The 72,089-nt window shown below is 34.6% G+C and overlaps 2 protein-coding genes across 3 annotated transcripts in view; one reads left to right on the plus strand and one right to left on the minus strand.

The window, feature by feature from the left end:
* Window positions 1-29,255: 29,255 nt before the first annotated feature.
* Window positions 29,256-38,674, minus strand: LOC110463661 (zinc finger protein 845-like). The gene is made up of 2 exons (XM_021518456.1): window positions 38,248-38,674; window positions 29,256-30,254 (listed from the first exon to the last, which is right to left on the minus strand). Exons 1-2 carry the CDS (start codon window positions 38,286-38,288, stop codon window positions 29,432-29,434), a joined length of 864 nt encoding a protein of 287 aa, XP_021374131.1. The 5' UTR covers window positions 38,289-38,674; the 3' UTR covers window positions 29,256-29,431.
* Window positions 38,675-66,967: 28,293 nt separating this feature from the next.
* The window catches only part of LOC110463630 (protein phosphatase 1L-like), a 9,124-nt gene continuing 4,002 nt past the window's right edge, over window positions 66,968-72,089 (plus strand). The window contains exons 1-2 of one of the 2 annotated variants that reach the window (XM_021518412.1): window positions 66,968-67,259; window positions 69,855-70,043. In XM_021518412.1, the coding sequence (XP_021374087.1) occupies window positions 67,071-67,259; window positions 69,855-70,043 (378 nt within the window). In that variant the 5' untranslated portion in view covers window positions 66,968-67,070. Of the gene's footprint in view, window positions 67,260-68,176; window positions 68,487-69,854; window positions 70,044-72,089 lie in introns of those variants that run through there. The other variant, XM_021518411.1, reaches the window with a different exon arrangement.

Here is a 72,089-nt window from a genome sequence, read left to right on the forward strand (position 1 = left end):
CACTTCTTGATGATCTGTTTGTGTATTTTTAAATTGAATTTATACAAGGGCAAGAAGAGTAAACAGAGCTTGCCTAATCCTTCTTATTTCATATTAAGGTTTACTTACATATTTTATCCATGAACAAAGGAAACTGCCTGCTTTGCAGCAGTTTGAAAATCAAATATACAACATACCCCTGTTTGATATTTATTATTATTATTATTTCCTTTATTTCCTCCAGAAATGAAGAGTTACAGAAATAAGGAACAATACAAGTACAATTCAACACTATTGAAAGAGAATAAAATGCATTCAAAATCATGGTCACACCCTTACATAGTGACTCACACATGCACATGGACAGACACACACATAAGATAATAATAATAGCACACGCATCATACCATAAAGTACTATAAACACAACAAAGGATATGATAGGTACTATTACAGTCATTATACGGTGATAATTATGATTATAAACAGTATAACACTCATAATGCATTAACTCACACATTGATATAATAGACATATTTACACTCCTCAAACTACATCATCATATAATAGTATAGACAGTAATACACTTCTCGTACTAAGCAATCATACACCATTGTATTAAACAGTATAACGAGCATCACAGGATACATTTTACAGGATTATTATAGACAGTATTACTGTTACATAAGTCTTACAATACAATCATACATTGAGTAGATCCCGTTGCACGAAGTCAGTGGTGTGAAATACACAACATACAATATAATAATTAACTTGAACAAACAGAGCAAGCATGCAATGATTTCAGTTGTAGTAATACATATCACAAGATTAATTTATACAATACAAACAATATTATGAATGATAGTAAGTTGCACTAATCATGCAGTCCAATTGTGCAATGGTATAACAGACAAGACGTAGGAAATGCTTGCATACTAATATGAATACAAACATATATGTATTTCATGTATCAATCTTGCTGAAGCGTGAGGTACACACACACTGTACATTAGGGATCACATACATATTACTCAGTATACAAAATTCAAATATCTAAGGATAAGTTACATAATACCATTATATTGTATTTAGTAATAATAACAATGGATTTTATTCTAAAATTCTCCAGTTCATATGGAGATAAGTCATAGTTGAAAATACCACTAAGAAGAACATGAAGTAGATGCTAATTAGACATTACATTAAGATAAAATACGAAATCTATATATTTTACAGTACTGGGTACACACCAGAGTTGGTCACGTAATAGCTCTGTGTGTAAGCATTCGAGTACACTATGCATAATAGTATCTGTGTGCATAGATCCACAATAATGACACAAATATGTTTTTTCATTATCGCGCCATTCAGTGTCAATACCTTAGTATGACGATTGCTATGTTTGGTTTCGCGCTAACGTGATGGTATATAAGCAATTCTAGAACATTTTCTTGGTAGATGCGACAATGATAGCCAACACGCTGATTAGCCGGGGTTTTCTAACAGTGTGGTTTTACTCTGCTATTAATCAATGTTATGGCTGTCTTCATGATTTACCGATAGAGATAATCCTCGACATTCCACTGTCCATAATAACATTTCTTTCTGCTGATTTTTCCTCAGTTCCTGATGTATTTTTTCGGCGATAGTTCAACCTTGTCTTAGTGATCAGTTCCTGGTTGATTTTGTATGTGGCTTAGTGTATGACGATGCAAAACTTTTTTTCGTTTTTTTTTTATAAATATGAATAAATGACAACCGTGCAACGTTACTAGCTGATCACGTTTCTGGCAGCTAATGCACTTAAAGCGATACAATTACTCAAAGCGTCTACGTGTAGGGTTATGTTTGTTGGACATTGTTGGGTTTTGGTACCCTCCATGTATCTTGTTTTACATCGTTTTTAAGGAGTGGGGCCAGAGTGTTTGTGACATGTTTTGGTTTCTCCTCAGCTCCCCGCGGGTGGGGGTTGAGGGGGCTCATGGTGTATTTGTCGTGCTCCCAGAACAGTACAGTATAACAAAAGCCTCCTATCTCTTACCTTTACGCCCCTTTCAACTTACTCGTACACATTGTAAAACTTTGATTTTTATAATCGATCATCTCTCCTGAAAATGAAATTGTATAGCAATGTTTGCTACATGCCTAATCTATGAAGAATTGTTACGAAAACAAATAATCCTTTTATATAACGCAGTTTTACTTGTTTTTCAAAACATTACTTATATGAACAATTTGTTAATTTATGCATACTATATGTAAATTGCTTGGGGGGATACAACACTTAGGTATATATCTAGTTTTTACTCACATTAATTAAAATAAATACAGCTCTCAAAATAGAAATAGTGTTACCTAGTTGTATTGAGTTCCTCAGCGGAATCACACCACAGCTCTAGTGTCAAGATGATCGTTCAAACCAGACACGTGTTCGGTCGGCGTCGATCGCTCTCACAAACGGGATGAAGGGGTAGAGTTCAGCTCTTAGCTGTATAAAGGGGTACACCTCTGAGTTTGTTTTTCCTAATATGTACATCTCGTGAGCAGCGAGATGCTATCTTATCGTTGGCGGGGATAGTTCATTGTTGGGGGATTTGTAAATGTAGACGATCAAGTATATCATTAAATGATAATGTCAAAATAAAACGATAATAAAGAGCGAAGGTTGATGTGAGAAGCTTCCCGGCGGACCCAGATCAGGTTAGGGACAGCCATTGTGTGGCTATAGATTCCTTAGGGGTTGGATCATCCTCAGCTTAACCAAAGTGTAAAATTCCTCCTTTATTTTCAACATGAATGTACACTGGTAACGGCCCAAAACATTCTTGAAATAATTTTCAACAAACGAGCTAGTTTCATAAAAACGTTTAGAAGTATTTGAATGAATGATACTCGCTTGGAATAATTTTGACCTCTCTATTTTCAACCTAATGTCGAAGTATAGCCCACACTTGAAATTCCACGTTGTGCTACCCTGTTATTTGTCGACTTGTAGTATTTCAGGTGTTCAAATTGTTAGGTATGAAAGAAAATAGCAATACTGACGAACCACGCTAAATAAATTTTCATCCCAACTTGGTATCCTGACGTTAACATAGCTTGGCTGATAATATATAATAAACCTTCGTTATTTGAAATACATTGAAATGCTTTAGACTTCCATAAAAAACATACGATATCACTGTCATACATGCTTAATAACGTATAAAGACGGTTGATACTGTGACATTTAATAATTTTTTGGACTTTGATGGACATTTCGGTCGTCTAACTGATCCGTGTCAATTAGTCTACGATACAATTAGACAGGTTTTGTATTGTAGTGATAATATTAGAATGATAGGAGGATTCAAAAATTAAAATAAATCAATTATGCTAACTTTAAGCAGATAAATCAGATATTCTAGGAGTAAACTTTAAATAGACTATATCAGTATACATTGAAGATATATAAACTATAAATAGACTATATCAGTATACATTGCAGATATATAAACTTTAAATAGACTTTATCAATATACATTGAAGATATATAAACTTTAAATAGACTTTATCAGTATACATTGAAGATATATAAACTTTAAATATATTATATCAGTAAACATTGAAGATATATCAACTTTAAATAGACTATGTCAACATCCATTGAAGATATATAAGTTTTAAATAGACTATATTAATATACATTGAAGATATATAAACTATATATAGACTATATCAGTATACATTGAAGATATATAAACTATAAATAGACTATATCAGTATACATTCAAGATATATAAACTTTAAATAGACTTTATCAGTATACATTGAAGATATATAAACTTTAAATAGACTATGTCAACATCCATTGAAGATATATAAACTTTAAATAGACTATATTAATATACATTGAAGATATAAACTTTAAATAAACTATATCAACAAACATTGAAGATATATAAACTTAAATATATTATATCAGTATACATTGAAGATATATACACTTTAAATAGACTATATTAATATACATTGAAGATATATAATCTTTAAATATATTATATCAGTATACATTGAAGATATATAAACTTGCTAATTAAGTGATGAGGGAAATACGAATGTATTATAGAATTATCAAACAAAATAAATGTATCGGGTGAAATAATGGGTTTTCTGATTAAATCCGAAAATCACAGCTTGAGATGAAATATTTTGTCTCACAGTTCATTAGATGTACACCTTCAGATTTTATTTTCCTAGATAATGCTTCGGTTAAAATAATAAACGTTATGAAATTTGTTTTGCTTAGAAAAGGTGAAACTAACGAGTATTTTAAAATGTAACTTTAAAATGAAATATTTGCTGATAATTTTATCAAAACATTCCAGTGTTATGTTTGAACTGATAAACTAAGATTGAAATATAATTTTAAAGACAGCACACTGTTACTGAAAAACTATATAGACAATTTTCAAACTTTAAATTAATGCATGTTGTCCATTCATTTGGTAAGCTATTGATATTAAACTGTATTATATTTTAAGAAAATACTAAAAATAAATAAAGAGTTAAAAAATACTACAAAATCCAACCTTAAAAAAAAACATTATTCATCAAGTGGATTAAGAAGAGTAATGTACCTGTAATACGAGCAACCGTATAAAGAATTCCACCTATTATTATCTCCTATAATCAATTGTAACCGGGAGGTTTTATTAGCAGTGGTTTAGGAACCATTTGAGGAAGATTAGGACAGATTAACACTAGTTGTATAGGAAAGCTTAACTTAACACTAGCTGTAAAAACCTAAATGTCCGTATGTGGAGAGATAAATCTATTGTTAATGTTTAGGAAAGGAATTTAGCACAGTCTGCTGTCCGTTTGATATAGATATTTATTTACCTGACACCCTAGTGTTATAGCACCTGGGTCAGATAAGACCTACACTATATATATTTCAGTATAAGATCAACATAGTATTGCTAATTGTTATTGGATCGTTTTTAAAAGACACACATTATCATTACAAACGCTGCGATAATTGAACGGCAAGATCCGTATTAATAAAAACATAGTTCCTGTGATTTAAATTTTAAAGCGTTAAACCATTGTCAATGAGTGTGAAAAACAGTGTATGCACTATTTTCGACAGGAGCATTGAACTATTATGTAATTCTGAAAGAAGATTTGATAGCTGAAGCTTTTCGTTATACGACACCCTTATTAATGAATAATGTGATAGATAGAAATGAGTCGTATTTTTTTCCCCATTAAACCGAGTTTCACATGAAATGGAAAAGATTAGATCAGTTTTATTTCAGGATATGAAAGTCACATTTGGTAATATTGCTTTGGTTTATACACAATATATTTTATGATTTTCCTCGCCAAATAACAATAATCCCCAACATTATTAAAAATTTGTTTAATATAAAATGTTCTTTCATACACAAAGTGTTGTAATTATAATAAACAACACATCATTGTCGATCTGGTGTTATAGAAAGCACCCGTGTGTTGTGATTACCTTTACGAGTTCGTGCAAAAGCTAGTGAGTGTGAGACACCTCATGATAAACTGATATTTCATACGACATTAGATGAACAAAGCTGCTGAAAACGCTTATTTTTTATATTGTCAATTTGTTAAGATTTCTTTATGGAACAAGTTAGTTTGCATACACATCTGCTGCCCACAAACCCCTTGCCAAACAACGAACTTACCGACATCTTTGATAGAATAATGATTACAAATCAACTCCTAACGAGACCAACATATTCGGAAAGCTTCATGGTATCGATTTGATAAGTGGATAGAAATTGATGATTTGTTTTATTAAAAGTAGCGACTAGCATGCCCTGTCTAAGGACTGTGTACGATTACACTGGTAAGATTGCACTGGTATATAATTAACAGAATTTCAGCTATCTTTATTTGGATCAAAGGTAATTTTGTTCCTATGCGTTTTATCAAACTTGAGTATTCTTTATATAACCATCTACACTTGAACCTGTCCATGTGTCGAAATCAATGTTGGCCTACTTTAGATACAGAATAAAGTATCCTGTATATGTCACATTTACGATCATGTAGTACAGTTCGGGTACTTCATTAAAATCACGTGTTTTTGTATTATACTAATAATGTGGTTAAAACTTTACTCAAAAGCTTTAGAAACGCTCGATGAGGAAGATTAGTTAGTCTTATCCATTTGGAAAATCGTATCACTCTCCCGAATGTCTGCCAGACGCTTTTACGTGCAAGAAGTGAATAACAAAAAGTTTTATATAATTATAGATGTTCTGTAAACATTTCCGTTCAATACAAATCAATGAGTATCTTTTACAAATCGACACTTTACAAACGAAAGCAAACATTGAACACAATCGATTAGGCTGTGAATCCTCGGCGTAGTCGTGCTGTCGGCAGTGACGTCACTATCCTGTCATGCTGACACAGGAGAGGAAGCCCAGTCATTCGTTGATGTGTTAACCACTGATTAGCGGTCCAATTAAAACCGCCATAATTGGAGCTGATAACATCAAGTCAAGAGAGTTGATAAGTTTATGTTTTCGCAGCTGTTACTCAAAAACATGGACGGATGGTAATGCTGGCCCGCTTGGCATGTTCGTGGTCTGTCTCGGCCCACAGAACATCCCCTCCGTCATTTTATTGCCAGGCTCTGCTCCCAGCTTTTCAGTGAGGCATCCTCGCAATTATCAACACACTGATAGGTCTAGTTATTCTTCTATTACTTTTCACTCTATTACAGATTTTATTTCCGTTTTAATTACTTCATCCTTTTATCTTTTCTGCCTGAAGTTTGAGGCATAATAGTCTTTGTTGGACCTCAGCCGTCATTTAAGCACACACATTATCCACACCTAGGTACTTTGTAACACGTTTTCGGGATTTTTATTTAAGCAAATGTCTAGTTCTGCTCATACATTGATTACGTCGCTTGCTACATGGGTTTTGATGTACAGCTCAAACGTTTTGTAAAGGTTTTCCCTGTTTCAATGAGGCAAACAAACAATTTTCAATAAATCAGCGTTTTTCTTTGGATTTTACAGCAGTTCAACTCTCAGAGATCATTTTTTATGTAAATACAATTTGTTCGTCGCTGCAACTTCACATTTTATCAATGTTGAAAAATTGTTTTAAAATATGTTGCATTAGGTTGCTTTAAAGTGATTATATTGTGTCCCTGTCTGTTGACGCTGTACATTGTAGAATGTCCTATCATGGTTTGGTTACACTGCAGTATATTTTCTCCTTGTCTGTTGACGCTGTAGTATATTTTGTCCTTGTCTGTTGACGCTGTAGTATATTTTATCATGGTTTTGATACCCGGTAGTATATATTGTCCTTGTCTATTGTCGCTGTAGTATATTTTATTATGGTTTTGATACCCGGTAGTATATATTGTCCTTGTCTATTGTCGCTGTAGTATAGTTTGTCCTTGTTTGTTAACGCTGTAGTATATTATTGTATAATTGTTGGGTTACCCTGTAGTTTATTGTGTCCCTGACTGTTGGCGCCATAGTATATTTTATCATGGTTTTGTTACCCGTTAGTATATATTATCCCTTTCAATTGTCGCTGTAGAATATTGTGTCCTTGTCTGCTGACGCTGTAGTATATATTATCATGATTTTGATACCCGGTAGTATATTTTGTCCCTGTTTATTGTCTCTTTAGTATATTTTGTCCCTGTCTGTTGACGCTGTATTATATTTTGTCCCTATCTGTTGACGCTGTAGTGTATTTTATCATTTGTTTGGTTACCCTGTAGTATATTTTGTTCTTGTCTGTTGACGCTGTAGTATATTTTGTCCTTGTATGTTGACGCTGTAGCATATTATGTGCCTGTCTGTTTACGCTGTATTATATTTTGTCTTTGCCTGTTGACGCTGCAGTATATTTTGTCCTTGTCTGTTGACGCTACTATGATATATTATAGCATTGCTTGGTTACCCTGTAGTATATTTTGTCACAGTCTGTTGACTTAGTGTATATTATAGCATTGCTTGGATACCCTGTAGCATATTTTGTCACTGTCTGTTGACGCTGTATTATAATTTGTCCCTGTCTGTTGACGCTATAGTGTATTTTATCATTTGTTTGGTTACCCTGTAGTATATTTTGTGCCTGGCTATTGACGCTGTAGTATATCATAGCATTGATTGGTTACCCTGTAGTATAGTTTGTCCTTGTCTGTTGACGCTGTATTATATTTTGTCCCTGTCTGTTGACGCTGTAGTGTATGTTATCATTAGATTGGTTACCCTGTTGTATATTTTGTCCTTGTCTGTTGACGATGTAGCATATTATAGCATTGATTGGTTACCCTGTAGTATAGACTTTTATGGTTTGGTTTCCCTGTAGAATATTTTGTGCTTGTCTATTGACGCTGTAGTATATTTTGTCCTTGTCTGTTGACGCTGTAGTATATTATATCGTTGTTTGGTTACCCTGTATTATATTTTGTCCTTGTTTAATGACTCTGTAGCATGTTTTATGATTGTTTGGTTACCCCATAGTATATTTTGTCCTTGTCTGTTGACGCTGTAGTATATTATATCGTTGTTTGGTTACCCTGTATCATATTTTGTCCTTGTTTAATGACTCTGTAGCATGTTTTATGATTGTTTGGTTACCCTATAGTATATTTTGTCCTTGTCTGATGACCCTGTAGTATATCATATCATTGTTTGGTTACCCTGTATTATAGTTTGTCCTTGTTTAATGACTCTGTAGCATATTTTATGATTGTTTGATTTCCCTATAGTATGGTTTGTTCTTGTCTGATGACGCTGTAGTATATTATATCATTGTTTGGTTACCCTGTAGTATATTTTGTCCTTGTCTGTTGACGTTGTAGTATATTATATCATTGTTTGGTTAGCCTATAGTATATTTTGTCCCTGTCTGTCGCCGCTGTAGTATATTTTATGATTGTTTGGTTAGCCTATAGTATATTTTTCCTTGTTTGTTGACGTTGTAATATATTTTACCATTTGTTTGGTAACCCTGTAGTATATTGTGTCCATGTCTGTTGACGCTGTAGTATATTTTGTCCTTGTCTGTTGACGCTGTAGACAAAAATAATTTCAAATGTAGTTCACTGTACAAAATTGTTTGTTATAAGAAAAACCAATTTTAGCAAACCATCGTTTCTTAAATCAATATCTCAACTAGTGTTAAAAAGAAACTATTCTGTTTTTGATAAATTTGTACATTATAAATTGCTCTGTACCTGACCATTTACTGACATGTGTTAAACCAAACCCAAAGTTTGTGGTTGTTTTGCTTTGAAGATATTCTCTCTTTGTGACATAAATCGAAATATCTCATGCTGAGTTCTAAGTGATAAATATTCGTCAGATAATGTGCGTGGCAATGTGTTGTCAGTGCGGACAGATTGCTGTGACTACCCTTGTGTCCCGGACCCCGTCTTGAGCATGTCAGGGCGTCCTCGGCAGCTGGGCCAACTCCGCCATGGTAGTGTTGTCGTGGTTAGCCTCTGTAGATCAGCGGTAACGGATTGATAAGGACGTTACAGCACCAGTATGGAAATCCTAATGCTTGGATCGATTAGCAATTGTTTTGTTTATCATTTAAGGTATTAACCATATTGCAATACCTTATCCATTCGTAGCTTATTATAATAATGGTATGGCCCATTTATACTATTTTCTGCGCCATATACCTATCTTGCGCTTTGTGTACGTAGACTGTATACGATGCTTCCAAAGTTGACCATACTTACTGATTCCTTTCGGATCCGTACGACTACAGGGTACCAGTTGTCTTCACACAGTGGGTGGCTAATGAAGGGACGTGTTGTATACCTCACACTTCTGTATCCTAGTCCCAGACGCTATCCTCTCGGGCAGTGTCGTGCATGTGCTCGTGCGTTAGAAGGGACATTTATCATACTGTCCCAAGTATTGCTCAGAGTATTGTCGTTGGCACTTGTCTCTCCCACAAATTACCAAGCGATTATCTTTTGAAATATTGTAAATTTAGTCAATTGACTGTGAAATATGGACTCAATATCAATACCTAAAACCAGTAATTAGTGGTTGCACAATTATTAATCTGATAATTAACTTATTTTTATTTTCAAGTACCAACTGAATTTGATTTAACACAAATACATTTGTTTCATTTTGAAATCATTTTCCAAATTTCCTAACTTTGGTTATGAACCTTTTTTTTTTTTTTTATATTGACACTAGAAGATTTTTAAAGACTTCGTCAATATTTCTAATAAAAGGCATATAACATAAAGTTGGATATTTAATACTGTTTATATCCTCCTCTAATTTCTGCAAAGATGAGATTAGAATAAAGCCACATTCATATACATTTCAAATAAATGCAAACACGTAAATCACAAGAAAACAATATGAAGGAAAGATGTACCAAAATGTCAACGTATAACGTCAAATATGATAAAACATAGGAAGCGAGTGGCCACCAATCAAAGCGAAAGACCAAAAATCATAATTGCTAATTTAGCCTTGTGTCAGTAGACTCAGTACTAAGCCTTTTTACTTCACTGTGTTGTGGAGCAATCGAAGAGCAAGTTTTTAAGGATATGGAATGGTGATATTATATTATGATTATTAGATTATTTAATGTTAGTATAATGCTTTACTTATGTATCAAATGCTTACATTATATAATGTACATTGGTTCATACTATGTTTAATCGTTACAAGCAGTTAATCTTTTTGGTACATGCTGTAAGATGTAAATTGTTTATGGCTTTTATATTGAATGAAGAAATTATCATATGATCAAAACAAAACAAAAGTGCAATTTGACACGTATTTTGGCACAATTTAAGATCAGAGTTTTTAAAAACTTTAAAGGAGAAATTATCATGAAATGTCAATGTTCTTGAAGTTGTGTTGTACATGTATTCTTACAATTGCATAAATGAAAACGAACAAGTTATGAGTCAGATTTACAGTGTTTCCTAAGTAGCATTTGATCCAAATAACATTCATCTGAAAGCACCGGTGCATTAATTCCAAGCTCTACAAAGAATCAGATTAGCAGGAAAGGAAAAAGACATCGCACGTGCATGTATACAATGTTAAGGAAAATTGGCGCGTAGCTTAGGTTTAACAATTAATAACATAAAGGTATGTTAAACCCTAAGTGATAATTGCCCCTTTTTGTCGTTATAAAAAGGAAAGTGTCATTATGATTACCTCATCGATCTCTTGATTAATCATTATTGATGTAGTATTATCATGACAAATTTATAGAAATGTTCCACAGAGAAAACAGCAGACGTTCTGACCTGCGGATGTCGTGCGTTACTGAACACATTATCTAGACTAGCCTACGATGATCCCTATAACACTGACCAACGAACAAACTCAATACGCTAACTCAGCTGGAATAAATAATGACAAACAGATTAAACGTCAGAATAATTTATTATAATTCTACAAATAAAACCCTAAATGTGTGTATTTGAAAATCGGTTTTGATATTATTGGTCAATCTGTATGGCATGCTGTATATTGTCTATGGCAATATTATAAGCTTAGGTTTGGTTACGACACGTTATTGTTTATAGATATTGAATAGGAGTTAGCTGTATTCAGTCCGCCTTGTAATACACGAATATATCAATAGGAGAAACGAAGGGTAAACGCATAGAATCTTCAGTGTATGCTTCCCCAACATGTGGTCATATGACTGTGGGGTGGAAGCGCACCTCCCCACAAAAGAGTGGCCTGCGGTCTATATGTCCGGGTTACTGTCAGGTTGTTCCCCCTCCTTTATGTCGTTTGTCTTGTGCAGACAGCCCAACTGTTGCCTGTAAAGATTAAGCAGGATCCATCAAGCGTTCGGTTCCAAATCAGAAAAGTATAGTCAGTTTCACCATTTGTACATATTATGTCAAATTTCAATGTTTCTCTTAAATAAATCAATATTGCAGTCAGAGTTGTGATTATAGTTTATAAAAATGATGTTATTTTCAGCAATTTGAAAATTGACAAAACTCTGCGGCAATTTGGGCAACAGAATCATAGCAAATATTATTACAAAAACTAAAAAAAAGCCGACAAATTGTAAGTTAGGGATCTATTACTTGCTACCGATCAAGGAACGATCGGGTATTATCCAAGCTCTATTTATCAGGCTTCCTCCCCTGCTGACCATGAGAAATGGCTGCTTGTGACCCCTGTTGACTTTATTAAGTTGCTGTGTGATTTGAGCTAATTATTTTCTGTATCGCTTTAATTCAGACAGCACTCTTTGCCAGAGGCCATGTTAATGATAGTTCCTATCGTTCAATACTACCTGCTGAGAAAATTTCTTCATTTCTTTTGTAAAAATAAATTGTTTAATTCGCTCAAGAGGCAATCATGTGCTCCCCACTGTGTGTGAGCTGCTCCCAGAATACATACTCTTTAATTCATTGAGAATAACACAAATATTTGGGCTGGTTATGGGGTTAGAACTCGCCTTCGAACTGAATAAATCACAGCTACGGTTTCTCGGTTTAATTAATCATTGACAAAACGGATGTTGTTCTGGAACGGGATATTCAAATAAAACAGTTTGTTCAGGCTCGTCGCTTCAGACTTCCCGCAGTACCATCCACAATGGCCTCACCATGATACTGAGTCCCCGAGCCGCTTCACCCAGAGTATCAAATTCACAGGCCTTTCCTTACACATATTGCACATACTCTTTAATACCACAGTTGTGGGGCTTATGTTGAATACTGGATTTGCATAAACTAATATGTATTGATTTTCTAAATTAAAGACTCAATGCAGTTATTTGCACATGTTACAGCATTAAATCTTATTTGGTGTTTACTATCAAAGCCCCATGACGTCATTACTGTATAGAATATAATCCGTACCGCAGTTGTATTTTTTGATAATGCTCATTCGTATAAACTCTTAATTTAATTTAATTTAATATTCCTTATGAATATGAAACCTGTGTTAGAGAATAAAATGTTCGATATTGAAATGTTCGAGTAGGAAGTGATATATCATAAATCGCAATTGTTTACTATTTTAATAAGTATACTACCTTAATGTAATAGTAAAGCACTAAGCAAGGTCCTTTGAGATACATAACGTACCAACTTGTCAAAGAGAAATGAATATTGCATATCTATTCCGAAGCAACGCATAAATATCGTATAGGTATACATAATTTTGTATTAGTAGTGTCACATAAAACACAGTATAAATATGATTTATTGCACACTAGTAAATTAATATAAAACATAGCGTTTATGTAAAGATAAAATAGAAATACAAAACATTGTACTTTTATGCATATAAATACAATTTAAAGAATGAAATATATAATATATTGTGCATACAAAAACTTTGTTTCTACTGGACGGTAATCTGGTGACTTTGGATACAGATACTCCGCTGAGTTATCAATAAATAGTTTGATAGCTAATTAACATTAAGAAAGACTTATTTTCAGTTATACTTTCGTCCTCTAAAGTTGTTCACACTAATTATCATGAATCATTGAACCTTTTAGAAATATAAAAAAAAATATAAAGATTCCAAAGGATGTGGTCTTTTGAGGTTCTACATCGTTTAACTTTCGGTCAGAATTAGTGAGTTTATAATGTCATATATTTTGTATAAATGGCGGTAGTGAAAATGGATTTTGGAATTTACCATACGTCAGCAAAATGTCTAAAACACGGCATCCTATTGTTTTCATATTTCCGCTTTTTTTTAACGAATAAAAGAAATGTTCATTTGCTAATTTCGAGAATGCATAAGATATTTAAAGATTTCAGTAATCCAATTAGTCATACCAAATACAATCAGTCAAATAAATAGATAAAAAATAAAAAAAATAAAAATAAAATGATGCTACTGCAAATAGGAAACACGTGCAATGGAATCTTATTTTATTAAAATAAACCACATTTTATATTTAATCTGTTTCTTATATCTCATTGATGCTAATTGGGTTGAAATTGACTTTTTGTTCTTAAGGTAAGGGTAGATAAACAGGCAAAAGACTATTTGTAAGCACCCTTTTATCTTTGCAGTTTTGTTCACAATGACTATATAGATATATTTATTCTTACAACTGTCTATTTCAAACACTCAATTGTTGTTCAAAAATCTTTATCAATTTAGGGTGAGAGTATACCCCAAATGACAAAAGACGTTTGGAAGGAAAAAACATGTTCAGCATTATCTGAAAACACTTAATACTATTTTCTTCAAATCTTAGAAATATGAAAAAAACAATTGTGCTTATGTGATGCAGTTGTGCTACTTAACACCCAAAATTGAGCAATCACATGCACATGTTCCTTAAACTTATCACATGTAAACAAGCTTACTAAATAATATGAAGGCGCTTAAAATGACATTATTATTAAAAATATATCGAAACAGAAACAGTTCTTTTACATCACTTATCTTACAATGGAATTCAAACCAAAAGCGTTTGGCAAATTGGCCGATTGAAATCAGTATGCAAATATCGAAAACACCCACTTCTACGGTAGGGGGCTCTAACACTGAATTGTAACCTATTAATACAGATTCACTGAATGTATGTCCAAATTAGTGAAATATCTAGATATTCTACTATCCTACATATATCATGCAATCATTTGCAAACGCCTACCTGATATTGAAATGGGCAAAAACGCATTTAATGAAATAGCACACTGTGATATTTGACATAGTTATATCTTTGTGTCTTCAAAATAATTGGTCTGCTTTGCATTATGCGGCGATACATTCTAATATTGACTCGAAAACATACTATTAGCTAAATAACAGAGAAATTAATGTCCAGATACATTTCTTATATATTATACCAAATACATAATGATAATGCATAATTGAAAACAATAAAATAATAAATTATATACATTAATGATAATATCGTGGAATATATTATCTTATTAACCTGAGAGTACACAACTTAAAATAGTATATAAGATTATATTTTTCCTCATGATTATGAAACTATTCATTGACGCAAACACAAATTGCTACCTTTGAATTACATTAAACATATAAAATGAATCTTATTATCCAATCATTTGTATTCTAATTATAAATATATTTGGTTCTTATCAAATCATGTACCTGGGGTGTATTTCAAAAAAAAATCTGGTTACTCATGATCATTTGGAATGACAAATTATTTTGAATTCTAAGATTGAATATATCCATCGGTTTTTGTCGTAATAGAGTAGGAACGATGACCAAAAATGTCAAGTACTGATTAGGTAAAAACATGTGGTGAAAATTTGTCTGTGTATTATCAAGTCAATTATAGGAGCTTCAAATAACCTGAATGTTTCCAACATATTAATGACATGACATTGATTCAATGTAAATGATGATGAAACATTAACTCAACTGTAATTTCATGAAATCTAACAAAGCGAACAATGAATAATAAATAGTAACAATAAAGAAATATTCACGTGCAGGACAGTGTTCTCAAGCTAAGCCCGAAATTATTCGAACCTGTCACACTGTAAAAGAATATGCATTGCCCCAATGAAGATTACTGGTCCGAGCGCGATACTTACAGAGCGAACAATGCTCGCCAATTTTGTAGTTATGTCCATCGCGACAGCAATGTTCCAGTAATGAAAGGTTTGTCGTGGTGGGTAGGGCCCAACAATGGAGTGATGGTCAGTCGGTAAGTGACACATCTACGATGACCACACAAGAGTCCGTGCTGTTAGGAAATAAAACCTTATCTGTATTGGACATAAAAGTCAAACCGACCACATATTTACCTCGATTGGACATTAAAACCAAACTGACCACAACAGACATTGGACTTCTGGGTGGCATTGATACCTACATATTAAAATGTCAGAGAGTCAAAAATGTTGGGAAATCCCATCTTGACTCAATTTACAAAGTTTCAACGTTACTATTGCTTCCGTTTCTATGTCTTTTAAATAGCTTATGTGTTGATCAAAGGTTTATGTAATTTTCCCGACAGTTTCAGTTATTCTAATATATCATATTCTTAATGTTATTGTAATTGTACGAATAAATTAGTTTCCAAAGCTATTTGTAACTTGCACATTATTATTTGATTATCCTTATACTTTCCATGTTGCTGAAGGTGTTTTTGCGCTATTTCTGCAGGAATCTCGTTGACAGTTTGGCACTAATATCGAATGCTTACTTGAAGACAATAATGACAACACAAAACATCCGATAAAAAATCTGCTTCTGAATGCTAATCATTTTATGCACTGCAAATGGAACTTGTCACGGTGGATCCGTTCGAAATTCACGAAAACTTTCAGATAACCAACGATCTTTGACATAAATAACTAGTCAATATTTGCTCATTGTCATTTGTGAATTTCTCCTGTAGGAAACCATGGCTATGTTATTCATACATTGCATCCACTGTCATGAAATCAAATCGTCACCTTTGTCAGTGAATTCGATTCTGATGTGAATGTTTGATTGAAATTGAAGAAAAGAGTCTGTGATATCTGAAATATGTTTATTTCAATTTTGATTGAAGAGTTGAAAGATATATATGAAAAATAAAACAATTTTCGATAAGTTCTTTTCAATGTTTCGTAACAAATTGTTGTAACTTGCTGAATACATGTAGCAAGTTATATATGTTAATTCATTTGAAATGTAAGAAGTGTTTTTTTCTGAAACAAAAATAAAAGAATCTGAGTTTATCTTTATCTATGACTGTGATATAACAGGGACATCTTTATATATGACCTAATGATTTAGCTGTTGGGTCATTTATGTTATTTTTCCCTGGTATAGTAAGTTTATTTTAAATTTTATCAATAAGTTAGTCACTAGTTCGCAGTATACTACGTGTTAACATTTAAATCTTTTGAACAATAATCAAACATAAGAAAAATAGAACCAATTTAGTGTCATATCAAAATATTATATCTGAAATATGTGGCGAAAGTTCTAGTGTAGTGAGCTAAGGACCCCCGTATTCAGAATCCTAAGAAAAATACCCTTTGCAAACTCTTACATGATGCATGTTTATATAATATTTTTTTATGAATTATCACGTTTGAAATTATTCATAAAGTAATATGAAATTACATGTTTAATAACATTGTTGCCGATGGTAAGTTCTGCTGGTTAGATCGTTTTGTTTACATGTTCATTTCATATTTTGATTGAATATCAAAATATCCTGTTGCAGCTGTGCAATAAATAAACAATGTCATTGTTATATCAGGGAGAAGGCTGCAGAATTCCTGTGGCTGCGTTAAGTATGTGACAAATGGCGGTGTGAACACCTAGGCTAGCGTGCCTCTTCCCCACCTCGCGTGAGCAAGCTCCATTCCGTGCTCCGGTAACTCTCGCCATTAATACCAAACCCTGGATTAATGGCCCGAATTAAAGACATCACTTTTGATTGCGAACTATTTGAGATCGAAACTAGATCCATTTAGGTCTTCACTTCAAACCCGTTCACAGGTAAGTACGCCTGGTAAGTAAGACCCACTGGCCAGGTGTGCGAGGAATGGAAGAATTTTCACATTCCCCCATCATAAAATAACCCACATCGTGGCCATCCTGTAATTTAAACTCACTGATAGCAATAGAATACGATTTCAATTGATGGCATCATGAAATGTATGTATCTACATCCACTACGTATGTTGGCATAAAAACGACAAACTGGTCATTTCTATAGCTAACAAGGTATAATAAAAGGAACACATATAACCCTAAACCTTTAGATACTAGTAATCCCTTTAATAACACATAACTTAATGCTACCTTCCAATTAACAGTCGGTTTCTACAACCAGATAGTCGCTATAACCGATAATATCACATGGGAATTAAGTATCAAACATGATCAGCAGTTCAAGTGTGAAGAAATCACATACAGTGGCATCACTACGGCACCCCATGACCCTATATTATATAAATCTAAACTTATGATATAGTGATATCAACGACATGTCGACTTTAATGTCAGGTCAGTATCAAGAAAGCTTACAGCGGTTTATATAATCAAACACACAAACTAACGTTAAATAAAAAAATAAAGGGTCTGATATTAATTTATCATTCTAATTTATGAATACTTCGTAATTCGTACTTCCCTTAAGAACTGTTTATTCTCTATCACTCCTTTTTAAATACCAATCATAGATATAGCCTTCCTATTTTCTATACTAATGAATACAATAATTTCATTTGAAATGTTTGTTTTTACTTCATATGAGTTCCTACACCAAATATTGATTCAATTAAATGATAAGTAGCTCTGATTGGCGCTGTCAGTTGGCATGTTACGTAACAAATACTTCCAGATCGTCATCAAGCAAACCATGGCCTGTGTAAAATACAATTTAATGAATCAAAATAATTGACATCCTTTCTTAAGGTCGATGTGATGATGACACATGTAAACAAATGATATGCTGATTTCCTGACGCCATGGGATTACATAAACATAAAAAACATTATAAAGGACGATTTCGGAATTGTCCCCTTTCAATCCGTTGTCAAATCTAGGTTATACTGAAAAAGCAAATGACAATTTATTTTGTTTTGTAATAAAAACACTGCACACCAGCATAGTATTTGATAGTTTCTTATATTCTAATGGTAGTCTAAGTACTCAGACAAATTGCCTTTATAAGGATTAGGATTTGGAAACTCATAGCCGTGTGTGAAAGTCACGTGTGCTTACTTTATCCAGTGGTATTAAATGCTGAATACTGTAAGCAAATTCTCATTCTGTGAAAAATAACACCACCATTAGTTATCACTCCTACTACATCATTGTGTCCTTATTATATATAACATCGGATTTCTCTAGAACGAAAAGATATATATATCAAGTCTGAAAATATTTGTAAAAGAGTGATCGCAGCCTGAAACGTTTTTTAGCTAAAGAAACGGACTTATCCTATTAACTCTGTCTTTGTTTGTTAACTTAACTACTAGCTAATCTATTAAGGTACCGGTTGTTTAGGTAAAAATCAAGATTTATTACACAGACCTCTATCTAAACAGACTACCTTGTGATCAATTCAAACAGGTTCTTGCAACTATTTGTAGAGACACAACTTAGGTTAATTACAGGCGTAGTAAATAGTATATTACACGAAAGCATATAATGCCTTGTATTAAGCATCCAATTTGAAAAGGGAATTGAGTACATATTATGAGAACTTTATCATTACAAAAGTAAAGGAACATTTTTTTATTTTCTTTTTAAAAAAAAAGTAATTAAAAAGTTTTTATTTTTTTAAGAAAGGCGCCTTCTGCAATGATATTTTGATCATTTGTGTACTTTTTATAACAGGATTTATTTTTTATTATGTATGCTTTATAAAATGATATTTTTTTATTTTTTTATTTTGATACTGCTAAATCATATAACTCAGCATTACCATGTGTCGAAATGCTTTTCTTTTAATAAATTTAGAACTATTCACAGGTTTATATTTGTAATATAGTGCTCTATGAAGATTTAAATCAAACCTAAATGATACTATGGGAAATATAAGGAACCAATCTGAAAGCTATATTGAATTTACACCTGATTACTCTGACCGGCTCATAGGTTGACAGAATCTATTAAGAGCTAATGATATAGAATCGACACTTGTTAGACATAAGACACGTGTTATATAGGTATAGTAATGATATATATTTACCCCAAGGAGCTTGTATATTGTATTGTCGTTTATTTGTATTGCGTGAGAACAGTCTGTTCTATTTAGGATTGATGTACAAAATTGTAACACAATTTATCATCCCTGGTATTGGATGATGGAATGACATCTATACTATGCATTGCTATACACTAGACACATCAACTTAACAAAGGCATTGTAAAACACCAATATGATTAAGATGAAGCCTATAGATAGCAAGACAGCAATTATGATTTGAAAACAGATCTCTCCTTCTGTTTGGAAGGGAATGTTTTATATTAAGACCCCTTTGTATAGTATATGTTCTTTTTGAAATTTGTCAATAAGAACATAGCATTGCAGTAACTGTGATTTAATTATTATTGTAAGTGATATAGTTATGTTGATAAAAATTCTGGAGTATATTACAAATCAATAGTCTTGCTTTTGTTTCTGAATGATAAGATAATAATAGATCATTATCTGTTAGTATCCCAGCATTCCCAAATTGATGGGGAGACAGTTGTTTTATCTGTTTTACATTTTTAAGAAGTGTTTTGTTATAGCTGTTATTGCAGGTTAATGTTATCTAGGAAAGAACACTATTGTTTTAAAATTATATCCTTATTAAATATCATTTATATTATTGATGCAGGATAATGTTATCAAGGAAAAAGACACTGTTGTTACAAAATTACATCTTTATTAAAATATTGTTTCAATATTAGTGAAATAATAATTATAAATGTGATATAGACCGATTACGATAAGTTCGATGATATTGTCGACAAGATCCTATTTCCTCTAGTTTTCGTGTCTTTTAAATGCAAAACTAAAACTATTGCATTTTTTTCAACATGGAAATGAATGGTTGGGTATCATGTCTACATTGCTATTACATAAATGACACAAACATCCGGTTCTCACATTTTGAGAAGTTTACTTATTTTTGATCATTTTCATCTATTTTCAACATAATTTATGTTGTTAATTGTGAAAGGTTAGTGAATGTTTCTCAATAACCTTGGACAGCCTTTCTACTGTACATTTCAAACTGTGTTCCCATGATAGGCTCCAAGTTAGCCAACACTACCGCCTGGTATTCTTACATATTCCATATGATGTACTGTATATGACTTTTCGAAAAAAAATCGTTGGGTTAATTTAATTTTGCTTTTGGTTTTTTTGTCAGACGGTGTATTTTAAAGTTTGCCCTTTTCGATTTCCAGTTACTTTTGTTTATTAGCGTAACCGGACAAAAATTACTCATGGAGTATACTTATTACGATATCTACAGCATAATTTTGTTGTAAATGACTCACATTGTCGATGGGCCGTTAAACAAAACAAAAACAAAACATATGTGTTGATACTTGCGTATGATGCAAAACAAAAAGGTTTATTATTATTATTATTATTATTATTATTATTATTATTATTATTATTATTCTGATATAACAAATATATATTTTAGTTACAGTTGCTTCTTCAGACATTGATCAAAGTCCATTGAAATGATTTTCATAGCTTAAGATTATTCACAGAAAGGTTTGATAACAGGTTCAATTTTTAGACCATCAAACGGACACATTTCAAATAAAATATATTTATAGTGATATTTTTTTGTCTTTTGCCAAATATGTTCGTATGCAATTCATTTTTTTTTTCCGTCAATAAAGGATTTCTTTTCTTTATATTTGTTGTATTGTAGGAGGATTCACAGTTGATGTTTAGCAAATAATGCAACTGTTTTCTCTAAAATTCAGTTACTTTATTAACTATCTTTCTATGCAAATTTGTATAATTTCCACGCAGCACGTCAATACCGGAAACTATCATACGGACGATTTCAAATTAAATACTTCATTAAACATTACCTGACATAACATAATCTGTAACGAACACCCCATTAAAGATACACCATTAATATTAATTAGGTATATGTCTACATATATGATGAAAGACAAATTATTTAAACATGGTCCGTTAGTTGCTCCGTTGACGGTTCTGTTGGCATATTGCGTGACAAGACAACTTGTTACTTCGGTACATAGATATCAGGTTTGACAGGCGCTCATGGAGTTGACAGAAAGCAACTCCGGTTTCCTCTTCATAGCATGTCCACGTGTATGCGAGACCGTAATTCTAGCGTCCAGCCTCAGTAACTCGGTTCTAAGCGCCCGGGACTGACAATGGTGGGCGCTCGACCGTAGCACACAGGTGTACACCTCCGATCCAACACACATGCTACCTTCATGATACCACACTATTAAGTTTTTATACCCGTAATTCTAACTTTGATATCGATGTCACTAACTCAATACGCAATAAACACCTGTGTCCATGTGTCAGAAGTATTGTCAGCTTCATATACGTATTGAACGGTTATATCTAATAAACAGATATTAATTCTGTGTTCAAATCAGAGAGTTTGATAATGATGTGTTACTTTTCTATCGAGAACAAACCAGCAGAAAGCTATTTATGAATTAAAATAGTTATTTAACATCAGGTGCTGAATAAAATCAATAAAAATATCACAAACATATCGGTAAGGTTAACAGTGCTAACACCAACTGTACAGCCTGCTGATGGCTACCCACCACGGCTTGTGACAGACCAGGCCAGGATAAATACACATGTTTTATTAAAACACGAACAAAGATAGCACTATGACGTTGAATCCACTCTTGCCGGTTTTTTGCTCCCCTCTAGAGAACTGCAAAATCACCGTGAACGGTTTTGTACGTCCGGCCAGGTGTGTGGACCCTATACACTGGTCAGGTATTGTTTACCATGGTACCGGGACACTCGGATCAGCTGTGGACGACGGTAAACGTTACAGTTATGTGACTTATGTAACAAAATATAGATTAGCAATCATTTATGTAACTGTACGCCAGCAGAACGACGTTACGACCGTTCTTTACTTGTTAAGCATATCGCGTAGATGTTACACTTAACAGTTAATAAAACAATAGTATGTCTCTAATTGTGAATTATAAAAAAAAACTAAATATCGATAGACAGCCTAATAGCATACCTAATAGAATATTAAAGTATTTCATTCATCAAATATTCGTGCGTAAACACAACGATTAGAATTTAGCAAAACCAAATACGTTTTCTTCCCAAACGTTATGCAACGGGTGCTGATGACAAATAAAAATATATCGATAAACATTAAATGCATGAAAACATTGCAAAATACATAATTTATAAAACTGACTAGATCGTGCGAAACAGATCCGACGGCAAGAATCGCATGGTCGTTTGACTTGGTTTGTTATGTTTCATTATAAAAGCTTTCTTTACGTAATCCTAGTCTACTTACAAAGCAGTTATAATAGTTTAAGGTAAGAAATTACAATATTTGGTATAACGAATTGATTTATAATTCAAATTTGTGATGTCGTATGATAAAAATGTGGTACATTTTAGATTAAAATTGTAATAAAAAGGCATTGACGATACGATATATGTTTGTCCTGTGTTACTTCATATGCTACATATCATATGTATGACATATGTGTGTGATGAAAAGCAATATTCTTTTAATGATTTTCTAAATTAGTTGAATAAATTGTGTTTTCTTTCAGAAATATTCTTCAACATAACAACAAAGAGTTACATTGTTATATAAATATCCTGCTATTTCGTTATTAAGAATGCTCATCAACACTTTGACATAAATGAAAATTTAAAGATGAAACGTCATTCTACTCAAATCTGAAAACAGGGAAATATTTATTTACTCGTGACCTTTCTGCCTCTTATGATAAGGAGGGAACTTTGTAATTCAATATTTTCTTGCAATCTTTGAAGATTAGTCATTATACGAAAATGTATCCAAAATAACTACTGATTCTCATGCACAGTAGGTGAGACAGCGCGCATGTTTTGATGCAATTTTATCAAGAGAATTAGACGGTGTCTATTATAATCTGCACAGTAATACGTTTTTGTCAAATAATTTACTCTAAACGCAATGGAAATACTTTAATGGTTTTTTATATCTATTATTTTGAAAACAAAAAATGGAATTACAATGTTGTGTTAACAACTTAAAAGTCTGACAATAATGGACAAATACCGTAACATGTACATATAATTAAAGGCTTTATATGGTAAGGGCTGGTAATTAAGTAGTGTCTTGATTCGGATACTTACTCGATTTCGATACAGTGACTTTACTCTCTTTAGAACGGTTGACGTTTTGACTTTTCCTAAATCGGAAATTGGAACATAACTTGCGATGAATGACTGTCTATGACAGTTGGGTTATGATGCTTTGAATGCTGTTATGTTGAGTATAGTGTATGATGCTTTGACAACTTGATGTAACAGTTCCTCCACACAACATAGTAATTAGTACTTAAAGCGTGCAATACCATTAGTAGGTTACCTCCCCTTTGGATCACCTCTCCTATATTGGTCTGAGTGAGGGTGGACTTTGTTCACCATGTTGTCGTTTATTTGGGACATTTCACAGATAATGAGTATAATTTGACCCTTCGTGTGACGGTCGCAATGCTCAACTTCTCCACTGGTAATCGTGGTTTTGTTTTAATTAAATTCTACCTTTCTTTGTCATGTCACCGTGGCTTTTGTCCCATCGTCATGACGACATTGTTTCGTCATCCAATCGTACGTATAACGGGCTGTAATTGGCCGCCAGCACGAGCATATCTGTCCCGCTAATTATAGACCCGATCAGTTTCATTATTCCTCAAGAAGCCTCGATCCCACTCTGCACGAGCCAACGACACTCAGTTGTATTAACTAAATTATGTCTTTTTCATTCATCATCTCGACAAAAAAAGGAAATGTGGTGTCGGATGAAAGTACTGGAGAGTGAAACCTTAAATTAAAGAAATTAGGCATGAAAACATGGCTATTACAACAAGGAAATGCTGTTTAAAGAGGCTGATTTATAAATGAGGCGGGACGTTTTCAATCTTCATAGGTTTCCTGTATTACCGTACCCCCTATGTATACAGTGTTTATCGTATTAAGCCTGGACTTTGTAGCCAGGAACAAAACTCATAGTTGATGCGTTTTTTAATCATAACAATGATGTTTAATAGAAAGTCCACTTGTGTTATGTGGATTTACACTCGGTCGAACCTTACGTTGGCACTGTGCAATGACAATAGGACATCACTCACACATGAATATAGACATCTAAGATGGGCATAAGATATCATCATTGGCATATGACATCTACATCGACATAAGATATATCATATGAACATATGACAAAACATATTGAAATTAGACTCAGTATATGTTTCTTTTTAAAGGACGCAACATGCATATATATTAACATTCTTGACGTGCAATGAAAATAGAGTAAATACATTTTACAAGTATTGTCGCTTAAATAATATTGTTTTGATAAAAAAAAAAAAAATCAAACCAAGATAAACACTTTGTGTGAACAATTCAAATACTATCAACAACAAAAAAACAGAATGTATTTGACCATTTACCATTTCATTCATTAAAAAGAGAGTATAATAACTATTGCATAAATAGGTATATAATGGAATGTCGACTGTGAGACGAGTTGTAGAAGTAGTTGTAAAAGTCAATTTCGTAAAACACAAATGTATAATATCCCTACCATTAAACATTTAAGAAGGACAAAGATCTCCATTGCATCCGTTTTGTGCCTTGCCGTCAATCTCTCGTCTTGAGGAAACGGTCCCGGGACAACGGCATCTTAACGTGGGCTAATTAACCGCAAAAATAGCAACATTACTGAGGCACAAACCGCTCGCCGCTGACTGCCTCGACTAATTGAAGTTTATTGTCTAACTTGGTATCGGTAACATTGTCCCGAATGATGTGTAATAAATAAAAGGCCCATTACTCCAGCAGTTTGAATTTTATTACAAACAATACCTAAACAAGCGATTGACGTAATTGCGGCATTGCACGAACTGTTTGTTATGGTTTAATCAATTCATCGTTAAAGAAAACTGACACTTAACCGATTTTTGTGGTTCTAATTTCAAATCTGATTTTGAAATAATTTTATTCAAACAGTCCTAGTGGTTTTCGTTGAAGTTTTTGTTTAGTTTCATCTGACACTTGAGGAGTGTGTACTTAGTTTCTAAACTGATAAAAGATAGGGATTGTTCTAACATATCTTAATTATGATAAAGTCATATGTGTTATCAATTGGCATATCTGTTTGAATAGAGATAACTATCTATGTTTTCGTTGTTGTTGTTCTATCCAATACCAGTCAAAGATTTTGCAAAATGAATAAAATAATTAACAGAGTCGATCATTCAAAACAGTTAGGTTGGCTGTTGGAGGTATTACTAGGTCCTTTGTCTTTGCTATTTGTTGTATCGTTATCAATAGTTTTCATTATCTACTCGTTATCTTTCAACAAAGATGAACTAAATTTTGAAGTAATGATCTATTGCAAAACAAAACGTTCGTTTGCGTCAATGTAGGTCAAAGGAATATAATGGTACTCATCCTCATCCGGTTTGTTATCTGGGAGACGTCTATGTTTACTATGGAGTTTTACAGAAATGTGTGGGAGACATCATAACAGGTGCAACTTGTGGCGGGGAAAAGCTCACCTCTCCGGACCAGCTGGTTCTACCTTGTTTTCCCTATTTCAATGAACCATACAGGAAATAAGCCTGATTCATTGTCTTATACTTGTAAAACATGTATAGTCTTTTTTATGTACTGTACCTTTCTGTAATCATGTCATGTTTACTCGTCTACAACTTTATGTGTTAATTTGATGATATTTAATCATTTTTAATGATATATTTCTGGTACAGGATTTCATATCTCTACACCAGAGATAATACACGATAATTGTAATTAAAAAAAAATGTATTGTAATGACAGTACAGTTCATAAACTAGCTTTGACGTTATATAACAAATCAATGTTTTACCGGTGTTTATCCAATTCATTTTTTAAACAGCACAAACTACATTAGCACAAACTACATTTTCCGGTAAGTTATTCCACATATTCGCAGTTTTTAGTAGAAAACTCTGTTTCCTCTTCATCAATGTACACTATAGGGGGTTGATGCCTGTCCTGAATACTTGTACGTAAAGTGTAAACCATCAATTCATTTCTACAGGTTTGTTATTTAAGCATTGAATTGTTTGTGTATGGTATTTATGATTTATTTGAATGACACAGCTTTGCGCGCAAACAACATAATGGTCTGCAACATATGTGTCAGTAGGTCTATAGAATATGTGTATTTCCGACATTTGTAACGAACCCCTGTTTATCAGTGCAGTGCAACAGACGATAATTCTGATAAATTGCATGAGCGTTAAAATTGTTTCCAATGCCGGCATTGGTGATTTCAACCGATGTGCAGTTTGTACGATATTGCAGACCTTGGTCTTGTTTTTGTTGTAATACAAATATTTTTCTTATTTTATTTTTTATTTTGCACATAAATTTACAATGACATTTTCATGTCTCACCATGCCCAGCGATATTTCAGCAGCCGTCATGTTTATTTACATTGGATATTGTAGTTCCCGTTAGTGTTGTATTGATATGCTAAGCATTGTGTCTCGTGCTGCATGGTAATTAAAGTCCCATCAAAGACACATCTTTCAAATAGGCTATATAGTGACAGTGCCATGCAAATGTAAATATATTAAATTAAATGAACATATATCGTAAAATGATTTATCTACAATATGACTGTTTACAATATTCTTGAGCTTTCTTTAGTTTTGCACAGTCGAAACGAACAAAATCATAATAGGACCTGATGACACACAAACAGAAAATAAAATAACATCGTAAATCCTTTTAAAATATGAAAACATGAATCAGAATGTATTTGGCACAGGCGAGTTGACTGATAACATTTCCAAACTACTTTCAAAATAATTTAAACAAGTAATCAAGTCAACGGATAATATGTCCACTTATTAACTAGGTAAGCATGCAGATGCAAAAAAAAAAAAAAAAAGTAGCATTCGTGATTTTCGTGAAATTAGTACATGTTTAATATAAATTTCTTTCATCGAACAAATGAATAAAATAAATTCATAGATAAAAAAACTGAATAGACGTGTACTCTTAGCTACTATACGAAAACAATAAGACTGTATTACAGTAATACATATCAGTTTCAATACCTGCTCCGTTGGAGCACGTAATGTATATGCTGTAGAAATAATGCAGATGTTTTGTTGACTTGTTGTCGGTATTCGTTTATATGTATTTGTTTATATGTATTATCTTACGCCCGACAAATTATTTGATATTCAGCAACAAAGTTCAAACAAATAGCATAATGGTTATCGAAAGTTTGGACAACAAAATAAGGGTAAGTTGGCTGGACCTACAATTGTATCTCTTCCTACCTCTATACGCCCACCTCTGTCTGCATTCTATCATTGGTGGGTTTTTTTTCAATGTACAAATAGCAAAAATGTTTCAGGGTTAAAAAATGTTTTTGAATGCTCATCTTGTAAAATTATAAGTTATCATTCCTCATAGTCAAAAGGTCGTGCCATGATGATGCTTCACAATTAAAAGGTTTATCGGTTTTTTTCTCGATAGTTTAAGACAACATGCAGTATACTTAGACAGTACAACATATTGTTATAAATGGACGATACATTTTCTGCTAATCATTACTTATTATCATCCCTTTATAATTTTTGATTTGCGTTCTAAAACCTTGAACCGAACAAACAATGAAGAACAAAACTACGTCAAAGACGCAAAAAATTTCTTACAGTACTTAAAGGTTAAAATGACGTTAAAATATTCAGAACCAATTCCTGCTATTACTTGTTGATATGATAACAACCGATGAATTCTAGTCTAAAATTCACAAGGCATGTAACAAAACTAGCTGTATCCCTACAGTAAGATTCACAAGGCATGTAACAAAACTAGCTGTATCCCTACAGTTAGATTCACAAGGCATGTAACAAAACTAGCTGTATCCCTACAGTAAGATTCACAAGGCATGTAACAAAACTAGCTGTTTCGCTACAGTAAGATTAGCAAGACATGTTACAAAACTGGCTGTATCCCCATGGTAAGGTTCACAAGGTTTGTGATAAAACCGGCTGTATCGCTATATTAAAACTCATCAGATATGTAAGAAAACTGGATAAATTACAATAGTAAGATGCACCAGGTATTTTATTAGACTGGCTGTATCAATATCGTAAGATTCACCAGGTATATAATAAAACTCGCTGTATCACTGTCGTAAGATTCACCATGCTGTATCCTTATAATAGGACGTATCACGTAATAACTAATCTGTGGATACAATGATGAAGATATTTAGAATGTTCTTAATTCGGTTCGTATAAGTCACGTAAAACTGGACTTAATTGATTGTAAATAGTTATAATCACGTAAAACTTGGTGGCAGTACAATTAATAAGCTAAACTGGTACACATCACATGACGTTTAGTAATATACGGGTGTTTACTCTCTCTAGAACACAAAACATGCATTACTTTGTACAACGACACGGTCGGTCGATTCAGCGGTAGTCATGTCCATCTTAAATTTCAGTATGATGATTTTTTTTTTTTTTGCATAATTTAATTATCAACATATCACAAAAGAATAAATCAACAGGAAAGCAGGCTTTATTATGTATATTATAACAACAAAACACTCAAATCTAGAATGACAACACTACGTGTGTACGGATTGTAAGCACTTAACAATATCCCAGTCCTTACGCTACGACAGATACCAATATTGCAACTTCCCATGAGCCTTGAATTACACGTGAACACGTGACTTAACTAACATCGATCTCTTCATCGTCGGAACAGTCTGACAACATGGCTGATTCGTCTGTTAAACCCGTGTCACTTCCGGTTTCTGAAATATGTGAGTAATCACACTTTCCCTCCTTGCAGTCCCCACCTGGTGAGGACATGTCATCATTTCGAACGTGAATTTTCCTGTGACGTTCCAAGTTACTTTTGTGACTTGTGGCGTAATCACATACTGGACACACATAATCTTTCTGTCCATTGTGGACCGACAGGTGGCGCTTCAGGAGTGCCTTCCGGCAGAAACGACGTCCACAGTAAAAACAAGTGTATCCATGGTAATGAAATATCATGGAATGTTCCCGCAGCGAGGCTTTGGTGGTGAAAAGTACACCACAACATTCCATGAGTTTTGAACAACGTCTGTGCATTGTGAGCATATGTCTTTTGAGATTGTTTCTCCTGTCTGTTGTGTATCTGCACTCCGGACATGGGAACAACTTACGGCTGACATTAAATTGTGATATCAGTTGCCCTCGGTTTCGTAGCAGCAAGGGTTGTAACGTAAATGGATACGTTGATGAGGTGACAACATCCGGGTACTGCTTGTTTGAAGTTGTGACCGGATCACGCACGTTTGTCCGATTGTCCAGTAATTTATCGTCCTCCGAATGAAGGGCTGTATGGAATCCCGGCTGTCTGAGGTGATTCTGAACTGCCATGAATGCCGTTAGAGGACAAGATCTTACAAGGCTAAGTCCAGCATCCGTGGACACCCAGGGCGGGAGAGGAAGACTTGGGATCCGGGGGGAGGTAGTCTCTCTCTGTCCATACACGGGGATCGGTCTGAAACGACATATAAAATGGTACTGATGTTGCAAGATTCAGAAGCATTAAAGCATATATACAAAAACTACGCAATCAGCCATTGGTAAAATTCTATGCCAATTATAAATTAACCGAAAGCCTATGATAGAGACATATGATAAGTTAAGAAGTAAGAATTAAGATTAAAATAAATGAACGACTGAAAACCCATAGTTACTAAGACATCAAGTAGTTTTTATGTCAAAAAGAATATCATTTGTCGTAAGAAACTATTCAACAGATGATGCCTTTTCAACAATTAATGAGAGGTCATGACTCTCTTTATCATTCAATCTAAGTCCATAGGAGGGTTTTATTTTTCAAAACAAAAACAAGTGAGTGAGTTACTAGTATAAATCTGTTTCCTTCTTCAACTGTGAAAAAGAGGAAACACATTTATATAAGTTCAAAACTTGTATCTAGAATTGTAAAACTGTTTACGTTAAAGAAATACACGTATGCTATTTCAAAGCGATGTGAAATTAGTTTAATCCAGCTACGTATGAATCGGGCGTTCACAGTATTATTTGGCATTGTAGTTATTGTTACATATCCGATCAATGTTACATCATTATATCTGGTCTTTGTATTGACCTGCTCAGCTCCCGGAGATATCTTTGTACATATTATGCGTATTTAATTGTTTCTGGTCTACACTCGATCGGCTTTAAGGTTCCACGTGAGCAGCACGTGCCTCGATGGGCCCATTACCGGGTCCTTACTGACCGAGACATGTTAAACACGTGCACTGTTACGCACGGTAATGCACGATCTGGGACCGCTGAAGGAAGTACGGGAGTGGGACATCAAAGTAGAACCAGTCGTGCTCATGTCTAATACCACATAATTACGGCCAAGTGGTTACGATGGTCATTTGTTTGTATCAGTCTGTATGATTCCATATAAATTACTAATTTGTCAAAGATACGGACCATTTACTCTGCCGTCGAGAGAGCACTCGAATGGATTTATAAGACAATTATATTGATGTAACCATCGGGAGTTTTCCAATTATCGAACTAATCTGTGTATTGCATAAAGAAAAGATCTCCTCCATCACCCAGCCTCGCTCTGACGAACGACAAATCGGAGGTCTCCATCGAAGCTCAGTCATGATCGTAAACACTGTTTATTATCCTGTGACGTGCCTGTCAAGCGTAAGCCTATTGCATTATTAAAGACTATCAGAACTCGTGGATTTTAGGGACAGCATGTCTTTTATCTTCTGTATAAATTATTTCATATTTTATGAGATCAAATAAAATCCTAAACCCACAATCGACATGATTCCAATACGGTTTCCCAGCCAAGGGTAATGATACATGAGCCGCTTGTCATACAATCCTTTGACAGACCCGGACACCGGGGCATTTTACAGCCCCCTCTGGATCGCGCACAAATACCTGTTATACGGATCTGGGTCCTACCCGCATTTTAAATCCTTTTAATTATTTACTATTATTTTGGTACCGTGTTTCATGTTTATTTCCTCTGTAATTCTACCTGTTCTATCACACTATAAAATGACGGTCTCTAAAGCTTATAGTTAGATTGTAGGCCGTTAAATACTCGCACAGTTTTGTTTTGGCTAGTGACGTCACTTTACGACCGCATCACAGCTCCCTGTCATCGGTATAATGTAGTCCCCACACAAAGCACCCCACTTCCCCTTTGACAGTCGCTGATTGAAATGTGACACGTCTCTATTAAATATTTGGATGCTGTAATCATTATGTAGAACATGTGACTATGTTTGCTGAAGTAGTCCCATCAGAAGCTCGCGGAGGGACTCCGAGCTTTGTAATTTGTCCACTGATGGGTCAAACTCCACCCGACACTAGACGCGATGGTCACACCTACATACCCTCAACACTGTAATTATATCTAAGTGTATGTCTTTGTATGTGTGAAATCAGCATTTTATAGCACATTGGAACGACATTCGCGAGAAATATCTTACCGTTCCTCACCATTATTATGTAAATCGAGAATATTCTGATATATCATTAAATGGCCATCGTGTACCGTCAGAATACCTGGTGGTGTCTGTGCATGTTAGCGGCTTGTGTTAGATTAGATAGCTGGTTTGATATTCTTCAAAGGTTTATTTTTCTCCCGCGCCCCTAAATCAACTTACATGCTTTTATTTGTTTTTCCTGTGTATTTTACGAGATAATTACTGATATAGTATCTTCTCAATTATCTCGGAAACTATGTCTTAGTTACTGGTTTATAAACGTCTTGGAGGTTTAAATAGACTTTATACTATGTATGCTATATAGAGAATGTTTGGACATGTCCTGTTGGATATGACATATCTACTTAGTATTTCATGAGTATGGCAGATATCGATACTTTTCACGAATGCGAAACACAAGTAAACAATTCGGTATTTTCTGTCATATGATTGAAATATATATCGTGTTAAACGGAAAACCATTGTTCTATCTATTAAATTTGAAAATAATCTTCAACGACGAAAATGTTACTGCTTCAAAACAGGTGGTAATAGCTTCATTTCTGGTGCCATATTCTAGTGCCGTCACGCTTAAAAACAACGTTGCATGCCATTTTTAATGAGCTTGTTAACACAATTCTACAGTTTTCTGTTTGGTAAGACATACTAAAAGTTACCACTTATTCTACCATTGCTTCATCTGTACCTGAACAGAAAATATGTGGCTTTGCATGAGAAGAATAAAAAAGTATGGTTCTGATTTGTCAATACCTAAACCGATATTTTCACACTGTGACAAATATCACTTTTGATATCTGTGATATAGTGTGAAAGATGTAATTTTTTGCAAGAGAATATAGTTCGATATCTAATTACCAAAAATGAAATTGATAAATACACTATGTAGATTATACCCTATCTAGATTATATACTATATAAATGTCCCGGGGAAACCGACTATTAATGAAGTCTTGGATGTCGATGTTGAGATATGCTCCATCAGAAAGCTTCTTTTATGTGTAAGACATATAATCACTAGAAATATCAATGACGGAAGCACACCTTAATAGCATGTGCTTGTAGATGTTACTGTCCACGTGATAATTAGGTTTTTTACGACTCATCATTGGTACAAAAGGTCAAACGAGTGAATGATCCCTGTCGTAAGTGGGCTAACATGGACTTATACAGTAAACGAGGGAAAATTAAGACAACAAACTATATTCACGATGTGAAATAGACAAACCTGGGCTTATATAGTAATTGTTTACTTGTACTATTTATTAAACGAACACAGACGAAGACAACAAACTATATTTACGATGTGAAATAGACAAACCTGGGCTCATATAGAAATTGTTTACTGGTACTATTTATTAAACGAACAAAGATTAAGACAACAAACTATATCCACGATGAGAAATAGACAAATCTGAGCTTATATAGTTATTGTTTACTTTCCTATTTATTAAACGAACAAAGATTAAGTCAACAATCTATATCCAGTTTGACTGGGCGAAAATATTCCATCTTACAGTATATATTAGACAAATATCTGACTAAGCAGACATATCTAAAGCTAAATACACTGTAAAAATATCATAAGGATCCTTGTACCTACACGGTTTCCGCATACCTGATATAGTTGTAGTTTTTAGGTATAAAACTTTCACGTTGGATTATAGCAGAATCATCGGCCTATGTTTCAACCGTATCAGGTTCACCTGTCTGCTAGTAATACTTATATTTGCCACATCAGCTGACCTGGTGTACGTTATGTGCACAAAGAACAGCTTTGTGTTGTCTTAGAACTGCTATCTTATTACAATATGTTCATTTTTGTATTATAACCGTCTTCTCGATTTCCTCAAATTTATCGTGTTCGTTCGAAAAAAACACAAACATCCTACAATAACTCATCGTTGAATTCAAGAGTTCTGCTTTTGACATCACAGATCAGCAGCTGTGGATCAAAAGTGTAACCTTCGGATTGTGAAGATGGCTTTACGTAACGTTTTGCGTGCCGACAGAGCATTTCTATGGTGCATCAATGTTAGTGAAACAGGCGGCTAAATTTTAGTATATTCATTTATATATATTTTAATTCCTATCAATATTTCATATGATGGTTTCTTGAATTGTTAAAATGTGTGTCTGACTATATTGCTGTATATCGATAATGTTAAAACATTCCTTAATCAAAGATCATTTTGCATAAACATCCCGTTAATAAACATTTGTCCTTTAGTTACTTTATGTTCGTGCAACGTTTGGCTGCAAAAGATAAGCTATAATTATTATTTCATATACAACATGCCTCAATGGACTGATAGTCAATCAGAAGAGCCAATCACTTTGTTACGTAAAATATTTACTAGAACTACAAAGTAAGGAATCATTTAGGTATTTAGTACGCTGATGCACATACCCAAACACAATTTGTACTGCATCATATGGCTTTTCCGTTCATCAACTTTTCAGCAGTGATTTTAAAGGTCAAAAGAACAAAAAACCAAATCTTATTGAAACATATTAAGAATTAAAGAAACATATGTAGAATTAAAGAAATATATGTAGAATTAAAGAAATATATGTAGAATTAAAGAAATATATGTAGAATTAAAGAAACTGGACAAAGATGCATATGAAACCCTTTTACGTCACCGAATTCACAATATTTGTCAAACTAGTATTCTGTTTAGCAGTGCCAGGATAAATTCCAATTATAAAACTACAACAAACTTCGAAGGCAATAGACATAGAGCAACAGCATTTGTCGTATATCAACCAGAAATTGACCAATGATATATATGAATATAATAATTTGTGAACCGCTTTGAGACGACCTACGAACTAGGTTGTGATACAGCGGTATATATGAACCTCGAATTATAATTAATTATAAGTCGTAAAGAACAAGAAGACTTGTATGCAGTATAAAATGTCAAAAAAACTAATAGAAATTCAGGATAACTGTATGTCAAATGTTCAAGTCGAGCAAAACAGAGAAAAAATGCCTATATTTCTATTTATTACTATAGAATCCTTCGAAACATTACCAATGGCTGGCTACGTTAGACAAGTTACGTGTATACTTAATATTTCATGTTCACCTTGTTAGCATAATTTCCAGCTACAAGGTTGTGACCGACCTCGGGGAATGATGACCGGAAGAAGGGTCATCCATCTTAAGACGTAAATAATAATTAGTGATATGAAGAAATGAAACAAGAATTCAAAATGTAAAATTACAAATCAACATAAAATACTAAACATTGCTCCTGTACCATATGGCCATTATACCAATGTAGGACCTTTCATCGATTCTCAAGGTACAAAGAATAGGAATCAAAGCCTACAGTCTTCCGATACAAATGTTTTCATACGGCAATAAGGGGAAAGATCATATAAAACTCCGTATTACGTTATATTTGACAATGTCGGGCTACAGAAGATATTTTATACTTTAACTAGAGTTCCATGAATATCTCGTCGGAATAAATACTAGCTACAAGCCTACAGCCAACCTCGGGAATTCTGTGATTTTTACAACGCCCAACGTATTATCAAATAGAAATGTTTATGAGTATTAAATCAAATCAAAGAAGATGTCCACCTATTCAATTGATTGTATTGTTTGTGTAACAACAAGCATTGAAATTAATAGTTTAGATATCATAGAGTTCCATGTACATTTTACCAGAATAAAGACTAGTTACAAGGCTACAGCCAACCTCGGGGACTGAGCCCACCAACAGAATTTACCGCGTTGAGATTTAAAAGTTGCTACAATGCGAATTAAGCAACCAAAGAAAATGTAGCAAATCAAAGCAGAACGTTTTTACTATGCCTCATTGTTTTTTTGGTTTTGTATTTGTATTTTGTTGTGTGAATTAAGGCTAAATTAATGGTTGTGAAGGTCAAAGAAATGAAAATCCATGTCTGAAGTCTTGCGAAATCTAGTTAGAATACAGCAGAACAGGATATGTGCCTAAACGTTACCTATTAACAACGTCTGATGGTTCCAACCGGTACTTCATTATTAAACAAGGATTTCTATCCAACAGATTACGTGACACCACGGGGGACTGCTGGTCCACACCAAAAGGGGTAATATTATCTTCCTTGGTCATATTACCTTTATTAAACTATTTTGTTTGTTGCGTTTAACTGGCCATCGACGGCCATGGCCATTTAGGGCCAAAACAACCTTTTATATATGCGGCGACCATTAGAGAAATCAAAAATAAAATCATATAAACTCATATATATTATAAAATCAGCTGCAGGATAGATTTAGAAAGTTAAAAATATCAAAATTTATCTGGACATATAATTAAGTTGATTAAGCGTGATACAAGTGTTCCGTGTATAGTATTTCATTAGAACGCCTAACTTATGTGTCGGGTGTTTATCCTTTCGTGTCTATTAGATATTAGGACGCCTAACTGTATGACCTGTATAAAATTCTCATCACTGATTAAAAACACACCAGTTATACGTTTGTCCTCACTCATAAACGCTATCAATTTTACAAAGAGAAACTATCATATCACTGAGTGTAGGTCAGATCCCTCTTAGGATAGGCCTTATGTCACCGAAAGTTTATCTTCCGTGTGGAAGGTACTGGTACATTATACTGCAATGTTGCCACTGCCAGGTGGCGTGTTGTGGTTGCGATGTTCTCCTACACACAACAGGTGCACCATATATTAGTACGGCCCACGACGGGTAACCTTCCTGGTAAACTCCGTCATACTACCCCATTCGCTCTAAGTAGGTATGTATGATATGTTAACAATACAATGGGATGTTTCAACCTCGGTATTCGAATGGTATGTCATGGTGACATGTTAGGTTATACAAAGTACTTTATTAAAAATCTAACATATAAATGATGTCATATCGACGAATCAGAAGAATGTATTTTCAAGTTGTTATAATTAAAAATGTAATTAAGACTTGTTTTATATATAATGTGAGACAGATACCGCAATAATAGCAATGACCATTAGAAATGAAATAGATGAAATATGTTATTATGAAATAAAAACAATGAGCAAGCATTTATATATTGCTGGTGTTCGTAAAATCATGCTGAATACAAACACACTCTGGTTCATTATGAATTTCAATAATTATAAAAACATTCAATATTGAGAAACAGAATTTTCTGCACCTGACAACTGGTTTGAACTATTAACGTTACGTGATGCAAATGAGGAGCTGTATTATTTGAAAAAGCAATTAGGAATTCATTCAGATTATCATTTTACCGAAAGAACATGGTCAAAGGACCCGGAAATATTTTATAAAACACAATTAGATAACAACTATTTTTACATAGCAACAAGACGTACACATATATCACCTTTTGCCTGCTTTGCTAACACTACAAACAAACATTAAAAATGGACCATTTTATAATGTGTTTTCATATCTTGTTACTCCCTCAGTAATGTAGTCTGAAAACTTAATTCTATCTGGTTGAATTATAGACCATTATGTTTTATTACAAAACGTTTTCAAAAACTAACATATTTGGTATCGAAAAAGAAGGTATTGATCTTCATGCTAGAAAAGTTGTTTGCAAAATCGCGTAATTGATCCATGCAAATCGTTGAGTCTGTGATTTATACAACAACGCCCAACGTCATTTCAAATACGATAGTTATTGTGAAAGAGTGTTAAATCAAATCAAAGAAGATTTCCACCGCTATAATTAATTGTATTGTTTATGTAACAACGAGCCTTGGAATTAATAGTTTAGATATTATAGTAGATATTCTTTACCACATTACCTGTACAAATTGTATATATTTGTTTTTAACAACGTTATCGCATTAATGATTGATTGTATACACCCCTATATATAAATACTGACACAGTTATTAGACATTTTACAGTATATATGTCAATGATGGAGCAGATGATACCTTAAAATACACACTGTATATGTCAATAACATCATATGTATCTTTTTGCTTTAGAAAAAATCCGACGCTGGGGACTCACCGTAATAGAGGGGACGAAAGACACACCTGGGCGTCGGCCATTTTGCCGTCCCTCGGGCCAGTGTCCCGTGGGTGCTGTGTGATGTTAGTGAAGATGTCCCGTGGAGTAAACACCGTACCAGCCTGTTGATCAGTGGGATGTACATTAAATCCTCTTCACACTTTATCATGTAAATGAAGACTCGATTATTGACATAATAAAGCACGCTCGGTGACACCTTGTCCGTCAGACCATTACCTCAGCATAGTGTTCAGCGTACAGCCACTCCCACAGGAGGCGGAGTCAACTACCAGACAATTACCCCTAACAACTTACAGTAGGACAACAAGTCGATACAAGGGAGGAGCCTATTCTGAACCACTTACGGTATACCTACTGTACATGTACATATGTAAGGAATGATATTTACACTTGGCCTTTAGTGCAATTCCTCATGCGATTTAACTAATGCTTCCGTGTGTATCCCAGATAGCTGTAATTCTATATTTATACACTGCGCCGGAGCTTTAATTTATGGTAATTTGACATCAATTTAATAAACAGAAAGGGAAGAACTGAACTTATATTGTAATTAAATCTAAATTGAAATGCACATGAATAATTGTATAACGAATTTATAATCGAAATACCTTGCATGTGAAAATTTGACCAGCACCTGTGGTTGTTGATAGAGACGTATAAACCCATACGTGCATTCGTTTTTATATTTAATTAACTACGTTTTTTAAACAGTGGGTAATCAAATTATATTGTAAAAGTTTATTAAATATCAGTCTTTTTTACTGTTCTTTCTAAAACATATTTTTCTGGGTTTATTGGAAGCACTCTTCAGTGAGCACAATGATAAAGGAAGTCGTCATATTGGGGGAGGATAACTAATCCCATTATTATTAACCGTATACAATACATATTTATGCTCACATGTAATGATAATGTGTGCATGGTAACACGCGAGGAAACAAAATTAACTCAAAGTTGATAAGGTAATAACAGGAAAGAATAAAGAAACAGAAAGTCAGACATCGTGAATCCTCAGAATGTGGTAGCAGATGATATGGAGAGTTCCCGAACCACATGTACACACTGTAGTACCCGATCTGATGCCATCATCAAATGTGGAGCAGTGTTACTCACATACAGGGTATTTTATAAAGTGTTTAAAAAACACATTTTGACGCATTTAAATTTGTCTGTTTGTTTACTGACACAGAATTCATAAGTTTGACTCCATGCCCTGTTTACTTTATAACTCTGATATAATTAACACGACTATCAGATGATAAACACACAAGAAGGAGTGTTGTAAATGAGATGCATTCTATATATTAATAACATAAAGTCAGGGCGACCAAGTGGTACTCCAACTAGATCAGCCTGCTTTATAAACATACTTCTAAACTTGTTGATAGTTACGTACTATTTAAAAATGATTACATAGCTAGCGAAACAGTTAGTCTACCCAAAACTCTTTTAAAGTCGTATGGATATCACCAATGTTATGTTGACGTTAAAAGGAACCTGTTCTTATGTGTCCATAGTTACGTATAGTTTATTTCCAAACAAACACAAGATTGGAAAAATATTTTTTAATAAAAACATCAATATGAATATTTTATCAATATTTGATATTTAATAATATTTTTGAAAGAAAATATAACATTTGTTTTTTACGTTCTTATTGTATTATAAACATGTTCCCTTACCGTAGGCAACTGTAACGGGTATTGCTTCGGTCTGCAGAGGGATGTATTTATAGTAACACTTAGTAAGCGGTGGAGGTATTAAATGGTTGGAGAAAGCATTAACTGTCAATCAATCAATCAATCAATCAATCATCAATCAATCAATCAATCAATCATCATTAACTGTTTCCTCATGTAAACAATGTAAAATAATAGGACACGCGACACGTAAGGATTTGTGTTATACAATGACTCATCATACTCTTCTGACTATGTTCATTATATAAATTATCACATTGGTTAATATTCGTCTATATCTTTTATCACGTGGGGTAATATTCGTCTATAATATTTATCACGTGGGTTAGTATTCGGGTATAATATTTATCACATAGGGTGCTATTCGGCTATATGAGATATCACGTGGGTTAGTATTCGTCTATAATATTTATCACGTGGGTTAGTATTCGGGTATGATATTTATCACATAGGGTGATATTCGGCTATATGATTTATCACATGTGTTATTATTTGTCTATAGTATTTACCACGTGGGTTGATATATCATTTCGTCTAATAAACATATTGAGTATCAATACATGTTGTTCGTTTGAACACGGAATTAGATTAGATTTGTTATCTAAGTCCGTGGTTTGATTAAACGATGTTTGCATTGACTAATACAGGTTTGTGATTTCGTAAAGACTGTCAATAGTTGTTACAGAATAATGAACCTCTTGGTTGTTACACTACACTAACCATTGGCCATGTGGACACGTCTCGGGTGTCGGGTTTGATATAACACCCGGCCATTTGGTAGGGTGGACATACATTACATAATGTTGGGAAGCCAGCTGCAGGCATGTTAAGTCTATCATGAATGGATGGTTTTATTAGAGTTAATGTAGCTAATGTTTTATACCTCCTCAGAAATGTTCACATGTAAGGAGGCATTGTTAAAGGCCACACGTGTTTTCGTGAGGGGAACCCTATCCCTATCCTCATCACTAGAGTAGCGACCCTGAGCCCCTAACACCTGACAAACCAGGTAAATCCCACATGTATATCGGCAGGTACATTCCAGGTATGTACAGGTAGGCCCGGGTGTTGTATTGTGGTCACCTCCTCACACTTGTTGTTTGCGGAAATCTATCCGCCAACAGGTGCGCTTTACAAATAGGAATAGTTACAAACTGTGGTTAGACGTCAGCAAGACAAGGGCTGTCTTTGAATAGCCGGTCGGGGCTATGTAACAGATATCGGCCCCAGTCGGGGCCACACATTCCGCTCACACGCATATGACGTCACCTGGTGTGGAATCCGATGGCTACCCTGGACACATCTGGTCACATTCAATCTAATGATACGTTTTTAATTTCTAACCACACAGGAAATCCTTTTAGATGTGAAGTTAAGATATCTGACCATTGTAATTAATTTCAGTAATCAACATTGTTTTATTTCACTCCCTACTCCTCTGTCAAGCAAGACACAGACTTTAGCATATGAAGTATGACGTGTTACGAACTCGTAATTGTACAATTATATATCGTTAAAGCATATTTCTTATATTTCTATGACCAATTTTGAATTAATTTCCCAATTGAAAGTTCATGTTTATCTAAACAAGATGCGACAAACACATCCCTGCGTGTAGCTGCACGAAATCAATTAAATACCCAGACATCATTATGTAACTAAATTTACATAATTTATTACCATTGGGTTGGAATAATATTCAATATCTTCCGGCATTGAATATTGTACACGGTGGTCGCAGACTTTCCAACATTTACATTTCATTGTTGTTAAACCTAGAATTAAAATTTATATGAAATCGATTGCGTCGACTCTTTTATTCAACGTAGAAATAATTTATTTTATTTCATTTTTATGCATTTAAATGAAATTTAATATCACCATATAATTTATAATGAACATGTGCACAATGCAGTACAGGAAAGCAGGTAAAGATATTTAATTACTAGTTCAGCAGATGTATATTTTACAATATCGTTTTGTTAATGATGTCGGCTTATAAGTCATATGGCCGTTATCAAATTGGTGTTTGCTAAACTAAAGTCTCTTCCTTTAAGCTATCATGATTTGTCACAAATATCCTAGAGTGGAGCCACGCCCCTCTAGCCCCGCGGTGGACCGTAGCAGATAAAGGCCGGTGTTCCATTGTCCGTGTCAGGGAACAATTTGTTCGTGCTGTGAGAGAGATTTGGTATTGCCTGTTGTTGGTTTATGTGTTAAATATTCACTACCATATGAACATCCCGGAGAGTGTTATTACCTCCCCTGAGAACGGTTCGACAGGCTGCTCTGTAATTTACACTCAATGTCTACTCGAAAATGTAACCATTAAAATGCATGTGAATTATTCGGCCTTGAGCCGACACACTCTCTTTTCAATCGTTTAACAGAGTTATCGCCCCCAACGGGATAGAAATGTGTGACGAACACGGCAAATCAAACTCCCGGAAGTCAGGTTGCCCTTCAGTAGGTGGTGAATTGTAACGGTAAGACCCGGATGACCAGGTTTTCGATCTCGCCAAGGGCATATCCGGTTATGAGTGTTGATGCAGGGCAATATGGAGTTGGCCTAACCTGCATGAACTATCGTCAAGCCGATGCACGCATAGTGCCGCGGAAACTCCTTTCCTGAACTCAAATTCCAGATGTTTTAGTCCAATATACACGTTATATGACAAACCCCATTAACTCCATGTTGAGTTTCAATATTTTATTTCGGTTTATGTATGCATCATTGGGCACATTTGGTCGGTGACTTTACATGTAATACGGTTTCCTAAGTTGAGTACTATGATTCAGGCAGCAATTTGCTAATTATGTCAAAATTATTTGATGTTTTTGATGTAGCGCATTTTTTAATTTATTTATGGTGTGATAATGAGTTATCAAAATGTTCTGGATAAAATAATGTTTGTAATTACATGAACGATTTTAAACATTTGTGATATGTTTACTTTGCACTATAAGTGTGTGAGGTAATGTCGCCGTAAGCATAAGCGATGTTCAATTATCTTTATTTTCGTTTATTCATTATTCTTTAATCATGTAACATTGAAATAACAATAAATTTGATAATGACGTTTTATCTGTCCTCCACAATTTTGTGAGTATCTGAGACTTTCCTTCTTAAAGTACATGGCAAACGTGGCTATTTCCATTTTACGATCTAAAATTCAATAAAAATATCTTTTCACTGAAAGAACTGATTTACCAAATCGGCCTGACATTATTTATGTTTAGCATGAGGAATAGTAATGGTGGTATACAAAGTGGTGAAGATTTAACAGAAGTGAATTTAGAAAATGATGAAAATATAAGATCCTGTAGAAGTTCTTTCAATTTTTTAAAGCTTCACATTTTGTTGATATCACTGTGTAATTGATCAGGAACAAGTGCTTGAATCCGTCCTGTACTGTTTTCGGTTCAATGGTTACGACTCTGATTTTTGTGTTGAACGATCCTGCCGTGAACGGTTAACATTATTTGGGACCACATTTGATGTGCCCATATATCATATTAACTTTTTATAACTCGCTTATATATGTGACACGATGAAAAATTCATGTATTAATATTGAAAACTAAATCTTGATTTAAGTTTCTTCAAAATTCACCCAACTCAAGGCTAAAATTTGATTTTATATTAATTTATTACCGGTACAATATATTGGTCTTGACCACAGAGTCTAAGCCTGAGCAATAAGAACGATTCCATAAATAATGCCAAAGATCTGTAATGGCTGATCATGTGTCAGCCGGTACGACTTCATACTTGTCATGGAAGTTGAGTAATTGCGTGTAGACAGAAAGTGAGGTGTTGGTTTAAGTGATATGAGATACAAAATAGCTTTACCTCATCCAAAAACAATCATAAGATATTTTCGTCTAGAACGTTTACTCAGATAAATGTCTAGGCTCTAGGATTTCGTCCAACATTTTACCCCTTTAGGTCGGAGTTTGAGAAAGAATATACATGTGACAAGAGGCAACTACTGAACGGACCCCTGCATTATTACGGAATTGCTTTTGTGCCCTCGTCTTGAGGTGACACGAGAACGAACAAAATAAATCTACTGCACCCATTGTGGCATTTCATATCTTAATATTTTGTTTCTAATCTTTAAAACCCTTTCTATTTCCTAGAGACTCAGTTGGCAAGACCCTAAAGTGTGCCTTGGTGGTGAAGGGTCGCCGAAGTGAGAAAGGCAATTGGTTCTGTCCTCAGGCCAGGGCATATCAAACTCCTTAACACTGGCAGTGCTAAACGTTCTGCTTTAAGGGTAACCGGAATAACGCGACCGGCTGGAAAACCGCGCTTGGTGCCTTCGGTGTGATATTTCATTTAGGTACACGTAGCACTCTAAAGTCGGCATCAGTGCTGCGCTATCACATGCAGGAAAACACATCATCATACCATCTCCCACGACTGCATCATACACAGGAAGGCCCGTCTTTCAATGACATTGGCAGCTGGTAGGACCTAAAACCAGTACAACCAAACCAAATCCATTGGTTTCCTGCCTAATGCTCATTATGATAAACTGTATTTCATAATCAAATAAAAAAAACATTATGAGATATGATCCCGCGCAACTAGTACTCCGGTTCTCGGGTAAACGATATCTTTTTTTTTCATTTTTTTAGCAGCATATCAGTTAGTATATCAATCGACAATTTTGAAACCCTGATATTTCAAAAATAGATGTCTCATTAACTGTATATAACGTCATCTTGTAGCTTATTCAAGTAATTTGTTCATTTAACACCGCTTTGACATTAGGGAGTCGGTTAAACATGTTCAGTTTATACATCTAGTTTTATTATGAACAGAATTTTATTATTTCTTGAAGCACTTAACAACACAGCAGTCATTTTCATTAAAATTAAGTTTTATGTGATTGACTGAGAAAACTCCAAAGTTGTTGACAGGGAGCAATCTGTTCAAGCGGCAGATAAAGGAAGCCATCTGGATACGCCGCAGTGGGCCAGTTCTAAATCGGGACGAGGGGGCTCGAAGACTCTCGCACATCTATGACCAAGCATTAAACAAGGCGTAGCTGGATCGAGTCATTTCGGTACATATATAACAACTACTGTTCATCCGCTTACAGCGTAACTGAAATCGACATCGATTTTGTGGACAACTCGCACACATTTTACTCCTTTGTGTGCATACGCTTCGCTGGTCATTTGTCTGATGAAGATGACAGTGTACATATCGTACTAGTCATCGAAACGTCACATGTAACAGTTTATTGGCTGTGTAAAAAATATTTTTTATAATCCATACTTACCAACCCGAAAATCCTACGGAAAGGTTTCTTATTAAGCATTTTGCGTTCCACAGTCAAAACTCTCTGTTTAACAATTACACAGGGTTCGAATCCTGATCTGCCCTCGCAGAATATTCTACACCCAGAGCACGTTTGTTGATTATATTTGTTTATTTCATCACCATTATGTTTTCGGAAATGTCCATCAAGGTATAGTTTTACTTTTTAAAATAAGAGTTACAATCATGCTGGACGAAATACTATTCGAATGCATGGTTTTATTTTGGCAGTAGTACGGGACGATCTAAGAACTGTGATGTAGATTGATATAAAAGTGTGAAGGACCGGTCCACCCATCAGTCTGAGGCCTTACCAGAAACATGTCGGTACGGAGTGACAACCGGGACTGAGGTTATCTCTACGGAATACATCACGTGACCCCACCATAGAACTCCTCACATTCGTACACGGGTAGATGACAATCAGACCTGGGCGGGATACCGTTTCACACACTTACCCCTATCGCGACACTTGACTGATTTATGTTCTTCAGTGAAAACCTGACAACAATCTTGGACAGAGTGTTCTCTTTATATTTTCTTCAAATTTTATGTACGTCTTCAGTATCCATTATTTAATATTAATATGGTTTCTAAAGGCTTTATTTTGTTACTACATACCACAGGACAGGACATAACTCCTAACAATGCACATGAAAATGTCAACGTCAGCTCACTGATTTCCTCGTGTCACAGTAACGAAGGGTTCGGCTTGGTACCGTTGCGGTAAGGTGCAGGGTTACATAATCGGGTGTCCTCTGTCTGACGTGGAAGGATATTGATGTGTCATTAGACCCCTTGTACCTGTATACTGGTCACAGTTCAGCAAAAAGGGGCTCACTACTATAAATCTCACTCTTTTTCGTTCATCTTTGACGGCAAAACTAAGACGCAAGACGTCATGATGTATTGCCGACATTTCTTTCTCGTGTCTTTGATACGAAATTTAAATATTAACTCGATTTATCATTCTAAGTCCGTTTACAGGTTCCTAGACTCTCCATTTAAATCATGTTGGTTGCAATAAGATAGTTGCTTGTGAGTTCGGGTTTTCTTAGTTTTTGCTAGATAATGGGAACGATGTGAACGGTGTCATTGTTTAACTTGTCACACCACTAGACTGTTGATTCATTCGTTTTGATTGATAGGACAAAATGTCAACTGATGTCGACATGAATGTTATATTGTAGAGTTAGGCCACTAAATTATCTAGGTACACTATGCATTATTTAAACAAACATCTCTTAGTTTGTGTTGCTACTTGTATAGACTTGTATGGAGTATATCTTATGTTTTCTGCTTATTCTATCTTCCAATGATAAATGTAAAGTTTGTTTTGACCACAAACATTTATTGCATACTTATTTTGCGAGCTTTCGGAAACGTCTGTTTCCTTTGTCAAGCTAAGAGTGCCAATAACCGGTGTCTCGACTCTAAACCGCTGACAACAACTCACTAAGCCACAATGTGCCGAGTCAGTGAAGTCAGCTGTCAGAGAATATCGAGACATGCCTCTGACTGGTTATCATGTTGTCATTGTTTATGCAATTAAAACATCAGGTTGAACTCTGAGAAACACCGGTAACCACCTATATACAGTGTACTGATTCTATGTTGTATGTATTTCTTTGTGAGCTGCGTCCTGACGATCAGTGAACTACTAAGACAGCATTGTCTGTCGGAAACGCGTCTTTATGATTAGATGTTTTAAGCAGAAGCCGTATACATGTAGGAGTCAAGAAAGGAACGGTTACTTTAAGTCGGAAACGGCAACAACATTTTACCAGAAAAAAAGGAATCCAAACGAAACAGACATAATTTATGAGGTACCAACGAAATAATAAATTTGAAAGTGTTACTTCATTACATATATTATATATATATTTGATAATCAACATGTGTGCGTGTATTATGAATATGTAATAAGGGTAAGAATATGTTCGGAAAAAAACTATCAGAGACCGATTTGAATATATGTAACTGTGTTACATGAACATATCGAATGTGCTTTCGTGTCATTTTCATTACTTATAAAGCTACGAGAACATAAGTGCCAAATTGTCTTGCAGGCCACCACATTCGCTACGATTATATTTGATGATGATGATGATGATGATGATGATGATGATGATGATGATGATGATGATGATGATGATGATGATGATGATGACGATGATGATGAAATATATCAGTAAGTTTATCAGTACATATTACTTCTTGATGAAGAATATATTTACAGATACGTTCATACTGAAACTTCCTTCGTGAGGCCAATACAATTAGAACAACTAATAAATGTTTATATACCAAATAATTGTTAAATGTATATGAATTTATTAATCATATAGATAAATGGTGTATGTTTTGACTGATTTGTAATAATAATGAATAGTTTAACACGGGTCTTACATGTTTCCTATTGACACCTGTTCTTCATGTAATATGTGTTTATATAAAGAAAGCACAATAACTACAGTTGATTTACAACGAATTATTATATCAAATGATCGGTCGTATAGACTGCTAGATTTAACTTGCTAAAGGACCCCATTGTTTCAGCGACAAGTCAGTAGGTAAATATTAACCTAATCCATTCCTATCCACTCTTGTACCAGTAAATCAGTCTCAAACATAAATAGATTGGTCTAGAGTTCGAGTTTTGCTCGCGCTCCACCATAAATTGTGTAAAAATTTAATTTGATTTGCAATATATATTGATCAGATAAGTTTAAACAAAGGCGAGAGTGTGTAGGAATATTAGTGTTAAGTACAGGGGTACCATATATATACAAGCAGCTATATCATTAATGCTGTAGTTAGTGGTTAGGTTATGCCCAGTATCACTACAACCGCACGTGTGTACCTCACTTCAGCTTGACGTAATCCAACAGCCGAGCGTCAATAGATTCAGCATATTTACAAGAAATTACATTATGTACAGGTAGAATGATAACTCATTTATATGTCAAAATATTGGGCTATATATATCGAAATTAAAACACTTCGGTTTGTTGAATAATTAAATTGTAATGAATTTTCTTTTTCATATGAACTGTCATAAAGCTTACAATTATTGAGGGAACGGATTCTGAATATTATCACAATCATATATCAAGGTTAAAGTTCAGTTTCTCTCACGAGCCCCTCGCTCATTTTCGGGTGGGCAAATAGATTCGGAGCCGTTTATTACCACGGTGATTCTGAATGTTATCTGATAAACTGCCAACTGGCTAGCTGATTTATACCTAGTACAGACACTATACCACATGAGTTCTGATAGCAGATACGGGTACCCATGCCAGGGTGGCACACACAGTGCGATGATGCTGTCCTTTAGTACCCGGATGTGACATCCACCCTGTACAACAACCACCATTGATAACCGCCTCCAACATCGCCACTAATCACCAACAACCATTTATAATCCAACCGTGCACGCGGTCCGCGTCAATTACAAGAAAGATGCCATATAAAATCCACTGTCTGCGTCAGGTTTGATCAGAGATAATTTAAATCGTTAGGCATATTAATTTAAACGATGATGTGCAATAGATCATTATGCCATTATGGAAGAGAAACGTTGCTCACTGTAACATCATTTAAAATACAAGTCGACAGATTTTTCAGTAGTTTGAATAACTATTGTAAGAATACAATATGGTACTCAATCATTTTAACGTTAATTTGAATTTCATTAATTGGTATTTATGATAAAATACCAAGTCGTTACAAAACCGATGCTCTGCCTTTACACAAAGAGTAAAAGAACGACGCTAACAGTCCACAGGTAAAGCCAAGATAGGAAATCCTATATTGTAATTTAATAAATTAGTGTTCAAATGTCATATATTAGACAATTAAACTCGGAGCAGTGTTAGAACCATTTTGTATCGAGTTAATATTGTATATGCAACTTTGCTTCCTTAAGGCAAGGTTATATAAAAAAAATAAAAAATAGAACATGAACGTTTAGAAGGTATGTAGGTACAATTTTTGGCATCGTTTATCAGGAAGTCGAAATTATTAATCAGTCATTGATAATGTTGAAGAAAGCAAAAACATTTACATTAACATTAATGTTTGTTTGTTTATAGAATATGCTTTTAGGTTGTTGCCATGTTCAAATGAAGGTTCTGTAGCGTTACTGCTGTGTTCAAATGTAGGTTCTGTAGCGTTACTGCTGTGTTCAAATGTAGGTTCTGTAGCGTTACTGCTGTGTTCAATGTTAGGTTCTGTAACGTTACTTCTGTGTTCAAATGTAGGTTCTGTAGCGTTGCTGCAATATTATAACGCAGATTTTGTAGCGTTGCTGCAGTATCATAATGTAAGTTATGTAGCGCTGTTATCGTGGAATACTGTAAATTATGTAGCGCTGTTATCGTGGTATACTGTAAATTATGAAGCGCTGTTATCGTGATATACTCTAAATTATGAAGCGTTGTTGCGTGTTAATCATGGTGCAGTATGTTACTCTGTTACAAGATTTAAAAAAAGTTCCAAAGCTCAAAACAATCATAAAGGTGTTTCCTAATATGTTATATTGTCCATGATAGCGATATTCGATTAATATTGATAAATTGGTGTCAGTGCATCCTAACAGGTTTTGTAGTCGAAAAAAGACTGCTATGCCACACGTCGTGGTCGTTAGAGACTGCTGATGTAGGACACAAGTAAAGCAAGGCAATCCTTTAGTAGTGTTTGCCTGGACGACATTAAAAAACAAATCGATCTTCCGCACCCTTTTATATATCTTAAATGTTTTATGTTTATTCTTCCATACTCAGGTTTTCACATGATCCATTGTCCTTTATAACTACTTGTTGACCCTTTATGACCTTATTGTATTGACGGGCCGTTAAATATCAAATCAGATCAATGTCAGAGTCGTTTGGTATAAAGTTCCGGTTTGAAGCTTTCATGTCTACGCTATCGTGTACAAATCTACCGTGTTGACACCTACTTGACACTGTGCTGTGCGTGATGTAACCAAACTGGGAAACGTCACGCTCGCAACATAGATTAGTACGGCGCATATATTAGATCGATACCAAAATGTTGTTTTGTGATCAGAATTTTGTTCTAGATGTTTGAAGATTATTTAAATTATATTATATTGGCAAAAGATGAAATATCCTAAAACTTAGTTATACTGCACCTTACAGCTGTTTCCTCCTTCAATAAAATATTCAATGCAGTCAATGCGAACAGCGTCATATTATATAGATACAAGCACCAACAAAATGGATGCTTTAGTCGTAGATAAGTCTGGCAGACAAATTATTTTTAATTTAATTAAATCATGTTTCAACTCCAACTGCAAAATAAACGTAATTTCATATCTGAATGTTTAATTTGAATTCAGAGATGTGTTTGTTAATTTCATTATTAAATAATCACTAACAATATTAACACCTATCAGCAAATATATGTTGTAGAAAGCCAAACAAAATTAACATTGTATTGCATCATGTGGCAATTTCGTCTTCTAAGGACTTATTAGTGGTACCAAAATTATGATACATCTCAAATGTTCAAATGTAAAAATACAGCGAAAGGGGATGGGATGCGTTTAAAACCGTTTATAACGTTACAAATGTACAACTTTGGATACTACTAACTAGAAGGTTGTTCTGGACTGTTTTATAGTCAAATTGAAACCTGTGTTATAAACAAGCATCTTTGTTATTCGTAAACTTGGCGGGTGTTTCTCTCACACTGTACATGCAAGAAGCGTTCTTCTTTTTAATGCCCCTCGTTATATACAGATTAAAAGCCATTTGTTTTCATACTCCATGATAAATGGTTTCTATTTCAATATCCGCACAATAAACAAATTTGTCAGCTCATTTGACGCGATGTACCTTATCAAACCGAGTGTATGCTACGCTGAGACAGAGTGCCGTGCTGACCCCGGCATTGTTACAGATGTACACGGTGTCATGGCTGAGGTAGGACCGAGCCAGGTGCGGCACAGCTACTCCGCTCTCGGCAGGGTCGGATTACAGGGTGGTTCAGGGTGGGGTTTAGGTCGAGCTACAGTCCGAGCATAGTCCCAACACCTGTACACAATACCTACACGGTAACAGCGAACCATTAATCAGCCCCCTCCACACCAACAAATCAAACGAATTATCAAAATATCGAAAATATACTTTACTAATTATATGCGTCAAATTATTTTTCATTTGTTTTCGTTTTACAAGCAAATCTAAGAACATAAGTTCCATGAAACAGAAAAATATCAAAACCAAATGAATATCGAAGTGTGAACAAAAATGTTATATTCAAATTCAAAACCGATAAAACTCGGGCAAAATATTAATAAAGGAACAAATTTCATGGAGACTCTTGAAAAGGTAAAATGAGAATCAGATCAGGTTTTCTGAAAGGGCAAGATCATTCTAATGAGCATAAACAAAAGTATCGGCCTTCGTATCACACCTTTAAATAGCGTATTCCCAAATAAGGACATGATGACGACGCTAAAACCTATTGTTTTCATCAACTTTCATCATTGATAACCCTGTGCTGTAAATCGCCCGGAAGTCATAATATACGGAGCAAGCTCTTTAATACCGAATTAATACGACATGTAAACACAGCAGTTTAAGGAATAAGGTATGTTGATATCAAGAAAGGCAAAGTTCACGATTAAAAATTCGAAATCGTCCCACTTATCGTGCAGAATTGTAGTAAACTGCCCTTGTTGATTATGTTGCCAGGAAAGATCGCGAAGAGCGGCTGATGTAGCCAAGTATGTAGTGTCCCTGCTGTCAAGCTCATGAGGGTCTATATGATTGACGTGGTAGATTCATTTCTTGTTATTTAAAGACATGTAATCGACACATCTAAACGTGATATTGAAGCCTACAGGTCTTATGTTTTATTTATTTTTATTTTAGCAATCAGAAACAAGTCGGCCAAAAGCGGGCTAGAGTTTGTTCCCAAATGAATAACCAAAGTTTGACATGTTAAACAAAGGTCATATATAAGTACACCAAAACAAAAACATTGCATCAGAGATAATTGTAGATCAGAGATAACGAAACCAAGAAAACCATTACACCAAGGTAAAACGCGGACTGAAGACAACAACTGATATTTCCTTCAAAGAAACTTAATAGCAAACGTCGCCAACTAAACAAGTCCGTCAAAATAGATAATTATTTAAAAGCTCCGAGACGTAAACAATAGTTAGAATTCAGAAGTTATCGTAAATAACACAAATATGTAAAAGTGTTTTGCTTAAAAATGCATCCACGTTGAAAATATTATCACCAGTATATCTAGCTGCCATTGATATTGATCTTAACGTATGCAGACAAGTAACATATCGTGAAAACTACTCTACGAATATAGGTATTGCATTTGTCATATGTTTACAAATGTCTTCTAACACAATACTACATAATCATTCAACTGAATTATTAGATTTTTCCAGAAATACCAGACTAACTATTATTTGTTTTGCTCATTTACGCCAGGGGGAAACAAAATTAATATAGCAATTGAAATAAAAATACATTTAGAAAGTGATATATATTTTTCATTATGAATTAAAATCAATTCTTTTAAAAAAACACTAAACAAAAGTTTCGATTAGCTCTAACGCTTGGAATACCTAATTCGCTATTCTATGAGACAATATCAAATTCTGCTAAGCCCCCCTAACTGAGTTTTTATGTGTGGAACCGGTGTATATGGTATTTTAATTCGTTATCATCTTGTAAAAACTAACCATGCGACACTTTGATATCAAACCCTATTCTCCAACGCTTATAGACGACAATAAAGTCCATGATTAAGATAAAAGAAGACTTTCTTAGAGACAGAAACTCGGACACAGCCAATGTTTTATATTACTGACATGTTTTACTTAAACATCAGTCAGTCGTTCACTACATGCGACACACTTTATCAACCAATGTGATAATAGATAGTGGAAATCTGATTAGCTATAATATCCTTTTCACCATTTATTAACTATGAAAATTACTTTATTCTAATTTCGCTCTTCTGTTTCATTAGCACATCTGAAGTATAAAATCATGTTTATTTGATTAGTAAGGACATATGTCCTTGTGTTTTTTTTATTCAATTGTATCTTGCTCTTTTCCATCAACGTATTTGAGGAAGTTTAAAAAGTTTTTCGGCGGTTAAAGAGTCACCGACTTTTTGACGGTAAACCATTTTTTTGTATAATGTCGTGTGAGTATGGAACAGGAGGCTCTGTGGGATACACAGATGTGGGGGCTTGTGATGATAGTGAGAGACACCTTCCCGATCACCAGGTTCGTTCGGACCCATCCTCCCCTCTTTTGTATTCTTCGAACACAAAGTGGATGCCGTGTACGCTCTCTAATCCACAAGTATGGGAGAAATGAAGGGTATAATCGCGTCATCGGCTTTTATGGCGCTTTGCTCGTCCCCTGAACCATCGAGTATGCCGAGGAGAAACGCTGAAGCGGTAAACAACAACATAAACTTAATAATGTACGTGAGGGACCCTGGACCACACTAGAACTCCGAATAGTAGCGCTGTAAACGATAGCGTTTGACGCCTTCTAAGTTGCTCGCTGCGGAGTGCGTGAATGACGCCAATGTCATCCGCTAGACCTGTTCTAGGGTCCCGTATGTAACCGGATCTCGTCACACACAGCCCTTGCCACAACCATGCGCATGGAACACGAACAGCGTCCTTCTAAGTTGTCAAACTCGCGTGCGGGAAGCAAATTTAAGTTTGATATAAAAATCAACATGAACCTATCAACCGCTTTCTACAAACATATTGGCAAAATGCTCCGTCAACCCTCATAACGACAACCCAGCTAGGCCACAGCTGTCCCCGCGGGGCCACGGACTGTCCCAAGTCCAATCACAGTCTGTTACATTTTCTATCCTGAACTTGAATGTTTGCATTATCTCCTACCAGGGGGATACAGTCCACACTCTGTTTGTACATCTTGTTATATATATATAATGGGGACAGAAGTACTGTCTTATAGATAAGAAGACTCTTCTGAAAATGTAGCAGCATTACAGTATTTAAAATATGGGAAGGATTTTTTATCGGGTATATCACGGATCTGGTAATTTTAACTTTGTCTTTCGCATTTAATTACTATGTTTATTACATTGTTGACGAATGTTCGCTGTAACTGTACGGAGGCCGAAAAAGGCGAAAATTAAACTGCAGTGAAATTTTCCCAGAACGTATATCTGTTTCACAAGGGGGGATAAGTTGGCATTGGGAAATTCCGAATGAAATCATTTTTGTGCTATAATACATTTACTGATTGTCTAATTGAAGACGACACGTGAACAACCACGTGACTTTATTTTCATAGACTAGTGATATATCAAATAAATTGAAATTAATGAAAATTCACCACACAACTTTTTGCGTTAATTTTATTTAAAGCTGAACCATGACAACAATTAATAACGGTTAATAAAACACAATAGATATAGTTACAGGTGATCTTCAGGGATCCATACTGGTCACCCTTTTAACAAGTTTTTTTTCAATATTCTTCTGTTACATGCAGAACAGAAAACGTAAACAGATATTGACTTTATAATCCAAATTAGCAGGTCTTCATTTGAATAATATTATATTAAAATAAATAATTTGACCTTAATCGTATGAACACTGATGAACTAAAAACAGTCGGACTTTTAACAAAGACCAAATCAACTTGTACGCTCATTGGTTAATCCCGTACATTATAAGGACGTGGGCGATTCGAAACACACACAAAAAAAAGATTATTAATTTAGGGCGTTATAGGGTAAAACGTATTTGGGGTCTACAATATAATACAGTTATAGCGAGACAGTCAGTTATGCTCACAATACAAAAGCTCAATAATTTGTACAAATAATCCTCCCGTTATATACTGTACGAAATTGTGTAATGACATTTGTTGCTTCATGAAATGTTAATTAGTCACCATGACGGAGAACCACAGTGGACGGAAGCAAAGTCAAAGGGTCAATGCTTGGATGAAATGGCATTAATTAATAAGTGAACGCGAGGATTGGAGGACAAAAAATAGTGTAGGATTTGTTTGACAAGCACCAAACTAGGAATGTGTCTGGCATGAACATTAAGTTAACTAAGAAAAGTAATCTGAGTCTCTCCATCACATCTTGAAAACGTTTGTAATTAATACAAATGATGACAACCTTATGTGTCTATGTACATTTCCAGATAAGCGGAGACGGCATATATATGATTCCATTATATAATTGTAGAACATCCGGGGCGGATAGTGTCGAACCAAGAACTACTTTGTTAAATATATATAGATACCATACGACATTCCAGGGCACACACACATATTATATCTTACCTGTGGGTGTTATTTCAAGTTACCTGTACCCCTTAATTAGCTAGATTCCTATCATCTTTCCCTGCCCTAATTACAGCCTACCGTACAGGTACACAATAGACGCAGCTCCCGACCACACCTGTCGGTTGATGAACGGTGGGGCGAGTGATGTACGGGGCCCGTGTGATGTATGGGCTGGGTGCTGACGGAAGGGCACACAAATACAAGTGTGCGTAAAAATCGACAAAATTCCGTCAATTGTTGGCGTACATTTTGTATCAATTTTGTTTGAACACGGAAAAATGTTTGCAATGTCGTTCTTTCTTCTGGAATAAAACAAGAAAAGCGCAATTTTGTGTGATCTAATTATACATCTTTTAAAATCCCAGTCTTGGCGTTCTTTAAAAAGAAGGGCCTGCTTACATTAAAAAAAAAAATATTTTTAGAACAAATTATGTATTAGAGTATTTTTTTATTTTTTTTGTAACCCTGCTTATTAGGCATATTTCCCTTTCACCTTATTTCCCCGATTGTTTTAGAACATTTGAGCCTTTTTTCATTCTTTTGACTTCTAATACCCCTGATGAGTCCTTAATGCACGAAACGAACATAAGTTACAGTAAAATGTTTGTTTATTTTTCTTTCTACGTCGACAAACTAAATGTATTTGATGTGATTTTGTTACGATGCCTGTGCTTTCAAAGTTCCTTTACTCAGCCTTGTATATGAATTGAATGAATCAAAATAAGTCTTTCTTGATATATAATGGATAACATTACATTAGAAGTCACGTGCGATGTTGGTGACACTTTGTGTAACGTAAAATAACGTCGTTTTTATCATATTTGACGTCGCTTTTAGACATTTTATCATATTTTTCATTATTTACAGGAGCTGATAAACATTTTTCATAATTGTAAATTGAAATAAATAAAGTTAAAAAATCAGTTTTAGATTGTTGCTGTATATACCAACAGAGAATAAGTATCAACGTCAGATATACGTTATTTTTACTGTATTTCTACAATTCTGTTTATAAGTATTGACTTTATCAACGTTGTGTTTCAAAAATTGTAATGATGTATTAAATTTGTTTCGAAATAATAAAAAGGCCTCACAATTTCTACCGATATTTGACATTCTAAATGTTGCCCAATGTTATTCCCGTTACGTTGCCTAAGTGGGACATTTTAAGGAAACTGATAAGTGTAATGCGATTTTTTCATTATTGATCCCTTCTTAAAAGTGAAAGTGCTTCATTCTATTCAGTAAAGACACATTTTCATTAGGGCAAAATTATTTCATTTCATCTTTAGTAATTATATACGTCATCAAAGATCAATTTATGCAAAATGTACGTCAAAAACAACTACTGGACAAATTTTGGAATTTTTAATCTTTCAGAGAGATAATTCCTTTGAATGATAATTTCGACAAGAACACATTACAAATATGATATGTCTCAAATATCTGACAATACCCTCCTGTCAACACGATATAGTCATGCCAAACTTCCTGCTGGGTAAGCGTTACAATATGTTACTAGCGGTTTAGAGACGATTTGGGTAAATATGCGATCACCTATCCCATAAACCTTTTGACGTCATCTGTGACGTCATTTCTGATTCCGTTCTTTTGGCGCGAATATATGGAATTCTTAGTGTGGGAGGAAACTGGAGTACCCGGAGAAACCCCACGTGATGGGCAGGGGACCCCAACCTCTTCACGTCCGATCGGGGAATCGCACCCCGGCCGACTTGGTGAAAGACAAGTGCGCTATCCACTGCACCACCCGACACCCAATCTAGTTTTGAAACGTATGCATGCTTGAGACACAGTTCTTGCATTTGTAAATGAATTTGAATAAGTAGTTTGCTATATCGCCTCCTCAAAAAGCATTTGAGAGACAATGAATTACTGAAGATAAAAATAAGGTACCGTGCGAGTTGATTTTCTTAAATGTTTAATGAAAACAATTCCTGAATAGCTGAAGGAAACACAGTCAAAGGTATTGTACTTCATTGCTGTGAATGATTTGACGGAATTGTTGCCAGAGGCCGCGAAACTTTTCGTATCGGACATAACCTGTTTTAGATGTATCGTTTAGAAAGTACAATTAACTGTTTTAGTGCATTTAATAGATGTAGGGTGCCGAAACTGAATACCTGTTGTGATAAATAATGTTAATCGATTGTAGTCCGGTTCAATTAATATAAATGGAATTGTACATGGTCAATTCCCGCCATTGTCACAATGGGCGCCTCCAGCTCCCGCGAGATAAACACTTTTTGGGCGAGATTACGTAGTTAAGTGCATCATAACATGGAGGGATTTTTAACCATAACGGGGTGTCTGTTAATCAAAGACTCGAAATTAAACATACGTTTTCATTACCGTCACACGGGCCGCGAGCGTACGTCCGTTACCTGTCAGACAGGGCGATAACATGGTCGAGCGTGATTTCCATTACCTCATACAGAATTCGTTTAATAGAGCGTTTATTCCTTTTTATTTCACGTAATTGTCTTGTATTAACGCTGGTCCGGCACGCGATAAGTCGGCTCGCCTCGCCGTTAAACCGACCGTCGCGTGAGGCGTGTCGCATTTCACCTGTGAGTTCCGGTAACCCTCGGGAGTGACCGTACAGTTAAATACATAAATGGTGACTACTCGATAGATGCTGCTTTGCTTTAATCAAAGCCTCGATAATTATCCTAATCGCACGCAACATTTTACCTGTGACAGTAAATACGTTTCATGCTGCCTTAAATGTTGTTAATTGACTTATAATTTCCTGGTGAAATGACGATAATTACTGTTGATATAAAATAATAACCACACGTCCCGACGATAAAGGACCCACGTTCCATAGAAGCACTTATAATGAATAAATGACGTGTATTTTAAACAATAATGTTTACGTTACCAATGTTGATGCTGCCGGGAGGTTTTAATACCTGATAGACGATATTCCCGGAGCTGCTCACTCTGACTTCCGGTTTGAATAGAACGATAGTGAGGCCGCCCCCATGGGACCGTCATGATTGTTTAACAGATTGCCGACAACAAGTTTATAATACAAGGAAATCGCGCCTGTCAGATTCAATCAAATACACTCTCGACATTAAACACCGTCACCTCGCAATTCCTCATCCTGGCTCCCGTCATGTTCCGAAAGTCAAGTCCAGATACATCCCGGCAAAGCAACGCCATTGTGTCTACTGAATTTAATATTGAAAGAAAGCACGAAATTACGTAATGCGTTATCAATGATTTCTGACAGTTGATATAGGAATTCTAATTTAAATTCATTAAAATGTATCCGTGTTTTTTAGTTTTCTGTATGAAAGTCATCAACTGCGAAAAGCAAAATAATAAACATATAAAAATGTTACTTAAAACTGTCCGTCGGGGATTGCATCGTCTTCGTCATCAACAGTTTTATTTCATTAGCATTTCTCATATCCTATTTCTCGCATAATGTCTAAAAATATTGGAATAGGGATTCTAGAAGTCTGTTTTGTTTGTTTTCTATCTACATTTGAACGCTTGTTTAGAGTAGTCCAGTAGGCTGTCGGACTATCGTTTAGTGAGCGTAGAATACTTTCCTCAAATGTCCTAATGATATCTTCGTTGAGTTGTTCTCCTTTCTACGATGGGTTTTTATTCATTATTATACGAGTTCACTTATTTTGTTTGCATGAATATATTGTCTCTATTAAAATGTATGCGATTTTTAATTGAACTAAAATATGTTTGTCCCTTTTAGTAGCTTTGTTGTTTTCCTAGGTAATGAAGTACTTGAGAACAGCGATCCATAAAATGTCCACTTCAATTAAATCAAAGTACTACCAACATATTGTAGCCCGTGGTTACTCAGAGTAACTGACAGTTAGTTTGCCTTAGACTGATTCAATTTTACCAAATCAAAAACACCTCTAGTAAGTTATCAAGTATTATTTATAAGCTAATGTATACATTACAAGAAAATGGAACTGCGTTATTTAAATGGCTCGCATATGTTAAAGATATTTTATCACAAACTGGCCTGAACTATGTGTGGTACTATCAATCTACATGTTCTTTTTCAAAAACGAAATTAAGAGGCTTGTGAAAAGTAGGCTAAAGGATCAATTTATACAGAAATGGTTTGATGATGTTCTTAACTCCTCTAGAGGACAAACATATTCAATATTTAAGACAAAGTTTGAACAAGAAAAATATTTAATTAAGCTTAATACAAATGATAGGAAAATCCTGTGTACATTTCGTTCTTGCAATAAGCGCTTACCCGTAGAAAAGGAAAGATGGTCAGGTATTCCTCGTCAAGAAAGAACCTGTACATTATGTAATTCCGCAAGTCAAATAAAAATGCAAGCTTGAAAAAATATTAACTTAGTTTCTGTACAAGGTTGTGCTCCTTCTATATGTAAATATGCTATATACAATTTTGTAATTGTGTACTAATCATCATACGCCATGTATCATATTTTCTATATTTATGTGACCTCTTGTTACACACGTAAGTGTGTCAGAGTAAATAAATAAAACTAGAAACTTGAATATTGAACTTGATCACCTCATTGAAATTAAATGTAATAATGTAAGTATTGAATTTGTTGAATATCATAAGCATCTGGGAGTATTCATCAATGCTAACTGTAAATGGACCTATCACACTGATAATATATGTACAAAAAAAGTAGTAAACAATTAAGTGTCCTCCGTAAATTAAAATATACCCTGAACCGACGTACACTGAATAAGATATATAGAACATTTTGCTTCCTATTCTAGAATATTGTTGTGAACTTTGGGATGGTTGTTCTATTACTGATACAGACAAATTAGAAAAGCTACAACTTGAAGCTGGACGCATTGTCACTGGGTTACCGTCGTTTACTAGTAGACAATCTATATATAATGAAACAGGATGGGATTATCTAGCCCATCGGAGATCCCGTCGAAAACTTCAATCATTTTATAAAATCCACAATAATATAGCTCCTATAACTATCTCAACACTCTACTCCCTTCCCTTGTCGATAACTTTCACTATAATCTTCGAAACGTTAAAAACTACAAACTACCTAACCACAGACTTGAATTTTCTAACGTATCCTTCTTTCCTTCTACTGTTAGACTGTGGAACCAGTTACCTACTAGTATACGATGTAGCGCCACGTTCTCATCATTTAGAAACGCCATTCAAGACGTAAACTTGCCTCTTGTACCACATCACTTTTTTCATGGTGATAGAAAAAAAAATTGCATACAAAATTAAGAAACCGTTCTAGTAATTTGAAAAGTGATCTGTTTCGTGTTAACCTTATTGATTACCAATGTTGTATATGTGGCTTCCTTATTGAAGACACACACCATTTCAACTGAATGAATACATGCCTCTTGATTTAAATCTTCTTTTATTTAGAGATACGTCTCTTTCGGAACAGGAAAACATAACGATATTCATGCATAATCAGCAATACATTCTGACTCTAACAGATTCTAGTAATGAGTCTTACATTATCATCTGTCACACATAAATAATGATGAGGATGTATGTATTATAATTGCTCTTTGAAAGTTTTATATTGCGATCATGAATGTTCAGTACCGGTAACCATACTGGAGTACAGTATTCAACATGATGTCTTACGAGACTTTAATTTAAAATCACAAATATGATAAAAATATAAAGGTTTGAAACATCTGTCAGACAACGTTGACTGAACTTGATTTTAAACTCGACTTATGTTTGTTATCAGAAGTTGACACCAAGATGGTTTCTCAATTGTATATTTCCTCCACGGTTGCTCTACTGTTGAGGATAGTCATATTACTAATGTCTAGGCCTTTCACATATCTATACATTTACCGCGTGTCTGTCCAGTCTCCCTGACTAATGTTTAAAGTCAGTTTCTAAACCTGCGGTCCGAGCGTTTGTCTTGAAAGTCTTGAACTGCAAATGATTTTAAGGTTTTGATTTAAACATATTGTATTGCAAATAAATATTTACAAAAGAATTGGACACAAGTTTTCACAACTTATCGCAGTCCTTTTCTTCAAATACATGAATATAAACAATAACTTGATAAGGTAATTTACGCAATACATATAAATTATGTTTTTATTTAAGGATTGGTTGTCATATTTTTGACGTTTATTGGCGTGTTAACTACATCGGGCTTGCGATATATTGAATGGTGCGCGTTCCAAACCAACAATATTAGTTGTGCAATGTTGCGAGTATTGTTAATTGCTGTTTTAAAACTCTTATACACACCGACTGGGTCAGCGGTGAATTGTTCGAAACAGCCGGGTAGTTTCGCATTCCACAGTCGTTGTCAAGGGCAACCAGGCCCACAAAAACAATAAACAAGAAAGTTCCACAGTAAACCCATCAATTTAATAATAGATTTTTTTTTTTATTTAAATGCATATATGTCAATTACCAATTTGTATACTAACATGTGCCCATTTTAATATATGTTGTGGTCATTTAGCGATTTAACTGTCATACAATAACATTTTAAGACACAACACAGCGGAACATCGCCACTTGGCGGTAATTAGGTCAGTGTATCACTACACTGACCTAATTCCCGTTGTAGTTCATTGGAAAATATGTTACAATGGGACCAGTAGAGTTATCTAGGCACTATGTAGTGCAAATGTAAATATATGGAAACAGAAAACAGAGAGGAAGCAAAGACGGATAGAGAAACGAAACGGATAGTAACATATGTAGAGTCGGAGAAAAAAGAGTAATAGAGAAAGATGATCACATTCAGCCAAACCGGTTTCATTTGCTGATTTGATTTTGGACAGATTTTGCAATTGAGGTATTTTCATCATTGCTGAATTTAGGATCGCCATATAGAAGCAAGTCTAAAGTTAAATCATCACGAAAGGTTGTAGCTCTCTTATTAACAGATTACTATGCTGGGTGTAATAGGGGACAGACACAGAGGAAGTGATATGTCTTCACATGGATTACCGCATGCACATTCAGCTGTATTAGATAAATTTGCTCTAAATAGGTCATAGTTAAGAGAGCTCAAACGGCAATGAAGTATGTTTAATTTACGGGAACCCCATACCAGAAAGCATTTATTATGTACTGTAATTTACCTTTTGATTTTATATTTGTTTTAAATGAACTGAGAGAAGCCGAATTCCTTATAGATATATCTAGGTCATTCCACATGTTTGTAGTTAATGGGGGAAAAATGCGCAGTTTCAAGCCTAAAGTTTGGTTGTCTTAAATGTTGGGAATTTCTTAGGTTATAACGGGAAATATCCCCAATGCTATATGGTATGGTGTCATACAAATAATTAGGAGCCACTTTGCCACTTTTTTGATAAATTCGTCTACATGTTTATTCCATTTGCCGTCGCTACTTAGTATAACTCGAAGGTGCTTGTGGTTATCTGTTAAAAGGATAGAAGTATCGTTAAAAATAAATTGGGGTTGAAATGGTAGATTTGTATTCGAAACAATCATGATTTCGGGGGTTTTAGGATTGAAGGACATCAGCCAATTTTTAGACCATTTCTCTAGAGTTTTTAGGTCTTTATTTACTTCACTTACAATAGTTGCTAGGTTTGGTGATGAGTATGAAAGCGACGTATCATCAGTAAAAGGACGAGATAATGAGGAGAGTTCGCTTGAAATGTCGTTGATATAAATCAAGAAGAATAAAGGGGCCTAACACTGAACCTTGGGAAACACCGGCGTTTATATTTCTTACAGAAGAATGTGAATCATGAATAAAGAGGGATAGCTTACGCTCAAAAAGGTAGTTTGTTAGCCAATTAAGAAGACTGCCTGATATACCATGTTGATGAAGTTTGTTTATAAGCCCTCTATGCCAAACTCGTTCGAAGGCCTTTACAAAATCACAAAAAGTAAAAGCTATATGAAATTTGAAAATAAGATTATTAGAGTTCAAAATAAATTCCAACACAGCTTAATAATGATATTGGTCTATAATTCGAAACATTATGAGCGTCGCCAGACTTAAAGATCGGCATGATGTTTGCTAATTCCCATTTATCGGGAAATGTACCATTGAATAGGGAGTGATTAAATATGAGGGAAAGGGGAATGGCAATTTCATTTGTTACAAGTTTTAACAAACGATGACTGATTCCGTCAGGCCCTGCTGCCTTATCAACATCTAGTATGTTAATAATATCAACTATTTCAGAAGGTATCATATGAATTTCGGACAAAAGAGAGTCTGTTCGTTTTTCTAAAATGAGAATAGGTTTGTTTTGATCTACTTCGGAATGACTGGATATTGAGGAAAAATGGTTATTAAGAAGTTCACATTTATGGTTATTTTCATTCGTGAATTCGTAAGCATTGTCATCAAAAAGTGGTGATATATCAGTAGTTTTGCTTCCTTTCAGTACAAGCCTTAACAATTTCCAGTATGTTTTGGGGTTAGATTTATTTTTGACTATTATAGAGTCGATATTTTCGTAGAAAAGTACTTTTGCTCTTTTTATCATATCATTTGTTTTATTTCTTGATTGCTTATATTTCGTCCTATTAGAATCATTATTATTATTATAAGTTTCTTTTTTAATCGATCTCTATTACGGATTTGTCTTCTGACAATGTTATTGGTCCAGGGTTTGTCATGTTGTCTAATCTGCACATATTTAGATGGTATGCATATACATCTACAGCGTTAAATATAGTGGTTGTCAGAAAATCACACATGTCATTAACGTCATTAAACATATTATATTGGTTTTGCCATGATATATTTGTGATAAAACGTTTAAGCTTTTCGATCATGGATGTCCGTTTTGTCCTATAGCCATACCATTCATCTATATTAATTACTTCACTGAAAAAAGTGTTGATTGTGTTACTGACAATTACTGGATCTAATATTTTAAGGTGCTGCGTTTTAGGACTTATAACACGTGTCCAGTGACATTTCCCTGACAGACGCCGCTCGTCACGTTCACCTAACCTCAGGTTTCATCATTTATTTAAAAGTTGTTTTTAAATAGATTTTGTTGAACTAATTCTATATTTCACCACGGATAAATTCCCTTTCAATATTAAAAGGTTTGGACAAATGCCAATATACAATGTAATATATACTTATCATATCTTTGATGTCCATCAATGATATTCCTAAATCCTACACACGAATGTTAGGCATTCATTCATTTATTCTGTATTACTTCAAACCTTGCGGTTTAACAGAAGCTGATAGGACTAACATTTCTTCCTGTAATAAAATTAGTAATCGCTGGTCACTTTTATTTTGGCTTTGACTATTTCGCTATTGAATTTTATAGATAAATTTAAATGAACATTAATGAGCAAGTGCGAAGAAATATCTTTAAACCATTCCATGATATTTTATATACTGAAGAGATATGATTGCATAAACCTTTTATTTTAAAGAATATTTCGATTTGTTTCCACATTTGCGATCATTGGGCAGAAGGGAGTTAACTCGTATGGAATTATTTTTTTTATCAAAAGTTGACTATATTCCAATTTTATATAACGATGTCACTCTCAGTTAATATCTATTTTTATCCAGTTTGTACAAGCGCATACTCAACTTAACTAAAGTTCACAAGTCATCTGTGATTTGTCTGATTTGATAGATTTCTTCAGGAAATCTACTAATATTGATAACCGGCCTCCCCGCGCACTAACATCCGGACCAGCAAGAGTGATTAATAAAAGTTGAAATATTTGTTTTCATAATTGTTGTAAAATAAATAAAGAATAGTTGTAGGGGCCTGATAATTTATAGTTAGCAAGTTTATACGTATACCGATGTGTAGAGAGTACATCGCAATATGACACTTTTTGGGGTTTCGATCAACTCTTGGTAATCAAACTATTGGGTCCCTGTGGTTCGAAAAATATAACCTCAGTTTTTAATTTATATCACGGAGAAGATTTCAGAGATTTATCTAATTTCTCAATAACATCGTTTACAACTGTAATCTCAATTGTATCTTCTTGCTGCCTTAGACGGTAGTCCGGGCTTTTATGTTTCGTACCTTCTGAGATTGAAGACATTTTATAAGACATATATATGTTGATGTTGAAAGTTCAATTGATGGAAACGAAAGGACCACATATTAATTTTGGAAAGGAAAGTAATCACTCCGTTCCAATTGTAAACCAGGTTGGAACTAAGGAGGCTAACAATTTAATTGATTTAATTAATTAATTATTATGAGTTTTAATGTTTATAATACATATCCACTCTCTGTATATTGTATGTTGCACGTCATGTACTGATAGGACGTGCATATGGCCTAAATTTAAAGTTTGAATATAACTTTAATCTTTAATCATACGTTCTATCTTGAATACGTATACGTGAACGCATCACTGATGTTGGGTTTTTACAATATATGATAAATTATGAATTAACATTTTTCATTTTTATGGAAATCGTTCATTTACACAAATCATGAATATCTTTTTCAGGGACATGGATGTATTATTATCATTGTTCAATATGGCAATTACTGTATACTAATACCGCTAGTCTCCATAGTCATCACAGTTTCTCAATTCTAATGCAATCTAGTGATTTACCAATTTACTTGCAAAGTCCTAATGTTTAAATATATGCGTCAACATGTTTTCAATAACTAGGTAAACTGAGTTGTATAGTGTAAATATGTAGATAATTATAAAGTGTATTATAAGCCGATTAGATTACGACTGATCGTTACATCAATTTTAATCTTGAAGATACCTTTCATCAGCAATGCATATTTGTATCTGTATTTGTTATATGTGATATGATGCGTGACACTTAAATAAAATATTGATTGATAACAAAAATTGATTGATTGAGATCGGTCTTACTCTATAAGGATCATGAAAATACGATAAGAGGTGTGTATCATTTACGGTATCATAAGTCACTGATAGTCATACAAGTAACTCAAATTAATTTCACTTAACAGTGCATTTAGTAATATGTATTCCCTTGGTCATCGCTTGGGGGTACAATGGGTAGCCAATCAGTGTTCGTACTTCTGGGGATTGAGTAGATTATCCTACCTGCCAGGACAACACCTGTCGACAATGATGTTTGCCACACGCGCTAATTAACGAGTCAGGTATATAGGCCTTAGAGAAACTAATTATACCTAAGGAATTGACACTTTCTTACAAATAGGTAACCGGTATGTTGAGTTTGTTTTACAAACACGCCTGTCCCCTGAGAGATACTTCTGACCGCTGAATGAGCTACTTGTTTTAAGCCTGCGGGGGTCGAGACTTATATTCCGTTGAATTTGGATATTTTTGTCAGATATAGATACGTCTCTCTACCGTTGTCACACACACACACATAGGTATACTTGTCTGAACAAGTACAAAGTTGATTGTAGTGACATTTGACAATTGCAACAGCAGGAGAAAAAAATGTCATTTGAAAGAGAAATTCCGAGACGGGCATCATTTGGCGGAAGAACATCAATATGTTTACGAGAACCTCTGGTGTTTCGGAAAATGTCTATGAGGTCTAGACCTCCTAGATCGGTTTTATTGACACCTGGTACTCCGACAGTTATTGATGGTAGAAGTCTTTTAAGAAGATCTAATCCCCGAATGGTAAGTTTTATTCTTTAATTTTAATTAATGAAGTTCATTAACAACACCGTATGGAACTTGATTTTAACTTAAGACTCATAAAATTTTAAATAGAAGTTTCTAATATTTCGGATGCTGTTCCTTATTCAAATTCCACATACATAGTCTCTATTTGCTACATGATATACATTTATCGTGTGTATGTACTTTTGATACGTTCCTGTAGGAATCTAGAACACAGGTGCAACGTGTTTCCGTTTTTAAATAATCTTTCTTTGAAGTCAATGTAACAATAAAAATGACATTTCGTGACAATATTAACAATGTTAAATCACAGACGAGTTATTGTGTACATTCAAAAAAAGTAGTTCATGACTACTGTATACGATACTAAATAATTTCTCAGTCAGGGTGAAATTGTATTTTGATTGTGTATTACTAGCAGGGGAAAAGTGTTGAAATTTGACACACACGTGTATCAGTCCTATTTAGTAATATTACAATTATTGTTGTTCAAACTTCATATTATGATGTATCTCATAATATCTCAATTCGCGACACTGCATAATAAAGCAATACATTAACTGTACAAAAACGCGTTGCGTAAATGTTTTGTTTGAATAATAATTAACAGCATATCATTTTTTTTTAAATGAGAATCACTTCATGTCAGTTCCACAATGAACCACTTCTTTAGTACCGACCAACTTTACTGCTGCGAGTTATTGATAAATCTGTTATTGATTCCAACATGAAAATGACAATTTTCCCTTTCTTTCAATCCTTGGGAAGCAAACATTCTAGAAAAGTATCATTAAAGTGGGGATTCATTTATAATACCCGTTTAAAACACGACGGAATCATTTCCACTATATTCTGATAAGTTCATGTTATCATGCAGATATTTACTACAACCCATTTTCATTCCTTACCCATAACCCCTCAGTCAACATGGGTCCTGTGTCGTGTACTTCCTGTTAGTTGTCAACCCTGTTTACCCCTATTCCAAGCGGCTAAGCCTCATTTCCTCTTTGTGTGTCTTCCCATTATGGCAACATGACAGTGATAGCAGCATGCAGCCGCTTCCTGCGCCGGTACTTGTTCTGCCAGGAAGCGTTGATATTCTTTGTTTTATTTGTGATCGTCTACAATTCTTTGTTCCACGTCAAGCCAATATGGCGATACTTTCAAAGAGCAAAACTGAAAATGCAACTTCGATGGAACGGACCGAACAACACATACGATGAGGTATACCTGGATAATTCAACGGTTATAAGCAACTGATGACCGTTAACATTACAGCTTTCTGGAGATATTCACATGTTTTGTTATACACGTTAGGCCTAGTACAAAAAAAATAAAGTCTGGTTTCCTAATCTAATGAACTTGCAACAGTGAAAAATTTGTAAGCATTGCTATGTGCATGCACAACCTGCACACATGAATGCATTAACGTTTAAAATGTGGTAATACATCACGAAGGATCCAGAAACTAGAGCCAGGTATTTGATGGAAATTTCAAATTGGTTGTTTTAGAAAATAAGTATACAACACATTCATGGGAAATACTTGTTTACAGTTAGTTTTGACCCAGTGTCCATAAGCAGGAGGACAATTCTTTTCAAGACAATCACCTATACCAGAGACAGGAATGTACACATGTGCCTTTCTCAAACTTTTCAGTATGTACCACATATTGACATATCAATGGCTCACGCTACACAAGCAAATAAGAATTCACTGACAATCTGTCCCTCTCTGTCAAGATGAACTGATTAGTGGGCACGACAAACTGTTGTCAATTGACGGAGAAAATGGTAAAATTAGCCTCAACCCCAAAATACATAGTGCATTTGGTCCAAACTACACAATTGTATATACATGGGGTCAGGCCAACTTCTGTACTACTCCAACAATGTTAGAGGTTTTACACGGCGAAAAACTTTTGACAGCCACGTAGTCGGCAAAATTATATCCGTTAGAAAAAAGGCCGACCAGCGGCCTCTCATGTTATGGGAGTACTTCTGTACCTGAGGTGAAACAGCTTTTGTCATGTACACAAACATGGTAGCATCCCAAACTTCAAAGAAATGTTACAAAGATTTACCGTTCAGAGTTTGGATACGATCATCTGTGTAGGTTACAGTAATCATTAATCTCTAATTATTCAAGACTGATGTAAACCTACAACAAGAGACCAATTGTGACAACCCTTTAATAATGATACATGTACATCTTTGTGCAGATATCTGTCAAATGCACCAATTGAGGGTTGCTCTTTGAAAGCATTTTTGACAGATTCAGTCTTGGAATTTTATAGACCTAAGAGAATTTTTTCATTGACAAGACCTTGACTAAGAACATATTTATTATATATTTAGTACTTGATAACATACATTATTAAGAAAATAGGTGTTGTAGTAAATTAAGGGACAAAATTTGTTGGAAAAGGGGTTCTGTAAAATTTTGTCCCAACACACTCTGTACACAACTTCGATGAAGTAAATGATTCCCAGTATATGCCCCATAGTGTTTTTCATGGTGACTGTCTGGTGGTCCACCATAAAGTTCAAATATATTTAAAAAGTCGTTACTATGGTGATGTTTTTCTTACAGATTCCAGCTAACCTTAGTTTTCCTGAAACGACAGAGAAGAAGGCTTCGTGGGAGCTGAAGAAACCAAATGCTGCTGTGTATGCCATCCAGGGTCGACGCCCACACATGGAAGACAGGTTCAACATTGTCAGTCGTCTAGAGCACACAGGCACATCCATCTATGGTGTGTTTGATGGACATGGAGGGGATGTAAGTAGATCAGGAAGTGGAACCAGTATTAGTTTAAACATATTTATTGCCAAAATTAGACAAGGGATTAGGCACAAGTTATAACAACTTATCAACGCCTTCTCCCAGTATACATTTTAAATGACATTACAATAATGACAATAAATATATATACAATTGTTGTTACAATTTGGACTCAAAATCTCTTGCTGTATTTAAAGGGGCATCACGCTGAAGTAACTTTTTTTTGTGTCTTTTTTCCAAATACTACATAAACATATCAAGTGAGACTCCTTATGGAAAATGCCGATCGGATTTGGCTGAAATAGATTCATAAAAATGATTAAATCTAAGATAATCATCGGTATTTCTACCTGTCTGACCAACGTTTTGTTCAGGGATTTCCCTCTACTAGCGCATGCGCATAGCACACCATTTCTTTGTAAACAAAATGACTGGCCGTGTGAAGTAAGCCAAAGAAAAGTGTTGTACCGTGTCAGCTACGAAGCGAATAGTTGCCAAATGGTCAAAAGATAGCGCAAGGGGTACGTTACGGAATCATTATTGCCAGTGGGAAGTATTCAAAGCAGAAAATAACTGCCCTAGCAGTCAGTACGGTGCATGTTTTCTTCCGGATAGCGGCCGGTTAAGCTGAAATAAAATCGACAGAAATGCTAGCGCTGTTTATGTTATGAATAAATATCTAAAACTATTAACCTCGCTAGTATCATTGTGTGAGTTTGAACACAGATGAACTTAGTTTAATATGTTAATGGGCATGTATCGGAGAGAGTTTACTTTGTGTTTTTTATAATTATACAGTGGTTTATGCAAACGAAAGGGATAAGTGACTGGTTAGTTTGATTTTGCCATGAGGCCCCCCAAGGGATAACTGCTGTGATGGCCACGGCGTATTCTGTTCTCTGATCCTCTGTCGGTGCTCGGGGTCAAATGAGATACGTGCGCTATTAGATTTACATAATTTATAATATTACCGGGATCAGTAAAATGGTATGATTTAATTATATTGCTGAATTAAACGATTGTTTTTTGTTTTGACATGCAAGTTTTAAATTAGTACTAATATAATACCCGGCCTGCCCTGGCGCGACGACGCAATATATAAAAAAAAAATCGCTCTTCGTCAGAAAGCTACGTTATCGCAGCTAGATTAAAAATGTCAAAATGACGGACCAGGATGAATAACTGAGGAAGGAGAACCTACTTCTAGTAAATAGGATCGCATAACACTTTTTTTTTAAATCGTAATTTTTCAACAGTTCATGTTTTCATATGATGTTGACTTAGAATGTATGATCATGTAACAACCTTTTCTCTATAAAGAATAAATTTTCGACTTCAGATAGAATCGGAATACGTATTGAAAACAGGGGAAAAAATATTTGATTACGTTATAAAAATGGCGCGTGCTGCCGATAACTACGGCTTCTGTTTCGGACCAAAGGAACTGATTAAAGAAAAGTTGTCTCAGCATAAAAAGGTCCATTTAAAAGTATGCTTTAATCTCTGTAAAGTATTGAAAAAATATAATTATCAAGTATCTCAACACGTTCCTTATTGACACATATTCTACATGTACACGTAGTGGTTTTGCCATACAGTTTATTGTGTGTGATGGTTAATATGACTTCCTAAATGTTAGCGTTTGGAGACAGTGAAAGTGGGAAAGAGAGTATACATAGATTTATATTCATGGTCTAGAAAAAAAATGGCCAAAGACATTGAGTTGTTTAATGTAATAAATAAATTCACAAACGTTTCCTTTTTATATTCGCGTGTAGTTTGTCATTGCATATATGCACTTTATGTAAACATTTGAAAAGGGATATTCGTCTCGTGAATATTCCTTTTTACAGAAAGGTTTGTCCCATTGTTGAGGGAGTGTTTAGCCCCGTACCACCTGTACCGGTCACGGGAGAAGGCTGTGATAAATTGTAAAAACTTGTGCCCCATCCTTTGTTTAATTTTATTGGCAACAAATTTATGTTAAAAGCTAAATAAATTTAAATTCTTAATATTGGCAAGTGTGCAATTAACTTCTGATGA

The sequence above is a fragment of the Mizuhopecten yessoensis genome, unplaced genomic scaffold, assembly GCF_002113885.1.
Source record: "Mizuhopecten yessoensis strain PY_sf001 unplaced genomic scaffold, ASM211388v2 scaffold10919, whole genome shotgun sequence".
In the NCBI taxonomy this organism is placed as follows: domain Eukaryota; kingdom Metazoa; phylum Mollusca; class Bivalvia; order Pectinida; family Pectinidae; genus Mizuhopecten; species Mizuhopecten yessoensis.

Excerpts from the sequence above, each read along its gene's own strand:
- LOC110463661 (XM_021518456.1), bottom strand. The coding sequence starts at position 38,288 with ATGGCCGACGCCCAGGTGTGTCTTTCGTCCCCTCTATTACG. Across the intron at positions 30,255-38,247 it reads CTTTCGTCCCCTCTATTACG|ACCGATCCCCGTGTATGGAC; the intron begins GTGAGTCCCCAG and ends ATGTCGTTTCAG.